This window comes from Lytechinus variegatus, chromosome 15 (genome assembly GCF_018143015.1).
Source record: "Lytechinus variegatus isolate NC3 chromosome 15, Lvar_3.0, whole genome shotgun sequence".
NCBI classification, from domain to species: domain Eukaryota; kingdom Metazoa; phylum Echinodermata; class Echinoidea; order Temnopleuroida; family Toxopneustidae; genus Lytechinus; species Lytechinus variegatus.
In genome coordinates, this window is record NC_054754.1 from 16931936 (window position 1) to 16995085 (window position 63150).

At 36.7% G+C, this 63150-nt stretch overlaps 2 protein-coding genes across 3 annotated transcripts in view; both read right to left on the reverse strand.

Annotated features, from left to right (window-relative positions):
* LOC121429057 (retinoic acid receptor RXR-like) overlaps positions 1 to 3094 on the reverse strand; it is a gene marked incomplete at its 5' end in the record, with an annotated part of 9544 nt that extends 6450 nt beyond the window's left edge. The window contains 2 exons of the mRNA XM_041625962.1: positions 1620 to 1771; positions 2881 to 3094. Coding sequence (XP_041481896.1) covers positions 1620 to 1771; positions 2881 to 3094 — 366 coding nt within the window. The remainder of the gene's footprint in view (positions 1 to 1619; positions 1772 to 2880) is intronic.
* A 36944-nt stretch (positions 3095 to 40038) lies between these two features.
* On the reverse strand, positions 40039 to 44458 carry LOC121429333 (retinoic acid receptor RXR-alpha-A-like). Of its 2 annotated transcripts, none has more exons than XM_041626341.1 (3): positions 44298 to 44458; positions 42835 to 42995; positions 40039 to 40347 (listed from the first exon to the last, which is right to left on the reverse strand). In XM_041626341.1, exons 1-3 carry the CDS (start codon positions 44425 to 44427, stop codon positions 40054 to 40056), a joined length of 585 nt encoding a protein of 194 aa, XP_041482275.1. In that variant the 5' UTR covers positions 44428 to 44458; the 3' UTR covers positions 40039 to 40053. The 2 variants fall into 2 exon arrangements, with proteins under 2 accessions (XP_041482275.1, XP_041482274.1); XM_041626340.1 differs by having other exon boundaries at positions 40039 to 40380; positions 44298 to 44456.
* Between the last annotated feature and the right edge of the window lie 18692 nt (positions 44459 to 63150).

A 63150-nucleotide genomic window follows, 5' to 3' on the forward strand; every position in this document is an offset into this window, starting at 1 on the left:
CTGCATTTTCAAGAGACGAACAGATTCATGGTAAAATAAGAGTATCACTATCACTTTCAGTGTACAGAAGAGAACACTTTCATGACTTAAGAATGAATATTGTTTAAGAAGACCATACAGTCTCCTGAAGGTCTGTCACCTACTGCTCTTTAAAGGACAAGTCCACCCCAACCATTAGTTGATTTGAATAAAAAGAGAAAATCCAAAAAGCATAACACTGAAAATTTCATCAAAATCGGAAGTAAAATAAGAAAGTTATGACATTTCAAGGTTTTGCTTAATTTCACAAACAGTTATATGTACATCCTGGTCGGTATGCAAATGAGGAGACTGATGACGTCACCCACTCACTATTTCTTTTGTATTTCCTTATAAGAAATATGGAATATTCTAATTTTCTCCTCATTGTCAAGTGAAACAAAGATTAATCCCTCCCTGAACATGTGAAATTAGCATTGTTTAATACTATATGGTTCAGTCAAGTTGGTCCTTATCGTCACATCTGTAAAAAATGAAATATTGTATAATTCAAACAATAAAAAACAAAAGAAATTGTGAGTGATGGACATCATCGACTGTCTAATTTGCATGAGATGTGCTTGTAACTGTTTTGTGAAAAATAAGCAAAACTTTAAAATGTCATAACTTTCTCATTTTACATCCGATTTTGATGAAGTTTTTAGCGTTTTGCTCGTTGGATTTTTCTCTATTTATCCAAATCATCATTTTTCTGGACTGGACTTGACCTTTAACGATACTAACCAAAAAACAATGTATACCATACTTATTAAAGGTTCTTTGTCATGATATTTTCTAAATCATAAGCTTTCAAAGTCAAAGTGTTCTTGTAAAATAGAATAAAATTAGTTCAAATAAAGGCTCACTTTGAGACCAAATAAAGTTGGGTTCTGCAATGGTACCTACATATCATCTAGCAGTGACTAATAAAACGGCACATGAAAATCTTTGAGTAAAATTTGTTAATTTTCAGGGACATACACCAATTTATATTCAGGTGAATGGTACACTTTAACTCTTGATGGTAAATTTAATTTCATTTGGTACAATTTAATTCTCTGCTGGTAAACTCCAACTCTCTGTTGGTATATAACTTGCGAATAGGCATGAGTGCGATGGTGCAAGATTTCGCATAAGGTGAAAGAAAGATGCTCTATTCGACGAGGCGTAGTTGAGTTGAATAGAGTGTCTCATTCTTTCACCGAATACGAAATGTTGTACCGTTGCATGAATAAGAATGCCTACGTAGTCAGCAAAATACAAACAATCAATTTTTTCAAGGTTTATTAAGGAAAATGAGAAAGCAATGCCTGTTTCATCGGTAAGCCCTATGTATAGCATTGCACTTGCATTTACTTACCAAGTGCGATGAATCGAATCGTACTGTGACGTCAGACCGTGCAACAGTAAGAATGTTTGATATTCAGCCTCCCATTTACTTGCGTACAACAAGCTAAGAGGCATTGTGCTATACACTATAATTCTCTGCTGGGAATACCTAACTTTCTGTCAGTAAATTGAATGTTATTTATGGTACACATTAACTCTGTACTTATCTCAATGTTGGTACACTGTCTGAAGGATCCTTCGAGAGGACTTACCGGGGTATCTACATAGGGGCCATTGTTGGGTTCCACCGCTAGTTCTGCATCCAAGATCTTTTCAACAGGCATGTCGTTACTAGCCCCACTCGTGCTCTCGACTTGACTGTCACCGGTGGGCTTGTCCTTGCGTTGCCGCTCCTCTTGTACAGCTGTAAGGAGAGTTACACCTAGAGGTATTACATACAGGGCAAACGCCGAGCGTCGTCTCAGCCTGCATCTTGCAATGCAGGATGCGAAGGAGACTGGGGGACCCTGTCTTACAAAGAGTTACGATTGATCAAATCAATCGCAACCATGGAAAGTCAGCAAAGTCAACATATAAAATGCATGTTTGTTCAAATAAAATTATAGATATGAATGTATATCCATAAATTCATTGATTTCTTGATAATTTGGTTTGTTCTCCTTTGTTTACAAAGACATTTTGCAAATTTTCTATGGAAAAATTATATTATGGATTGATTTCCATAGAGTTACGATTAATTGGATAAATTTTAACTCTTTGTAAGACAGGGCCCAGGTCTGGCAGCATAGAAATAATCCATTATCAAAAAGGCAACTGTTATCTTAAGACTTGAACGTAGAGTAATGACATTCAATTATTCCACATCAGTTGTATTTCTGAATTCATAATTGTATGAGTAAAAGGTATACAGTAAAATGTCAGTCACTATAGTTTATGGACTCTTTGATGCTCACATACAGTCAAAGCAGAAGAATAAAATTCTAAAAATTTCATCAAAATCAGACAAACAATCAAAGTTGTGAAATTTGAAGTTTGGCATTATTTCAATGAAACAGTTTCATTTATGTCTTCATGAATATGCAAATGAGCAAGCTGATGATGTCATCTTCCTTCCCTTTGTCCTCCCAGAATGAAAAAAAAAATTGATTTACAACAGAATTAATATGCACTGCAACTGACTTTCTCATAAGGGAGACCAATACACACATATCTGAAGATACAGGTATGAAATAACTAGGATTTTATGTAATAACATGAAACAGGAAAGTAGGGACAATGAGCATATTGGCTGTTTCCAGTTATTATTGCCAAGCATTAAAATTAAAAAATTTTGTTATGAGACTTTGATGAGATTTTTCAGCAGTTTGCTTGGTGGCTTTATACTCTCTTTAATAAGAAAATTATTTTTAGCCCGGAGTTATAGTACTATCTGTAAAGCTCGGTGGAACTTCTCATAACCTTAAAAAGGCCATCCAATAACCAACTTCATTATCTTTCCCCCATTTTTCGTACCTTCTCTGCGCATGCCCATGCCTAGGCACTTCTGATAGCGACAATATTGGCATCGATTTCTCTGTCTCTTGTCGACCATACAGCTACGCTCGTCTCGACAGGTATACGTGAGGTCTTTCCGTACTGTCCTTTTGAAGAAGCCTTTGCAGCCTTCACAACTGTACACTCCATAATGCTTGCCTGTAGAAAGGCGAAAAAAGGATAAAAGACAAAAAAATCTTAATTCATGATACATGTACATAAATACATTTATGATATTATAACAATTCCTTCATGTCCACTCCAGAATAGGCTTGTAGTACTATCATGATTGAGATTTCTGCTGATTTCTGATTCCCAACATCTATAGGTTAGCAGAACCACATTTCATAAAGCTCCTTTTTAGCATTTCATATATTGATTTTTAAAGACTTGTTTTCATGACAAACAAAAAAAACATCACTTGAACATTACGTTTGAACTAAAAACACTTGAGATATGTGTTCCAATTTAAGGTAAGGGAAGTATTGGTTGAATGCAGCCTGGGGGCCGTTTCATAAAGCTGTTTGTAATAAAGTTAAGAGCGACTTTAAGAATAACTGGTGATCCTTTCTTGTGGTAAATGATGTTCACCATTCTTATGTTCATTGGTGATTACCGGTTTTTAGCGTGTAAGAAAGGTTCACTAGTCGTTCTTAACTTACGAACAGCTTTATGAAACACCCACCCGGTGCGACAACAAATGTATCTTCCATATGTACGGCAAAGTGGTGAGGAAAAAAGGCCAGATACAGGTAATTAATGCAAGGTTTAATCATTTTTTTTTTACAAATTTTCCAGCTCCCCGGCTGAGGTTGGGCCATAATGCCGACACATGGCAAACACTTGATATTTTATGAGGGGGCATCTAGAGTTGAAAAGTGGCAAATAAGGAGGCAATTAATAAAAAAACACAAATTATTAGGATTAAAGAAAGAGAAATCTGGAGGAATGTAGGTCAAAAAGGATTCATCACCCCTTCCCTAAAAAAAAAGTTTTAAAATATATGTATTTTATAGTAGAGAGCATGATTTCCAAATTACATTGACATCAAAAAATGAGTCGAAAAATTTCAGGACATTGTAATTATCAAGTGAGATGGGCAAAAGTCCTCATTGAACATTTATGTTGGATTTTTTTATGGGGGAGAATTCTCTATCTGCAGTTTAAGAGAATGCTCCTCTCCTTGTAGAACAGTCTAGAGTAGTTTTCTGATACCAAGGTGGTATAAAGGTCAGCACGGTAAGCAGCTGTTAGAATACCAGCATAGAAAGCAGTAGGTGGTACTACATCAGCCAGTTGGCTCAATCTTGGGAGACGATGAAGTGCAAAGGGGCAAATTCTTCCCGATTGCCATAAGTGCGAAATCCCAATTTCCATCTTCTACAATCCAAATTCTATGTTCCTCTGAGTTTTAAACATCAATTCTGTATTCTTCAGTTTAATACATACAGTACACAACACATATTCAGGCCTGATAAAAAAAAATTATACATGGAAATACTGAACAATCTTTGAACTGTTAGTTTCAATTATGCATGCACTGCAATATGAATTTAAAGCTTGCCAAACACAAGGTACACAACACTGCTATTATAAAAAAAAGATTGGCCAGGAAAATGATGATGATCAACCCTTTTGTACATCAGACCCCCACTTCATAAATTGAATAAGTCCTGGTCCTTTGAGAACATTACAGACTGTCAAAACAACAAGAAATACGAGGCAGAAAATTTAATACGGAGTCATATGTACATATTTTATGGAATTACCCTTCTGTTTGATGTACCTTTTCAGTTCTCTGAAGCTTTTTCATAAGAAAATTCGGTATTCATACACAGATTTGACCTATAGGATTCGCGATAGCTCAGTCGGTAGAGCGGGGGATTTGTATTCCGGTGACCCGACTTCAATTCCCATTTGGTGCGCTAGTGCCCTTTGGTAAGGCATTAATCCTCAGTACCAGGTCCTTCGGAGAGGACCTCAAGCCGTCGGTCATCTGGTTACTTGCTTACAAGCATTCTTGCTTTCTTAGCAATCAGGTAAAAAATCACCACCAACCATATCAGGCTGCAAACAACTTCATTTGTTCCCAAGGTCCTAATTGTATCCCTTTATCTATTTTCCCCCTTTCATTTTCATTTTGCTTTCATTTGCTGATTAAAATGAATCAGAACACTAAAAACTAATAATAGGTTCAAGAATTTATCCCTGTTAAATTTGGTGACATCTCAAAATAAAAGATCATATGATTAGTCTTAAGTATTCCATTAACAACAGGCCTTCATCATAGTGGTGAGTAGCTCCATGCCCACATGGTGTAGGCCTATTGAGCAGAAGCCTAGTCAGTGTGGCAATAAAAATTGCAGACATTCATTCCTTTCAATGTCATTCAGTACAGCAATGGAAGCATTGGGATGATTCAGACGTTGGTATTTCAATTTTTATACAATGAGGTTTTCAAATGCAAGCTGAGGGGAAGTTTCTTTGACAAAATCCATCTGACTTGCAAATCAATTCTTAGACCACAACCCAATGCATAATATGAATGGAAGCGATCAGTGCAACCCAACCAGGCACTCAAATTGGCAGCACTTGGCCTCCATAATGTCAAGGTCATCTGACTGGCTTCCACACAGCCACCGTCTCTGCCTAAACCGAACAATACTGCTTTATTGCCCTCACATACATGCAGGGAGACAGAGGAAACAGATCGGGAGAGCAGGAGAGAGGTGGAATGAGTGAGCACTCCGGTACACCTACAATGTACGAATGCATAATGTAAAAGGGGGAATCCTGGATGCAATGTTACATACATACGCATGCATTCATGTTCCATTTAGTTCATCTCTACACACACACACACACACAACATGAGTTCTTCAGTATTACCCCCCACCTCCCCCTTCTTCTTGTCTCTTTTTCCAATCACGATTTTCGTCTTGATTAAATGTGCACATGCATGCATTTCAAACTGCACAATGAAGTTGGTGGCGCGTGCGTTATATATGCTATAAGGATACGGTAAGTAATGAAGAATGGCAACATCTGTATATTTCCCCCCATTGGCCATTCATCTTAATACATTGTACATACAGGTATGTAGTCTACATCCAATAATTACTGGACTGTAGTGTGAGTTGTTTTTACTTTTTTATTAATGCTCACCTAGCAGGAACCTAAATGCAACATACAAAAACACATTCTCCTTTCTCCATTTCATTCCATTTTTGTTCCATATTTGCTGGATAAAAAGACAATTAGGCCTAATTGAACGAATGAAGTAAAAAAGAAAATGAATTGATTATATTTTAATAAATATTTTTCTTCGTAATTCTTTGATGGAATTTTAATAAACCTTCATTAATTTTCTCTAATTTTGATTAAAACCAACATATCCTCAGGGTGAACTTCCCCTTATCAACATGTTATCCACACCTTAGTTCAACGTCACCTGCGCTGAAAAATATAGGCCTATACTATAGATGTTTACACTTCAACTAAAAATGGATGTCTGGTTACAATGCACAGGACAGCTTTAATAATACAAAGAAGGGACAGAGCATATTAATTTGGTAAACCAACATCAAAACTCATCTTGAATATTAAAAAGGCAATAAAAAAGAAAACTGTGAAGCTGCAAGACAGAACGACTCCAAGTTCCTCGAATAACGACTATTACCTATGAATCACGCAACTGACCCAGGATTAATTCATGCATTTCAGACAGCCTTTAATAATCATCTGCAGAGTTTAGCTACTGAACCGTTACATTTGCACTCTACTGGAATTTCAAATGCTTTCTTCTTCCTCCTTGAAGTTGAACTAATTTCAGACAAAGATATGAAAGTTGGTACTCTCCGATACATCTTCTGTGCACTGACCTCACGCACATTGCCACGCTTGTCATGTGTCAAGGGGTAAAAATCTACATAAAGCTTTTTTTTCTATTTGGATCAGTAATGTGAATTACAGACTCTAATATTAAAGGGATTAAAGGGATGGTACGGCTGAAAGTATTTATAGCTTAATAAATAGAGTAGAATTCACTGAACAAAATGCCGAAAATGTCATCAAAATTGGATACAAAGATATTGAATTTTAAAGTTTAGTAATATTTTGTAAAAACATTCGTCATGAATATTCATTCATTAGGTGGGCTGATGATGTCACATCTCCACTTGTTGTTTTGTATTTTATTATATGAAATTAGGTTTTTTTATTTTTTTTTCCTCCAAGAACAAGAAAAATGGGATTGACAACTGATTTAGTGCATTAGACATTTATTGCTGGAACTTATTTATTATAAGGGAGACATAATTCACACAAGTATGAAATAATGAAAAAAGAAAATTATGTAATAACATAAGAAAACGGAAAGTGGAGATGTGACATCATCAGCCCACCTAATGAATATTCATAACGACTGTTTTCACAAAATATTGCTAAACTTTAAACTTCAATAACTTTATTATTTGTTATAAGATTTTGATGAAATTTTTGGCGTTTTGCTATGTGAATTCTACTCTGTGTATTAAGATATAAACATTTTCAGCCTGGACCATCCCTTTAAGAAAGTGGTCATTTGGACGTTTCTCTTCAGCCATTATGATTTCAATTTGGCATTTTCAGCTGTTAGTAATTGAATTTTGTATCAATCATCCTATCTTTGTAATTTGTTATTAAAAATAGCCCGTTGAGCTTCGCTTGTTTTTTTTTACAGATTAAGTATTATTAGAAGCTAGACACAAATTTTGCATCTATTACCCTCTTTCTGTAATATTTTTCTTTTTCTTTAAAAATAGCCCTTTGAGCACTTACATTTTTTTGCTTTTTTTTTTTTTAAAACATATTTGACACAAATTTTCTTCTTTTCTTCTTCTTCTCTGTACAAGCAAAACCATTTCTCTCTGACGAGCGACAATTAATAGCTAATCCACCTCATCAATTCTAAAAATCCATGAGATCAGAATCCATGCATTTACAGTGGGGGAATGTTACGAACCGAGAAAATAGACTTTTATACACAACTATTACAAATGCGGATTTTCCCTCACAATCTTATAGTTTAGGATACTGTAGGGGAGACCGGGGTTAGTTGGAACATGGAGTAAGTTGAAACATTGTAATTTTCTTTAACGCCTGTAAAATAAATTTATGCAATACTGCCCTCAATTTATTGCAATATTAATTCAACACTGTTGAATTATCAATAGCAATAAATTGAGGGCAGTATTGCATTAATATATTGTACAGGCATTAAAGAAAATTACAATGTTTCAACTAACCCCGGTCTCCCCTACCTTGGAAGCAGGTGTATGAAGGCATTCAAACAGATGGAGAGAAAGTAAGATAGAGATGGAGAAATGACAGAAGAAAACATAATTGATGGAAGAGGGAGAGAGTATATACGGAAAGCTGTATGGGAGTCAAGTGTGGTGGGGGGGGGGGGAGAAAGGAGGAAAGAGGAAGGCAAAGTAATGGTAAAGACAAGATAATAATAATAATCCGCTTTTATGCAGCGCTTAATACATCGAAACGACACGTCTAAGCATTTTACAGATCTTATTTACCCCAGTCATCAGATTCAATCAGTCATTCCCACACACACAATATGTGCACATCCTCCACTCCCTGGGGAGTATTCCAGTCAGTCGCTGGTGAGGTACCCACACGGTACTGGACAAGCAACAATCACTTTAACATCCTACCGGGTGCCCGTTTAGCACCTTGGTCGAGTGTCAAAGTGTGGATTTAACGCTTTGCCAAAGTACACCAGACCGTGATGGGATTCAAACACATGGCCCTCTGTTTACAAGGCGAGAGTCAGAACCACTACACCACGGCTCCTCCACCAGAAATGGTAAAGGAGAGGACCGCGCTGAAGAGTAATACAAAGATGGTCAAAGAAAAAAAGGAAACAGAAAGAGAAGAATAGAGCTGTGAGGAAAGAGAGAAATAATGAAGATATATCAACAGATAACATAAAATATAGTAAGGAAACTTTCTATCGAAGACCTGGATGTTCTGACGTAATCAAACGCGTCAATCACGACACACATCTACGCACATACTTAACGCTACTAGGCGAATTTTCCTGAGTGATCAGAGAGATATTCTTTCAATCTCGTGAATACAGGGGAAGAAAAAGCATCAACTTCATTACCGATTCATAGAAAACAAGAGCGGCTAAACTACAGATATCCATTCTATTAGACAAACTGAGAGGATTCTTGCATTATTCATCACAAATGAAATTCTTCCTGGGTGCATTGTAAAGCCCTGGAGTACGTAAGAAGATTTGGTTCCTGAAGGTATTTTCCCCATTTCAACTTTCATGTTGATATCACAATGACAGTTGTAATCTACCATCAGGAAATATAGATGGAACCTGAAGAAAAAAAAATAAAGTGAGATATGAGCTTTTACAAAATAGGCTTATGCTCGGTATACTAGCTAAATAAACAGGATAATATCACAATTATGTTTTATGAAACATTCCATTTTAAAAATTTAATGTACCGTACTTAATTCTCGGGGGAGGTAAATGAAGGCTCGGGGGGAAAAAGGCCTAGTTTTGCTGACGCACAAAGATTTTTTATCCATCGATGAAATTACAGAGAGTGGCATACTTTAAAAAAAAAATTACATTATCAGTGCAAGTCGTGGAATCACTATCGCAGGGCTGGCATTACGAATTCAAAGAGGCAAGGGCATTTCTTAACCAGTGAAACGCCTCTGGCAGTCTCCTTGCCTGCATTATGCAATCCAGTATAACAGCAACAGGACTGACTTTGAAAACAACCAAGATAAAAAATCACTTGATTACATAATACGTCCACTGACCTCAATTTACCTTTGAACTAAATCGGATGACCTGAGTGCAAAATGTCGCACATATTAACATGTTATCACATATATAAAAAACTTAACCTTGATTAAGATTTCAATGTTGATACCTCATGGTCAAACTTCATTTACCCCAAATGACCTTTGACCTTGATCATGTGCACTGAAACTCATGCCAAATGATCATTTTCATGAAATACATGTAGATCCATATACTTTCAAAGTTATGAGGACATTTCAAAAACTTAACAATGTTAAGACTTCATTGTTGAATGTTGATGCCACAATATGGTCAAAGTTCACTGACCCTTAATGACATTTGATCTTGGTCATGTGACCTGGAACTCTTACAAGATGATCAGAAGAGTGGCACCTATAGGGCACACGAGTGTAATTCATCTGCGCGCAATGCATGCCGGACAGGCGTAAGTAAAGATCACATGACTTTGTTGATTAAAATAATTCATTAAAAATAGATCAAATGTTTGTATATCAAAAGAAAAACGATAGACATAATGCTATGTTCATACTCTTTCATAATCAAGGCGTTTGGGAAGGCTAGACTGCATTTTTGTATTTCATTTTAATCATTATTACCCACAATGCAGTTCTGGTTTTTCTGGCGATGAACTGGCCGAAATTATGGTTAGTCTTATTTCAGGCCATTTAACTTTTGATTGAGCTGGTCAAGTACCTGATTAACATATCAAGTCTTAATGCACTGTTAATTGTGACTAATGTCAGTGAATTAAAGCAAAATCTATCGAGGGATTGATTTTTAATGATTTTTTGATGAGCTATGATATAACACGTGAGTGAATGGGGGTCTGTATTACTCATGTGTGCCCTATATCGCGACTACACTTCTACACTGTCGTTGCTATGGCTGGGCGTCGTCTGCTAGAAATCGGTGGTGAGAATGCTTCAAACAGTTTTATGTAAAGTGATATAGGTTATGTTTAACAACAGATGATAAGTATATTACTCGGCATTTAGTGCATTTATCGCTTACTATGCTGGAATGACGCTTTCAAATGTATATTCAATGCTTATCATTTATCATGCAGAAATGCGAGTTTCTACTGCCAATAGGAGATCTGGTTGGTTTGAGAGTGTGAAATGAAACAAGTACTAGTAGGAACTTCAAAATGATGAATAACTTCTAATTATCATCAGGATTCCTATTTTCAATATTTAGAGCACGCAGAGAAAGAAAGATGAACAAAACACTAAAATACATAAACTTGTCTCAGTCAGATACATCATAGATTGCGCACTTATTCACTTCGTTGAAAGCTACAGGAGGGGGGGGGTGCTGAGTCGGGGTACATACCCCCATCCTCCTGGCTTGTAAGCAGGGCGGGGTTGATGCCTATAACACCCCCCCTTCTTCCTCCAAATTAACGGTTATAATAGGGAAGAGTGGCGAATGAGCAAAAGAAATGCTTACAATCTTTGTTTGTTATCAATTTTCTTTTATTTACTTTGTTTATTCTTATGCGAATACATAGGTAATAAATCACCTCGAACGAAATTAAACATGTAAACAAGAAGTTGTAAATCCACACAATACATATTTAGCCAATTGATGGACATCAAGCTTGTAGAACTTGTAGCTGCAATACCATAGGAAGCGCACACAAAATATATGAATGGAACACTGCATTTTTACATTAAATTGAGGGGTGTCTAATGAGACGTTTTCTTTTCTTTTACGCGTTTAGTCAGATTAGGTATTGAATGCAAGGTATCAATCTCTTCAGGAGAACTCACTCTTTCTTTTGAGACCAAAATGTTCAACTTTTCGTCATTTGACCCACAGTATAGGGCACACGAGTGTAATTCATCTGCGCGCAATGCATGCCGGACAGGCGTAAGTAAAGATCACATGACTTTGTTGATTAAAATAATTCATTAAAAATAGATCAAATGTTTGTATATCAAAAGAAAAACGATAGACATAATGCTATGTTCATACTCTTTCATAATCAAGGCGTTTGGGAAGGCTAGACTGCATTTTTGTATTTCATTTTAATCATTATTACCCACAATGCAGTTCTGGTTTTTCTGGCGATGAACTGGCCGAAATTATGGTTAGTCTTATTTCAGGCCATTTAACTTTTGATTGAGCTGGTCAAGTACCTGATTAACATATCAAGTCTTAATGCACTGTTAATTGTGACTAATGTCAGTGAATTAAAGCAAAATCTATCGAGGGATTGATTTTTAATGATTTTTTGATGAGCTATGATATAACACGTGAGTGAATGGGGGTCTGTATTACTCATGTGTGCCCTATAGTTTCTCTCGGCTAAGCAGGCGAGACAAAAATGCCTGTTAAGTACATGGGATGGAATGCCTGCTCTCAAAGCTGCCATCATACACCAAATAAGAGTTGATTGTCATATTTTATTGTTGCCTTTAGAAGCCCCTCATTAGCTTTTGAAGAGCATATAAATGATTCGTGAAATTAAGCAACTTTTTAATAAAATGTTGCAACTTTGAACTTTTTTTTTTTCATTTTGACAAAATTTTGTGTGTTATGCTTGTTAGAATTTTCTCTTTTTATTCGAACTAACTTTTTGTTGGGCGGACTTGACCTTTAATAAAGTCAAGATTCACTATATTCCAACATTTCTTGGTTTACCATGTAATAATACATCAGTTGACTAGGAAAATACAGATAAAAATGAATAAAATTTCTGATACACAACAACGTGACAGAAAAATACACAAAACCAGTTCTGTGTGAATGGCCTAGTTAAATTCTCCATCTAAACGGGGCTATTCAGTCAGACAGGCATGCATTAATTCATGGTACATACATCAAGCGTATATTCAATCTAACTGAAGCCACTAGAATCGCTCAGCATGATTAAGGATGTGCTTTTGAAATGCCAAAGCTGTTTTCTCTATTCCCATCTGCACGCAAACTATTTAAAAAGGGATCTGCATAAAAAATGCACACACAGATCCTTGTAATCTCAATCATTCACCATTTTAAAATGAATACGCTTTCTGCCATTTAAGTTTATTTTGTGTTTATGTATATTACACAAGCACAATAAGAAAAATAAATAATGTAAAAGAATTAGGATTTATGACTACAACTTGTTAATTTACCTAACTATAAAATATTTGAAACAACATTTTTAGTCCTATTGTCATGGAAGTTGTATACTCATTTTCATGACAAGTACATGAACTGACAATATTTGTACTTGTAAGGAAATTGTGTGCAAGTTGCACCCTTATTCTAACATCACCCCTTTATGTAAAGTTAGGTCGATGACATTGTACTTATTATTAATTTAATCACCATGATTATCTTTCTAAGTGATTAAAATCCTGGGCCTCTGTTGCATAAAAGTTACTATTATGGTAACTTTGTAATGCAACATACTTTCAAGGAATACTTGATTTTAATTGGCTGTTGATCAGCATTGTTAAAGTTACCATAAAGGTCACTTTTTTGTGACGGGGCCCAGATTTAAACACTACAACGCAACTGGGATCTGGTCCTACTAATTCCTCAATGATTGAAATTTAATATGAAAAAATATCTATTTCTTTTACTTTTCATTCTCATTTGCAGTGCTTGCTATCTAGGAAAAGGGTTGTCGACCCACACAGAAAAGTCTCCGGACTGTGAACCACAAGGACCGGGGTTCGAATCCCACCGCAGCACTAGCGTCCTTTGGCAAGGCGTTTATCTACATTTGCCACTCTCGACCCAGGTGTAGCAAATGGGTACCCGGTAGGAAGAAATTCCTTGGAATGCTCGATGCGCCCGATCAGGGTAGCCGTGCTAAAGCCGGGGTAATAGTATGCAGAGCTTAGAAACATTTGTATTAAGCGCTATATAAATGTTGCATATTATTATTATTAAAAGTACAAGCAGGCCTCTACTGAATGTAAACTATCATTCAAACAACCAAATATTCCGCTATAAACACAGCAATTTTCCTCCCGTGTAAATAGGGTTTCAGACACAGACAAGTTGGAGCTGTATCAAGAATAACTATATATTGAATGGAACAAAGGTCACTGGGGCCTACTGTAATTCACACTGACCCATTTACTATCTAAACTGATTTCTACCCTGTCTGGGATATTTGCAAACCTGTTTACTGAAGAGCTTAATATTAGATTACCAGGACTGATCATCTAAATAACTGCCTCACAAAAGAAAAAACTACAATAATATTGTAGAATGGTGAGAATTATGAGCAGTGCAGTTCATAATGCGAAGTGGCTGTGTCAGAAGTATTATTCTGCTTCAAGGTCAAATTATGGTAATTAAGGCTACAGCATTTAAGTGACAGAAAATCAATTGTGATTTCAATGATTCAGATCAATTTGACTTAAATTCATCAGAAATCTGAATCATCTAAATCATATTTTTCTGTCATTTAATTGATGTACCTTGCATTGACATGCCTCATCAGTTTTTTGTTAGTGAATATCAATATCAGGGGACACTTATCATATTTAGAAAAAAAAAGTTCTAATAGAATACGATTTTAAAAAATACAGATAATGAAATAAAATGCATTCCCCATCTTTGTGAATGAATAGTGATATAATACACATGTAACTAGGATGGAGACACACTCAAAGTAAGGAAGAAACAAACGAGGGAGAAAAAGAAAAAAGGAAATTGGAGCCATGTTGTGATATATGAACTATAAATATTGGCCCGTTTTCATAATGCTTGTCATCAAATAACCAGTAACAAGTTAATGTATGCTCCTATAAATACAGTTACTTCAATGGGTGAGAGTTGAGAGTATTTTTGACACTGAGATAAAAGCATCCACTGTCAGTAGATAACAAAGTTTTATGAAACTGGGCCCTGGCTTGTGCTGACAAACACGATGAAGGAGTGGGAGATTGTGTCTGGGCTTCGTTTAATGGACTTGGCTTGACTGTGTATCTCAGGGTGCGTTTATTCGACACTTTTTTACCCTAGAATCATGATTCAAATCACGATTCTGCAGAATCACGATTGCGTTTAGTCGAAAGTGGAAATAAACGTCTTTCAAATCACAAACATGAAACACGGAAAAAGGGGCGTTTGGAAAGACGTTTCTGTAGAATCACGAACGAAAAGGGTCGTATAAACGATATCGTGATTTGAATCATGATTCTATGACGTCATTGTGTCGTGCTTCTTCCGGGTTCGACTCAAAGGCGCGCGCTGTGTTTCGTGCAGGTTAATTTTCGTGAAGCAGATTGCCAGTGTACTAGTACCGGTATATGCCAATTGTCATGTGCATTTAGGAATTATCATTCTGTGTATTGTACCCCGGGGTTGTACTGTAGCGTCATTTGTATATTTCACTCAGGGTGACCAGATTTCACAAAATGAAATACGGGACAATTGACAAACGAAGATCAACAAAGAAGCCCACACAAAGTGTGGGCTTCTGAGAATCCATAGTATAATTATAAGACTTTTGAAAAAAAATATAAAGAATTAGAAGGGAAGGTGAACGAACGAAAGAATGAAGGAGAGAAAGAAAAGAGATGATTGGGAAGGAAAGAAAATAAAGGAAAACAGAAAAAATAACAGAAAGTTAGAATAAAAGGATGAAAGAAATAATAAGAGATAAAAAAAGGTTTCCGTCATTCTTTGAAATGAATATTTATTTATTTATTTTGTTTTATTTATTTTATACTGCAGGGTAGGCCTGAAAGAAAGAAAGGAAGGAAGGGAAGATTAATAAATGTCTCGCAAAATAAAGGAGACAATTAAAGGGGGAAAGGTGAGAAAAAGAAGGAGGAAAGAAAGAATGAAGGAAATAAACATGTTTCCTTCATTCTTTGAAAGTAAGAAACAAAAGAAGGAAAATAAAAATAAGGGAAAAGAATAAGGGAAAAATGAAGAAAGGAATAAAGAATGGAAGGGAAGAATGAAGGGGAAGAGAACGAAAAAATAGAAAATAATGGAAGGAGAGAAAGAACGAAAAGAAACAGGAGACGAAGAGAGAAGGAAGCCAAGGTAATTTTAAGGAAAGAAAGAATGAAGGAAATAAAAAAGTATATTGGATAAAGAAGGAAAGAAAGAAAAATGAACAGAGAGAGAGAGAGAGAAAAGAAAATGTCGAGGAAAGATAGGAAATAAAGATAGATGGAACAAAAAAGGGCAAGCAGAAAGGATAGGGTATATATAAAATAAAGAAAAGGGAAAAGTTCAAACTTCAAGTAAACAAAAAATCCAATCATCTAATAAAAATCATAACTTTATTTGGTGTTTTTTTAAATGTATTTTTAAAATTTCAAACATAAAATGTTTTAGAAATGAATAAAATTTCAAAGTGAAACATATTGTCAAACTTAAAAATTAGATGAAACATCGCGGCATCGTGCACACCAAGACTCAAAACGAAAGCTGAAACAACTAGATCTATGAAAAGTCAATAACATTTTCCTCCGATTACATCTCCAAATCATTAAACTGAGAATCCATAGTATAATTATAAGAATTTCCCGCCGATTTTGTGATTATTTTGGTGGAAAAACTGTTTATCATGTGAGGTGTTTGCACCATTGAGAATTTGCTTCGATCCTCCATGCCTAGCTATAGTAGCCTGCCACACACACGCAGGAGGCCAGTTCGTTTGCAATGTATTAGCAAGAAATCATCGCAGAACTTGCAAAAGTTTACAGTTATCGATTTAATTGTTGTCCCTGCTTCGTCAGCTGTTGGTTATTTAATGAAAATTCGTCACTTTTAAATGTATTAACTACATTTTGTTCAATATTCTGAAATACGGGAAAATCCCGGGAAATACGGGACGTATCTGGTCACCCTGATTTCACTGTTTTCATCAATCATGTCTTCAAGTTCCAAAGGCACAAATTGGACTGACGACGAACTCAGGGCTCTGCTTGTGCTTTGGGCTCAGCCTGAAGCACAAGCATCCCTTACCGGGATTCACAGAAATATAAGACGATCTACGAGTCCCTTTCAGCGGCGCTTGCGAGGGAGGGATTTCAACGGAGATGTGGCACCGCCTGTCGAGACAAAATTAACAGAATTCGTGCCCAGTACTACGGCTACCGAACACCATTTTTGATGAACCGACAAGATTGAATACAAGTAAACAAAAACAATACGAGGTACAATACACGGAATTCTGGAAGTAAAAGATTTATTTTTCGGAAGCCGAGTTGCACTTGCACAAACGATCGCGCGTTAGCTCCGGTGGCAGCAAAAATCTAGCAGCCGACGTGAAGTTAGAAACACGCGCGAAAATGTTGACCTATACTTCCTGGGTCAAACTGCGCACTGGATCGGCCCGAATTCAGGGAGAAACAGCGTTAGAAAGATGGTCGTATAAACGCTGATTCTGTCGGATCGTGATTCATGTTGCTGTTTTGAATCATGATTCAAATCGTGATTCCAATCATGATTCTGGGTTGAGGTCGCATAAACGCAGCCTCAAGTGAAATAAACTTGCATTTGTATCTGTAGGTTTCATTAGCTTTGACATGTCTATCTTCAAGTAGTCTCTAAATTCAGACTCACTTTCAACACGTTATAACAACTCCATGACGTTTTACTGTGGGCTCCACTTAAATCTTGCACATGATTCAAAATAAAGACTAAGGAATTCAATGTGCACTGTGCTATCTACATAAACAGTTATAACTCACATCAACTACACTTCAGACAAACCAAGGGTCTGTGTTGGCAAGACTACATCTGACCTCTTTTCCTATCCCTGACATTACTGTGTTATTTTCTTGGCTGACCTTAGCGAGGTCAACTTTCCTCTCCAGTAAATGAGTATTTAAAGGTGTTAATCACACTGAAGAACACTATGCTACCATCCAGGTGGTCAGATGCACAGGGGGGCGGGGGCAGTAACTTGTAACTTTTGATATATTTTTTTAATCTGGATATTCATAATTACAACTATTAGAAAAATCATTGATTGTGAATGTCTTGTTGTTATACAGGGTCCGGATTCAGGCCATAATATTGTTTCCAAGCTATTGCAGTGTGCTTGTGCAGTTTCTCCCCCGAATTGCTCAGTAAAAAACAGCGCTCTAAAAAAAAAGCATCAGTAAATCCCACTTTACTACAACATTAAAGCCTATCAAATATTGCACATTTAGGCATTACATCGTGAAAAGTAGCGCCGAAAAGAAAATGCCTGACATGTAATTTACAAGACAAAAAATTAAGAGGCTACTTGTATTGTAAAACGTCCCACAAAAAAATTATGATTTTGGGGGCAATTTATTAATACGAAATACCACTGACATTCAAAACCCTCAACTGAAGCAGAGTCCTAATGGTCCTTATAAGCTGCTAATGACCAAGAGATTTACATACCAATAAAATCCATTAATCAAATAAACTAATCATAACAAGGACAAATCTTCACATTTTAAAGATGTTAATTCTTCAGTGGGGGGGGGGAGGGGGTTGCGCATTAATACAGCAAACTACTGACAACAACTTTATACACACTCCTCTCCTGAAGGAGCTATTGTAAATGATATAGACCCAAACTTTACCATTAGGCTTTGACACCGTTCTCATTATACCTTCTAAAACTAGTTTACTGGGCATTGGTTCAAGAAACCAGTTTAAAAGATCGATTTGCTAGGGTTCCCATTTGATCAACTAAAAGTGGTTTTCAAAACCACTTCACATAAAGCGATTTTGTTGCTACGGGAACACTTGGGTACAGTGGGGTAACATGTTGTGCACTAAATTTGAAACTGCACCATAGGCATTCCACATACAGTGTGTGGAGTAGCGCGCTCGAAATGTGTGAAGATCGCTTCCCGAAGAAGGGTTGTGTCCTCACTTACGCTAAAACCAGTTAAACGAGGCAAGCGATCTTCAAAACTACAACGCGAGGTGGTTTTCTGAACCGGTTTGGAAGATCGCTTCCAAGGCCGCTTCGACCGTTCTCATTACACGTTAAACTAGTGAACAGTAAAGTAGTTTTAGGACGGTAGTGAGAACGGTGTCTTATAAAAGACCTATACAATACAGGCAGAATTCACAAACTCAATGAGGGCTCCATGTAGTAGTATAAACAGAGCTGTGTAGTTGACAATGAGTAAGACAAGTCCTTTAACAATGCAAAGGTGTTAATAACTTTGTATAGAGGTGTTAATGACCCTCTTTGGTTGCCTTTTGGGGGTTAACGCCTAGGTCTGCTGTTTACAGCTATAATGCAAAAGCAGGCTTAATCTGTGATGAGATGGGGGTGTAACAGTACAGTTAGCCTAATTGCTTTGTCACTTAAAGGTATTAATCACATTGTGACTTCGGGCTTTCATTTGATATATCATTTTAAAAAAAGGCAAAAAAGGGATTATAGGCAATGGCTTATTAAACACTTCACATCATTTAGGAGCATGAAATTGAATTGCGGAAGAAACCATCTTTAAAATGATTAGGGAAAGGGCAACTATAATGCTATATATTAGTTTATACAAAAATCTAAAATTATAGTGAGTTTTAACGAGACAAATATATATGTATATAACATACTTGTATGCCAAAAAATGAATGTAGTCATTAGCTAGAATTGACACAAAATGTCTGTCCTAGCGAGTGAGCAGATATTAGATAATAAAGTTAGGTTTGTTAATAGATAAGCAATCATTTTCAGAGAACATTTTTATTTTTTAAATAGAAAAAAAAAATCTGAATAAGATGAAAAATCATGTTCACCCTTCCAACAACATGAAGGAATATCCCTTCAAATGGCTCTCATCCCCCCCTCTATAAAGCTGTTGACACAAGGGATTAGGGCTTTAATCCCTTTTTGAGTGACCTATTTAAAGCTTCTATGAAGGATCCTTCATAATGCAGGGAAATAATAGGATCACACACATGTATTGTGGATGGATGGTACATCAAAGTATATCATGTTCTGGTTCACTGACATATACATTTGCATACATTCACTGGCACAATGAGCGAACAATGTTGAGGGGGCGGGTTATGGTGTATCCAGCAAAGTTTATAAGTGAGTGAGCAAAAATTTGTATTTTTTTTAAATCAAATTATGTGATATATTTTGAACTAATATTACAAAAATAATATTCGTCACCCTTCTATCTTTCTTTTCTTACAGTACCTTCCTCATTTTGGGGGGGCTTGGTCATTTTTTATTTTTCATTTTATTTTATTTATTTTTTTTGGGGGGGCTAAGAGTCCTCATCTGTAATGCTACTGCGTACTAGTGTACATTTCACTGTGCTGCGGTTAGTTTTAAAGATTTTTTTCTAAACTAAATCTAATCATGTATACTGTACAATTCAAATGCAAATATATATGAACATGGTCAATGTCAATCTCAACGTATTCTTGTACTGAAGCAAATTATCAAATAAAGAAACTTGAAATATAAAAATGATTTTCAAAGAAATTTACATTAACAAGCACAAATGTGTAAACGGTCCATAGCACCAGTGTGGGTAAAGTGAATCATACAATTTATGATTTGTAAAGTGAATGTCTGAACATTTAAAGCAACAAATTTGAGCACCTAAAATCGTTAATGAAGCATTATTTACATGTGAGAAAGCTCACATGAAAACTTGTTCAGTCCTATGCTTTGAGAGTCTGAGGCTCAAAAGGAAATTGTGGAATCAAGGGTCAAACTGCAATCAAATTGACAATCAAGTGGAATAATTAATCTTCAAATGTTCATGTACGGAATAAAAAAGTGCTTTTTTTCTTCTGATTATAAGATAATAATTATGCATGCAATAAAGACTATCTATAGATATTAAATGAAAGCATCAGTATGTTAATTCCTTTTAGTAGGTGTGCTCAGGAAAAGTTCATTGAGAACTGAATCAGAGGGCGACTTCCGAGGGGCTAGGTTGTAAATCACAACTCTTACACTTATTGACTACCCAATGCCACATTGTAAACATATTTGGGGAAGCACATTATAAATCACTTCTGTCAGTGATCCCCTTTCACACTGACAGAATATACTGTACTAGGAATACGAGTAAGGCAATATTAATGCCATAGGGTGAAAAGTCATTTGGAAATGACTTATTTTAAATGATCAGCACACAAATTACATTTGCACATTGCAGGTTGCAGGGGTGACAATGTCTGACTAAGAGTCTTTTGTTTCAACAAGAATATAAAAATAAATATATTTCCCACAAAAGCTAAATTTAGAAAGAATTTGCTATAATACCATCTAAAGATTAACACTTCTTTGGTATTATAAGGTCACAATAAAGTCACACAACATACCCACTTTTTGAATGATAACAAGGAAACTCGTGAAACACATTATAATTTTCAAGTTATGTCCATGTTATTCAAGACAAATTAGGCATAGCCTGTGGTAAAAGCTCCACTGCAATGCATTATTCTTCAATGTCCCCAACAAATAAATCCACCACCCCCCCCCACAAAAAAACCCTGTAACACAGGTTTATCAAAATTTTTATGTGTAGTCCCATATGTGCATTCCTCTGAGTAGTGCATGTTGCATTCATCTACATGTAATCAGGGTGGCATCTATAGTATTTGATCATTTTAATTTATTTCAAACCATTCTTTATAGGAGCCTTATAATCATGATTTCTCAATCACTTTAAGACAGGGGTTTTGTTTTATAATTCAATCTCACACCTAAACTCAAGTTTTCATTGATACTTAGTCATCGATGTGGTTTACAGTGATGTCAACAAGGACACAAAATAAGAAGGGGGAAAATGCATCACTTTCGTACCCTAGTATTTCCGACACATTCCCACACAACATGCAAAGCTCCTCTTCCGAATGTGCAAGGTCATGACCTGATTTGACATCCTCCTCTGTGATGTCTATTCAATGAGACCGCATCATGATCATGCCCACACGCACACACTCTCGTAGACAGCTTCTGGGTCTGACATGATTAAAGGAAGATATCAAGTTTCATGTTGAAAGTCTTTTTCCATTATTTACGTCACTTTGTAATGTTTTTATATTATTTGAATACCACATTATCTCTTGGATTTTTCGTGTACATGTACTTACATGTACATGGTCGTTTAGTTATTCATTCTTTTTTTTTTGGGGGGGGAGTACACTGGAGAATCAGATCTTTGTCTGTTCATAAGGTTTTTACATTTCAAGTTGAATAAGGTTTAAGCCCTCTATTATATGTAGAGACAGTGATTTTCCGCGATCGCGGAAAACGGAATTCACGGAATCGGCTGTTTGAAACGGAAAGTGGCTTTTCAAACCGAAAATCACGGAAAACACGTTTTTTCTCAAAATGCACAAAAAAGCAACAGAAATTAATCCCAAATCCTCAACAAAATACGAATATCAACTGAAAAACACGATCTCACTTTGCAACAACAATCATGACAATCAACACATCGTAACTACACTCAAGCCTCTCCATCACTCGATCGTATCCAAATTAGTTTACACTCACGTCCGCATAGAAGGCAGAATCCGGCCGTGTGTTGCTGCCCTCTGCGTTCGGTCATAATATAATGATCACGGTGATTCATCAAATCCAAAATGGCGGATATTCGGAAGTCGTCGACTGCTCAAAACGATGTCCAAAAAGTCCCCAAAGTCCCCAAATCAGCGATAAAATCCCATTTAACAATAAAATAATGCTAATAATATGAAAGGTGAGAATATATTTATGTTGATTATGTTCCCCTAAATATTTTTTTAGCTCGAATCTCTTCGATTAAAATGGATTTTAAAGCGATGTTAGTACATTGGTAGATGCAAATTTTGAGCAGCGCTAGCATTTTGACATTGCTACATGTACTCGTTGCGTATTGGTTTTCTATGTAAACGGAATAGTCAATTTTTTTTACACAAAGTCTATGGGGAAACGGAATTTCTGTTTTCAGACATGCTGAAACGGAATTTGAAATTTTCTGAAACGGAAAAGGCAATTTTTAGAAACGGAAAATCACTGTCCCTATATATGCTTTTCACACTGCACTTTTTTTCCTTAACCCCGGGAAATTGGTGGGGCTAAGACCCCCCCCCTTACCCCCACCAATTTCCTGGGGTTAAGCTTAGCCCACTTCGTTTTCACACTACGTTTTAGCAAAGTGGGCTAGCACGGTAAATAGTACGGTACTATCTGGCCCTGCAAAAAAGCGAAACAGGGCTAAGGAAAGTGGGGCTAAGCATTAGCCAATCACAGAAGTCGAATCGTACGTTAATCATGCTCTGTATGGTTGGTAAAATCATCAATATTCATGAGCTGAGGGATAGTCCCGGGTTAAGGCATTAACCACGGTTGAGCAGATAATATGGGGTTAAGACAGCGTGAATCGAAAAAATAGTCCACGGTTAAGGATAGTATGGGGTTAAGGAAATGCAGTATGAAAAGCATATTACAGATTTCAAAAGGTGTCTTGAATAGTTTCTTGGTGGTAATACATGTAATGACATAAACAAGGGCCAACTTCATATAATTTCATTTATAAGGTAATGGGCCATAAGCTTTATGCTCTAATAATCATTAAGGCTTAGTCATCAAAATATGCATTGAATTACGGTGGTTTATCTATAAATTATTTCCTGAAATAAAAAATAAATATTCAACCAGTCTGTAATGAGCTACTCCAAATGTTGTTATTTTTAACTACTGACAGTGTACTCAAACCCAACCACAGTTGGAAATAAACGCCAATGAAAACCATTTTCGAGGGTTAAAGGGGTACTCCAGGGTGAACGAACATAATGTGATTTGAACAGATAAAAACATTTGGCCTGATTTTGAGCATGATCGGTTAAGGGTTCGCATTGAGGTGAAAAATTTTTTTTTAGGTACTTCTATCAAATTTGCTTTTAAAATAATCTTTGATATCTCAGGTTTCAAAAAACTTAGTTTCATGAAGATTGATGATTCCGAAAGTACCGGAATAGTCCATTTTATTCATGGGGGTGCTGCTACCTCTCATCACGGACGGACATTTCTACTCAAATTAAATTCACTCTAGTTTTATTGTTTTTAAAGTTACTCTAATTTGGTTTGGATGTTCTTGCACTCTGAACATTACTCTATTATCAGACATAATATAGTAGAAAAAAATTATTGGGAAGTAATTTTTTTGGTAGGTGTTAACATTTCCATTTTGAAATTTCCGTCCGTGATGGAAAAAAATTGAAAAGTTTTTCTATTCTTTATCAGAATAGAAATAAAAAATAAAAGGTGTAGAGGTATCTCTCTAAACACTGTACATCATTTTATTTGAACATAGCTGAAATCCATACATTTTATCCATATCATAAACTCAATCAAAAATGATCACGGACGGACATTAATTTCATCACGGACGGACAAAGTTAATTCACTCAAATTCAATTCACTCTAGTTTTATTGTTTTCAAAGCTACTCCAATTTTTTTAATGGTCTTGCACTCTGAACATTAATCTATCATCAAACATAAATTAATAGGAAAAAAATATGGGAAGTAAACTTTCCTTGTAGATGTTAACATTTCTGTCCGTCCGTGATGAAATTAATGTCTGTCCGGGATCATTTTTATTAGGATAATGTCTATGGATTCAGCTTTTTATTCTTTATCAGAATAGAAACAGAAATAAAATTGTGTAGAAGTATTTCACTGGACACTATATCATTTTATTTGAACATAGCTAAAATCCATACATTTTATGCATACAATAAATCAAAAAATGATCACGGACGGACATTTCATCACAGACGGACAAGTGAAATACTTGTGGAAAGATTCATATATGCAAATGAGAAACTTTGCTGAGCAGATTATGAATTTAATTTTAGCTTCTAATTGCAGTGAGAAGTGGCTCTGAGAATTATTCAGAACTCAAATGGAGTAACTACCTACAACTCGTCACATTTTTTTGTGATATCTTTGGCCGTTATTGGGGCTATATTTTTGTCAGGAAAAATTGTTAAACATTATTGGAATGCAGATAGGGTTGGAAAGCTGCATGTACATGTATACGCCAAAAACGCAGGAAATAAAATAAGGCAAGAACAAGTACAAAGCTGTAGATTTCATCAATTCAAGCTTGCAGAAAGTGATGGAGAAGAAGTAGAATGCAATGCATAATCTGATATTAGCAGAAAAATCAATTTTTCCATGTACAAACCTATGGATTCACAATGCTTCGAACAGAACATGACATCACAGTCTTGAGGCTTGTGAAAATTACATGAATACCTTTTTTTGAAGTTCATTATGGAGCTAATTTTAAGCAAATCGCTTAATATCTGGTAAACTGTGAAAATGCATAAAGCTTGCACTGCAGTGTTTAAAAGTTTTAATAAGCTTTGGATTGATATATCAATTTCAATTTTGGATTCGGTCAGTTCCTAAATACATGAGGGCTGTTGATATTATGGGGTGTCTCCACTTTGATATGTGCAAAAGATGGATTTAAAGAGAGTCCCCCAAAAGTGTTGATCCCACAAACAAGCATAAGGATCAGCGACCTGTTGATCTTTTCGATTTAGATTTTTGACCTTAAAAAAAACCTCTTTGCTCTTGGAAAATTAATGCCTAACAAGTGGAATGCCTCTGGCCGTCTCACCTGCATCACGCGGTTCAATATAGCAGCAGTGCTGACTTTGAATACTACTCTAACTCGCACAAGATGTTCAGTGATACATGGTTACTCTTATGTCCACTTTTTATGAACTAGACCAATAAACTTACAGAGATATGATGGTTATTCACCAAAAAACCCCAACATGGCCAAAGTTCATTGACCTTACATGACCTTTGACCATGATCATGTGACCTGAAACTCAAACAGGATATTCAGTGATACTTGATTACTCTTATGTACAAGTTTCATGAATCAGATCCATAAACTTTCAAAGTTATGATGGTAATTCAACAGATACACCCAATTCGGCCAAAGTTCATTGACCTTTGACCTTGGTCATGTGACCTGAAACGTGCACAGGATGTTCAGTGATACTTGATTACTCTAATGTCCAAGTTTAATGAACTAGCCCAATAAACTTCCAAAGTTATGATGGTAATTCAACAGATACCCCCGATTCGGCCAAAGTTCATTGACCCTAATGACCTTTGACCTTAATCATGAGACCTGAAACTTGCTCAAAATTTTCAGTGATGCTTGATTACTATTATGTCCAAGTTTCATGAATCAGATCCATAAACTTTCAAAGTTATGATGGGAATTCAACAGATATCCCCAATTCGGCCAAAGTTCATTGACCCTAAATGACCTTTGACCTTGGTCATGTGACGTGAAACTCATGCAGGATGTTCAGTGATACTTGATTAACCTTATGTCCAAGTTTCATGAACTAGGTCCATATATTTTCTAAGTTATCATGACATTTCATAAACTTAACCACAGGTTAAGATTTCGATGTTGATTCCTCCAACATGGTCTAAGTTCATTGACCCTAAATGACCTTTGACCTTGGTCATGTGACATGAAACTCTAATAGGATGTTCAGTAATACTTGATTAACCTTATGGCCAAGTTTCATGAACTAGGTCCATATACTTTCTAAGTTATGATGTCATTTCAAAAACTTAACCTCAGGTTAAGATTTGATGTTGACGCCGTCGCCGCCGCCGTCGGAAAAGCGGCGCCTATAGTCTCACTTTGCTTCGCAGGTGAGACAAAAATCATCATGATCATAAAAATACTTGTATCAATAAGATCATTGATCAACTAGCTGTTGATTTGGAACCTTGTATTCTACAATTTAAAAAGACAATATTCTTTGACAAGAACTGTGTTTAGAGCAATCATATGTCTAGATTATACTGTGCGTCTAGCATAGAAAACAAGTTGCTATACATCTTAAATCAAGTTGCAGCAACTTGATTAAAGTTGTAGCAACTTGATTGTGCAAGTAATAATGTTTAATAATATTAAGATATGTACAAATCATCAATACAATAGCATTTGTTTCCCCAAGAAAGTATTAAGAACTTCTTATAGGGTACTTCCAATGCATTTTGATTGTGTCCGTCCGTGATGTCCGTCTGAGATGTCCGTCTGAGATGTCCGTCCGTGATGGAAAATATTTGCAATTCTCTCAGAAGTTTGATATTGGTTAAGAATTCAATATGCTGAACATAGAAGCTAACATACCCGAGTGTTAGTTGCATTAACAATTATTGGTCCATGTTAAGCTGTTTAGATAGAAACAATAAAAATGTACAAAAATTCTAAAAACCACATTTCTATCATGTCCGTCCGTGATATGGCACATTTAGTGGATACCTATGTTTGTAGGTAACCATGGCAACAAACTTTTTTCATCATTCAGCATACTTTGTCCTACCCTTCACTACAAAACACAAAGGAACCTTGTTCATCTTATTCCTAATTTGTTACAAGCCTTCAAAACTTTCAAAATCTATCAAATGTCCGTCCGTGATGAACCGATCACGCTCTTTTACCCTTTCAGCATAATTGCTCATTGAGTAAAAAAGTACTCTTGAAATGAGAGAAATAGCCCCCAAATTCAGCAATCAACCCCAATATGGCAAAAAAATGGCCCCTAAAAATAAAAATGATTTCTTACCCTGCTATACAGGCAACAACATTGAGACATTCAAACCTATATCCTCTAAGTGACATTTATAATCTACTTATTTATGTTGATGATAAATGACAACTAAGGTATCCTCTGTGCACATAGAGAGGCAATACAATATAGGTATTCCATGGTACAGGCAGTTCAATTAATTTTCATTCCTCTCTCTTCCGTCCGTCCATCCTGTTGCTCTGCACTGGTAATAAACCTGAAGCGATCCAACATGACATTTGGAGCAGTTCATGAATGTTATTCCCAGTTCAGACTATCAATATCTATATCTCTTTAAAATCATAATGAAAAACGCAAACTTCTGTAGAGGCCTATTCAGACATGGCATCAGATTGCTGTGCACATTTTCTATGGCAAAACAGAATTTGAATTTTAGATCAAGTTTGAAACAAGATTACAGATTTTCAGGAAAGACCACTGCTCTAGTCAGAAAATCACTGTTCCAACTCCCAAATTACTGAGAAAGAATGCAAGGGTTTTATTTCATAAATTCTGTTTATGTCTGCATGGACATGCCATCGAAGATAAAATTTATCTACAATTGACCAGCAATGTTCATAAAACCACAGCAACATCCATGGAAACCAATGTTAAAATAACCACTTTTGCAAAATTTCTGAAATACTAGAGGGGATTCTCATGACAACTACATGTATGAACAAAAATACAAAATCCCAAAGATTTTATTGCAGGGACAAAGAAAAACAATGCTGGACTTTCTTCCATTGGAAAAAAAACAAACAAAGAAAAACTGCTATTTTAACAAGGCTTCAACCTTGTTTCCTATTGTCTGAACATGCCACTCGTGTTCTGCTCCTGTACAGTAACTAGAGATAGGACGTTGCGGAGGATTATAGTTATTATCCTGCCTAGCTCCTGACTGTGTGGGTTTGCCCTCATTGGCCTGCAGTTTAATGACACCAAGATTCTGAAGACTGTGTAGGCCTGCATGCATGTCCCATGCACTATTGTACAACGCCTACTTAGCCTGTTGTACGTTAACAAATGGGAGGCTGAATGTACCGTTGCACGCAAGACGTACCATCCAAAATGTACCGTTGCACGGCTTTAGGAGGTGACATCACAATGCAATTTCATTGATTAATTTATAAGGTGACAATGCGCGTATAGCCCGCTGGCTAAATGCACAATGCTGTCCAAGTCAAAGATCATGTGCGCTTGTGGGCCCGGCTTGTGGGATTTGCTTTTCGCATTCAATATTTTCGCTCCCTTTTCATAGATTACTGGAGGGAAAAACTTTTTTCATATTTTTGCTAGACTCCGAGGCATTGTACAACACAAATAGCGAAGATTCTTATTCGTGCAATGGTGCGTGATTTCGCATCCGGTGAAAGAAACGCTCTATTCAACGAGGCGTTAGCTGAGTTGAATAGAGCATCTTTCTTTCACCTCATGCGAAATCTCGCACCATCGCACTTATGCCTATTCGCTATCTGTATATTAACTCGAATGTTGGAGCATTTTCAGTATCTCGATAGTAAATGTACAAAATTCACTGTACTGCCTATGGACCACTCAGACATGAATCTTGACCAATCACAACAAAACAATGTGCCGGGCCCAGTCTTACAAAGAGTTACAATTGATCCAATCAATCGCAACTACGGACGGCCAGCAACCTCAACAATTATGATATGCATGTTTGTTCATTATTCATTATTTTCTTGAAAATTCACTGCGCTTCTCTTTGAATACAAAGGACGTTGTGCAAATTTTTCATAAAAAAATGATGACACTGATGGATTTCCATAGAGTTACGATCGATCGGATCAATCGTAACTCTTTCTAAGACCAGGCAATATGCATGCCGTTATGGTCGCCCCCCCCCCCTGGCTTTTGCTAATAGAGAGCACAAGCTCACATAAAAACCCCTGATTCTATGGTGACCTACATGTACATGTTGGTCTTCTTTCCTTCCTCCCAGTATTAAGCCCCCAGAAAGAAAAGGGATTTTGTTTTGATTGCAATTTTTAATAAAACAGCTCTAAATTAGGGGAAATTCAAGAGCAGCAAGGCAGTTGAGGTGAACACCCAAGGCATTTGCCTTCATTAACTTGGAATAACACGAGCCCTGTGTGCTTCAGACCCAAACACAAGGTAAACCATCAAGTTCAATAACAAAGTGAACATGCTCATCTTAGTGGGTACTCAAGGCTAACAGTCTGACTTGACCAGATTAAAGTAAATAATTCAGACAATCAAAACACTAAAAATTCCATCAAAATCAGACAAGGAATAAAAAAGTAATGACATTTCAAAGTTTTGCATAATTTACATGTACATGTAGGTGAAACAGTTCAATGCATGTCTTCATGAGTAATGAGTAAGCTGATAATGTCATATCCCACTTATTCTTTTGTATGTCATTATATAAATTGTATTTATTCAAATTTTATCCTCCAAGAATAAATAAATTGGATAAACTACTGACTGACTATAGACTAATGTGTATCACTGCTGGAACATAATTTGTTGCATATGAGACATATCATACACACGTATGAAAATATGAATTATGATTTCATATAACATAAGAAAACATGAACAAAAGGGAAAGTGGGACAGGATATCCTAAGCCAAACTATTGAATATTTATGATGGCATACATGGAACTGTTTTCACACAAAAAATACTAAACTTGACTAACATCTTTGTTTATTTGTTATTAGATTTCAATGAAATTTTCTGTGTTTTGCTTGTTGAACTTCATTAAAATATTACTTTCACTATTTCGACCAGCATTCTTGGCATACAGCAAGATTTCTTTGCGATTCCAACCTTCCATTTCTTCTTGCATTTGTGAAGCTCACTTAAACTAGCTCGATAATCCCCTGCTCGAGCCTAGTACTGGGAGGGCTAATGAAAATACTCCCTATAGGGGAAGGGGCGGAAGTGCAGTAAGGAGCTGGATTAATGAGCTGCCTAATAAAAGCCAAATTTCCAAGTACATCTGCATGTCATTTCTGACTAATGAAATCAACTGTCTCTCTCCAGTAATGTTAGAATGTGAAAAATCTCTTCCGGATTCACTTTATCAATTTTTTTTTTATGGAAGAGCAGGATGACTACCCTCTCATAAAAATGTAGCTATTTGTACTCATCATTGTGGAAACAAAATGACAGTGGGTGTCTTCATACCTCCCTAGTCAAGTAAAATATCTTTTTTTTCTGAACAAGTATTGATGGTGTGAAAGCACAATACGCATGGCATCCCTGAAAGAAATACCCGCAAAATATTAGGTGCTTTCAAAAATGAAAACAACTTTCACAAGGAAATCTCAAACGCTTGAAGGACATTTGCAGCGTGAAAGTAAATTCCAAGTACTTTTTTTAGGAAGCATCATAAGAACATGACAATTTTGTTTCGATCTTTGAAGTACAAGAATTTCATAATTCAGACAGCTGTTAAATTATGCCTGAAGTATTTTTAGGAATACAGTCACAAATCTCAAAAATTGTCGAAACAGGTTTTCCTAAAATTTTCCTGATCCGGCGATGCTGCACTGAAGCCACATACCTGGAGCTATTAATACATTTAAAGATGATACATGAAATTATTGAAGCACGAATATGGGCAAAGATTTCCAAATTCCAGTTGGTACTTCGAAGGTTGTATATTTTCTTCCATAGAAGAGCATCATGCAATGTACATGGATAGGCAGTATGAGCTCATGAGATCATAGCAGGCGAATTGAAATGTACTCACATCAGTGTACATGTATGTCATGCATGTAACAAAGGGATCTAAAATGATAACACATGCAGAAGGGTTTAGAAGATAATGAATATGGATTGGACAATGGGGATAGGGAGTATGATATTTGAATGAAGAGAGAGGGGAGAAATAAGGCGGTTTCAAACCGCCTCGATCACAAGAATCCCCGTTAAATTACGAGAACTTTTTAAGGCTAAAAAATACCCGTTAATATTCCTGCATTCACACCGCCCCGAAACACATCCTTCGGGATAAGTTCCCGAAGTTACGAGCATGCGCAGTGTGGTCTGATAAGCAGGCAAGGCGGGAGATTCAAAATCTCTAGCCCAGCAGCCACCCACGCCGCCGCGCCCAACGACACGCTGGGATAAAAGTTCCCGTAATTTGCTTTCACATCGCCAAAATACCTGCGACCTTGGAAAAATCCCCACGAAAGTTCTCGTAATTTCGCCAAGTACCTACTATTTAGCGGGTATTTTCTTTCGGGGAGATTACGCGTAGTTTGCTTTCACATTACCAAAATACCTGGTATTTTCTGATCGGGGTAAATTTCCCGATCAGAGAATACCTGGAACTGGCGAACTTCGAGGCGGTCTGAAACCACCTATAGAGAATGTTCACTTCAGGGGCAGACAAAAGGCTGCGTTCAATCAACAGACTGTTCTCTACAGAGCCAGATAAAATGCTGTGTTCAATCAACAGACTGTTCACTACAGAGGCAGACAAAATGCTATGTTCAATCAACAGCCTGTTCACTAAAGATGCAGAGGAAAAAGGCTGTGTTTAATCAACAGACTTTTCACTACAGAGCCAGATAAAAGGTTGTGTTCAATCAAGACTGTTTACAGCAGAGGCAGAAAAAAAAAGCTGTGTTCAATCAACAGATTTTTTATTACAGAAGCAGAAAAAGGCCATGTTCAATCAACAGACTGTTCAAAACTACAGATGCAGAAAAAAGGCTGTGTTCAATCAACAGACTGTTCACTACAGATGCAGACCAAAGGCTGAGTTCAATCAGCACTCTCTTACCCTTCATTTTACAAAGATGGTTTAAAAAGATAGTTCCAACCAAGGTTCAATGAATTTCAATCAATTATTTTGTTGGTTACAATCAAACATCTTTTAAAATCCGAGTATGAACAATGAAAAGCTATTTTGCACTTGAGATATTGAAATATCGCTCAGACACGAAAGCTGTCTCAGGATTCAACTGTGGGCCTTTTTATTGAGACATGTATTGTTCACATTAACACTGCATGTCACATTACAATTTTTGCTAGACCAATCTTAACTTTGTACAAATAAAGCCTGATTTCGCAGACTATCCTGTCATTTGCATCCGGTACATCTGATGACAAGTTCAATGCCTTTATTGTATACTGTGATTCCACATGAATGCTGACCACACAACAAATTCTGTATTTGCCGAGTTCACGTAGTTTATTTTCTCTATCATGGAAATATGACATTTAATGGGAAAGTTTGATTGAGAAATGTAAGGCCAAGTAAAAAAAGAAAGTAGTTGATCGTCCGGGTTTTTTGAGAGCGGTGATGAGGGAGGTCCTTACTATTTGCTATCTTACTATTTTTTTAAAAACAAGGAGGCATTTTCTCGGCATATTTTTGACATCAATGATGAGGGAGGTCCTTACTATTTACTATTTTTTTTGCTATTTTTTATTCTAATGGTTGTCAGGCCATATCAAGCTCGAAATATGTGATCGATGCATGCTTAATATTAATAATAAATGAGTAGAAATGTATGCATACATACAATTGATTGGAAATCTATGGAAAATGAATTATGTGATAAAAATCTATTGATGTATTTATACTGATGTATACAGGTACCAGGGCGCGACAAACCCGCTTGCCCGATTGCCCGGGGCAAGTGAAAATGACGTGCGGGCAAGCACCTCTCAAAGTCAATTGCCCGATCGGGCAAGTGGTTGCTGCGTCTTTTTTTTCTGTACCGTACCTCGTTTTTCCATAAATCATCTAAAATCCACACTCAAAATCATGAATAAGCCTTAAAAAATAGGAGTAGCGCCGTTTCAAATTCCGAAATTGCGTTATTTTTTCTGTACCACGTATTTCCATACATGGTACGGTGTGGTACCAGTTATGAAAAAAATCAACGCAATGGCCGGGAAACAGTTGAATGTAGTATAGGGGTCCATTATGACTACCACCATGTGCAATTTCTAATGCACATTTTCCACCTTCCGATATCACAATTCTGTGATAAAATAATTAGAACTACACAGGAAATAAATCACAGAGTCTAGTAACTTCGCATTGGTGAGTTGTCATGTCATTCGGCTTTGCTTTTCAAAACGGCCTATTAACATCCAAAATAACTTGCCTTATTTGTTAATTATAACTTAAAATTCATTTGTTTCCCTTTTTGAGGGGATGAGGTAAATATCAGACAATAAATCATCAAACAAAGCTCCATCTATTTTACAAGGCCGGCGGGAGGCTCACACATGTGCGCATACTAGCTAGCCAGTCTGAGCTCTGTCTCTCTGCCAGAGCTCTGGGGGACAATTCGCTCAGTAAAGGCCACAATGATGGTGATTTTCTGTTTCAGACAGAGTTTACATTTCGGGTATATTATTCAAAACTTCCAATAAAGTTTGATGATTTCTTCATTGTCATGTATATTTAAGTTATTAATGAATACATTCTCACCAAATTTAGACTCCCCCATAGAGAAATGCAATTTTCGTGGAAGTCTGCGTTTTCAAAGAACTTCAGGAAAAGTTAGGGTATGTGGGCCTTTATTACACGGCCGAGTACAGGTTATTGTACTGGAATAGGCGACAGGTTATTGTACTGGAATAGGCGAAGTAGAAATTAGATATTGAATTCATTTATATCAAAGTTCAACTCACAGTCACACCCACACAAACACACCCTCGCACACACACACACACACCCAAGATTCTAAGCATAGTGAAAAAAAATACTTAAAAATCATACAATATTAAACAATGTTACTAATAATTCATTAATAAGTGAACAGGTATTATTTAAAAAATTGGGCAAGCAGTTTTTTCTATCGGGCAAGCAAATTTTTTCATCACTTGCCCAACAGGGCAAGTGACAAAAAAATTTTTTGTAGAGGCCTGTAGGTACTGTACTGTAAAACAAAACGTTCAGGTCAAGTGAATGATTTAAACATTATTCTATATTAATATAGGCCTATATATATTGTAAAGGTAAAAAAAGCATGGTGTGGGGTCATTTTCATTACCATGGAGCCATGTTTAGTTTTCCAGAGCCAATCTCTTTTTAGCTCTGGGCATGGTTTCGTTAACATGTTGTTTAATACTGTTCAATTTTTATTTATTTTCTAAATGACATCAAATGTTAAATGATGATTGAATTAATTGTTAATTGTTCACATAATGTTTATTATTTCATGTTTGTAACTCTAAGTGTTAGATATATTTACTAACTAATTTTTAGTTTTACAATTTTCCATCAAATTGAATAGCTCAAGGAAGAATAAAGTTTATCAAATTTGAACAGAATTGGCACTTCTTGGAATGATTTTCAATCTTCATAAAGAATAACCCACTTGAAATTATTTTTTGAATATTCAATGCACTGCCTGCTGACGTTAGAAAACTCAATTGATTTCAAAATTCACATGTTGTGCCAGCACAGTCAATAACATCATCCCAGCACACAAGTCATGCATTACCCAACAGAGTCACAACAAGCACAGTCAATCACCGTAACACACATCGAAGTATAGGTGCTATCACTCACCAAAAAACCCGCCGAAATACAAATTTACGTCACTAAAATTGATTTTTCTGCGCCATATTTCCAAAGCATGCGACGGATTAGTTCAGATTCAAGAAGCGGGGTCCCCGAAAATGCACTAAAAATGAAGAAATCCGTGATCTTCCCCGAGTTTGCAAACTTTATTTTCTTGCTCATTTATGATGGTGCCTTCAAAATTCCAATAGAAAACCAAATCAGAATTTTTTTCTTTCTTTCAGTTACGGCGATATCGGACTTTGCAATTGTTTTTGAAGTTGCGAGAGAGATCCCAAAGCAAATGAGAGCAAATCGCTCGCCAATTTTGTAATTTTTTTCGCTATTCAGCAGCCATAAAAATATTAAATATCAAGAAAATTGATGCTGCAATGAAAAAGGGAACATCAAAAAAGGAACATCACGATTTTTTTTTTTTTTTTAGCCAATTTTTGAAAATAGTAAATATCAAAAATTTCCATGCGGCGGCAAAAATAGATGCGCGCGAGGACGATCAACTACTTTCTTATTTTACTTGGCCTAAGTTTGTTTGTTTCCAAAACAAAAACAGCATATTTTTCTACAGATCTGTATTAGATTACTGTACAGTACATTGTCAGATTTTACTTTAATGCAAAAAGATTTACTGAAAATGCATCTCAGACAAAACTTTAATGTCTGTTTAAAAAAACAGAATAAAAGGAGCTTTAGATGAGCAAATATGCAATAATTGTTTGTAAGTAGATAAAGTTTACCTTAGTCTTTATATCTGTCAAATCAACTCACAGATCATTTTATACTTTACAAAATAGACTCAATGAGTGGAGGGAAGTTTCCATGCGATTGATGAAACTAACTTTAAAATACAAATAAAGAAGGCACTGGAATAGGCCTAAAAATAAACCTTAATTTTCTTGATTCACAAAAACACAAAGTGGGTATACATACTTTGGATAAAAATAGAAATCTACATCTAAAACTACAAATACAAGATTTTTATCCCCACCCTCATATAAATGCCTTAAAATGCAATTACCATGGCAACACAATATCCCACTCATAAAGAAGTGTGTCTTGCACATCTTCACTCCAAGATCAATGCGTGTTGAGTCTACTGAGCACTGGACAGAAAACTGAGAAAGAAGTTTATTTGTCAACAAGATTTGCAATGGACAACATGACTACCCGACCATACATGATTGTTTGCCCCTTTTAACTTTTTTATGGAAATTCTTTCAGGTCAATTTTCGTTATTATGAATGCACATACAGTTTCAATTACTTCTTCAAGATCTATTTATTCTCCTGTATATTTAATCTAATGTACATGTATGAAATTAATATAATTTCATTTGAAAAGAAATAAGGGTCATATACTGCCATATGGTGTAGTGTAACAAACAAACATAAGCTGAGCAAACGTAAACAAGGCATTTCATATGAACTCTGAGCCAGATTCCGGTTTCTCCCCACAACCAGTGAAAAAGGTCCTTGACTTCTGCAGTGTTGATAAACAGTTCCCTGTTGAAACCCCTGTCGCTCTCTATCTATCTCCCTTCCTTTTTTCTCTGTCTCTCTCTCTCTCCTGAAGTCCACTTCATCTCCAGTGAATATCTCGCTATTGGATGACCTCTATTTCCTGTCTTTCTTCTATTCTCTCTGTCTCTCTTACTCTTTCCATCAGTTTGCTCTAAACAGTCTATCTGTTCAATCTTCCCTGTTTTCTTGTTTTACTTCTTGTTTGTATACAAGATTCTCCATTCCTCCCTCTCAATTTCTTCCCCTCTCTCTTGTGATCACTCACTCATATTTTCTCAACACTCTCTCACAATGCGTGTCCCCTCTTCTATCACTCAATCACTCCATATCCTTCCTCATTTCTATCCCTCCATCTCCCTCTCTCTTCTCTGCCCCTTTCTCACTCTCTCTCTCTTTCATGGACCCCTCAATCTATCATTCCATCCGTCCATAAATCCCTCCTTCCTTCCTACAGTCCCTTCCTCCCTCCCTCTATCCACCTACCTATCTATCCCTCTGTCCATCGCTCTCAGCTACCGAACAGTTGTACCAGCAATTCATGGTCTACCTGTCTCCCCGCCCTTGTACATCACTCTCCTCCTCTCTCAGCTAGTCTAGAAGTTCAACGCCAATTCATGCTCCATGGAATACCTCATTGGTAAGATGACACCGCTCACTGCTGTATCCCAGTGGAGTTTCTGAGGGCAATCGCCCTTCAGTAGGCATATTCACACTTGCCTCATCAGGGAAAATATACGTTATTTGCCAGTGTTAACACTCCGGTGACCTTTGCTCAACTATGACAGATCACGAACTTCTGCAATTTACCACTGGGGCATTATTGGGACAAGATAAAGTCCCTCTGAAAACTGGTCATATCTAATGAAACAAACAACCCTATAAAGTATAATTCAAGTTTGCTAATGATAATTTAATAAATAATTTCATAACAAAATCAATAGTTTGTTATTTTTGTTTTTCCCTGATCTTTATTTCAGGAAATGAGATGAATAAACTATGACCAAAATCAAATGCTTTAATTCACTAAGTTTTAATTGGAAGGTATCCCCAATCATTTGATAATAAAAACAACACATTAAGCCAGGGTTCCACTGGTAAAAAGTACACAAAATTGCAAAGTAATATCATGCACTATTGAAATTCATAAAAACTTTTGCAAAGATTTCTCCTAGACAGCCGGGACATTTCCAGTGTGAATAAAAAAATATAAGGCATTTTATCCAACAGGAAGGCAAAAAGATGATGCCAATTCCTTCTACATGTACAGTATATTGGAATGTGAACATCTAATGGCATACCCATAATAAAGTTTGTCTGGTTCAGGCTGGTCTGAACACACAAAATGTATGTTTAGAAGCCTTATAAAATTCTCACAACTAAATGCGATTTTTTTTCCTGAGAGGGCGGGTGTGAATGCATCTGGTACGTGCCACAAGAAAGAATATTCCTTGCACTGAGATAGTGCACCGTGAACCAGAGCATACGCATGCTGTACTAAACACCCATGACGGGAGGTGGACTTGGGCCAGGTTTACGATGATCGCTAAGTTAGTTTATATACAGTACATCCATTATTCTCTACAGCTCCACATACAAAACTTTCTCTCAATGGCCACACAGTTTTTACCCTTCCAAAATTTTGGTTCCTTTTTACAATAAATTTCAGTTCTGATAGAGATTTATAAGAAAAATACTGTCCCAAAGTAAACGATGGGAAAGGTTATTTTCACTACCGACATGTACATGTACAGACATTGAAAGGCTTCACATCATTTTCTTGACAAGAATCTTAAATGGGTACTCCAGGCTGAAAATAGTGATATATAAAAAAGAAAAAAAAATTACAAAAAATTCAACAAATAAAACAATGACAATTTGATATAAATCTAATATCAGTAAATATAGAAATTAAGTTTAGTATTATTTTATAGACTAATTTATATGAAATGCCCCCATAAATATGCAAAAGTTGGGCTGTTGATTTTATTGGTCCCTCATTTATCTTTATTTTCATCAGCTTACTCACTGCGTATTCATGAGGACATTCAAAGAACGTTACACCAAAAACGATGAAAACGTTTCATATGTCATAACTGTTATTTCTCATCTGATTTTTATGAAATTTTAGTGTTCTGTCTGCCTGATTTTTTGTTTTAGTCTATCAGTCCAAATTTCATAATGTTATGTCTGGAGCAACCCATTGAACTTTGGAGGAAGGGGGTAGGAGCAATGAGAATTGTGTGATTCAGTTTTATACATGTATACCACTAACCAATATAAAAACAGGAATTGAAATAAAAACAAGGGTACACTATAGAAGAAGGCTATGAAGATCTAGATTTTAGACTAAAAGAGAAATACCAGTAGTTGCAGTAAACACTGATTTTATGAGAAAGTCTGTAAAACTAGACTTAATAGATTTGTTACAGTTACATAAACTGAACTTTGTAAAATCTTGAAATCTACGCTGAAAAATGTTCACAATGAAGATCACCAACACAGATAAGCGCACGTGGGACAGTGCATTATTATTGCTCTGAATGTCGGCCCGACGCTTGACCCAAATCCTGCGCTTATTTGCTAATTTCTCAGCAATTACACAATTTCTTCCAGAATCCTTTGGCACATATTTTTAATTTATACAAACAGACACTTTGGTGGTCATTTCATTGGATTCTGTACGAACTTATTTTGATATCGTTACCACAACTGGCATTTACCTTTAAGTACATTCTGGATCTGGGTTCCGTTTCATCAAGACTTGTTATAATAACAAATGCTCAATTTCTTTAACAAATTTGCTATCAGCCAATCAGAATGAAGGATTTTAGTAGCTTATTACTGTTATTGTAAATTTATGATAAAAACAAGTTTTATGAAAAGGGCCCCTGAAGTCTGGATGCCACTGATATGGCAGGTCAAGTTCAAGCTCTTGGCATTGCCACTTGAAATACACTGCAGCAATTCTTCATAATTAATATGATGGCTGAAATCTTTCCGTATCAGCATATGGTTAAGTAGATTGCCCTTTCGGATCAACAGACCAAGTAAGTGCATATGGCTTTGATAGCAGTCTGGCTCATGCTCCGAACAGCATCATCCGATCAAATGAAGCTTTAAAGTACCCTTCCTCCCCCACTTCCCTTCCCCTTCATTTCCCTCTATTCCCTTCAAAACTCAATCTGCCCCCCCCCCCCTCCTCCCCCCCATTTCCTCCTATTTTCCACCTTTATCTCCATTCCTTTCCCCCAAAGTGTTCCCTTCCCTTTAAACCTGAATATCCATTCCACCCCTTCCTCTTTTCCCCCTCGATATCTCCTTCCGCCTTCCCCTCCCAAACCCTACCCTCTTTTGCCACCCTTCCATCTATCTCCATCCTTTCCCCTTCCAAACCCCGTTTCCTTACACCTTCCCATTTCCTCTAATATCTCCATCCTTGCCCCCCCCCCCCCTTCCCCTTTGTACTACATGGAGTTGCACTGGAATATAAGTTCTGAATGTCAGTCGACTTTGAAAAATCACCATTTCAAAGACACATGGTTAACTGTCCAGCATCAACTGATGAGAAACTAAAATAGACAGTAATAAAAGGTTTCATAGGGAAAGGGGGCTTATTCTTTTTATTAAAAAAAAGGGAAATACATGTACATGTACATGATTTTTCGTTCTGCCATTATTCTATATTTGTGAATATTCAACAATGAATGAAAGGTACATATCTGGTAGAATACCGATGCATGTGTAAACATACATATAAAAAATAGAACAAATTATTTTTAACATGTATACCGAATTGCACACAAGCAAGCACACAGCAACATTCACATATCAAGACATACAGTGCACATGATTTGGACACAGAGGGCACCTTACCTGACGCTCTATCTCCGCACACAGCACAGATGCTTTTGTTGATGGAAGTGCCGGGCATGGAGCCAGGGCTTATCGACGACTGTGCCGGCTGTGAGAACGGGTTGTGTAGGTGGCCCTGCACGTTGAGATGTAAAATGTCCCGGGGAAACTACGGATTAACAACAAGACGTAGCTACAAGATCTACTCTGACAAGTTCACTACAGATCTACATGTACATCCTTAACAAATTCCAGGGCCTCTTGTAAATTATTTGGAGTGTTTTCTACTATTCCTATTAAAGCAATTCTCTGAGACATGTTGTTGATATTTTAGAATGGTCCCTAGGCAGTAAAAATTGTGCACACTTGTAGAGTACCAGTCCTCACCCCACCTCCCCCCGGATTATTTTTTTGAAATTTTATTCAAATCTTGGAGGAGCATGATGAAAAACATATTCCAAATCTAAAAGATTGTATACAGTAGTTAGACTGGTCCAAAATATGATAACATCTAAAAAAATTAAGTCAAAGTTTTAATCGGACTCGTTGGAACTCGTTCTAAACATTTTTTATTAGAATCAGGCCAATAATACAATCATAGATGAGACAAGTGAGAAGAATCTCTAAAATCCTAAATTACAGATTTTTTTAATATTCTCCATACACGTACCCGAATATCCAAATAGGTAGGAATCCATCCATGGCATTTCTGTCGCCATTTTGTGCCATTTTTAAAATGTCAATTCATCTTTCATTTAAAAGAATAATTTTTCCATTTTTACGAACAAATTAATTGAATTCTTAACACTTTTGTAACAATACAAAAACACCCCCACAACCTGAATCTAAAGAAACACTCTTAAAGCTGCTAGAACATAGATTATTGTGAATAGCCAACCCTTGTTGCCAAGGGGATAGTTTGAGAAACAATATAATGTGTGGGTGAATGGAGAGAGCAAGGTGAATTAAGAATCATCTTCTTGGGGAAATGTTCCCATTAGCTACATGTAGACCTCTTGAGACAAACACACACTGTGTTAATTAAGGACAACACAAGTATCACTTGGCCTAAAGAAATCCGACTTTGATAATTTCTCATGAAATGAGTGAATAATCGGCCCACTTCTACTTATTTTCCTACATGTACTTTATATAATGACTTCTTGGTCTACTACCAGATTGTCTGATCTGATAGAAATGGGTGTGGCATGGCAACATTTTTAATACATAAAGATTGTTAGCTGAAAAGAGAAAATGCAACTCATATTTGTAAATGCAACTCATATTTGTAAACACAATAAATCTTATCACTACAATTTACAAACTAGTTTGATATGACTTTGCTTTATTCTTTTGTGTAATTTGGTAATCTTGAAAAAGCTTTAAACAGTGTATTCTGAAAAATTTGGTGAATCTTGTGGTCTTCTGGAATTCTTTGAAACATTTTTTTTTCATATTGTGGAATATTGACAAAACCAAATCCAAGCCAACCAAGCTTTTTCATTCAAATTTCATCAGTTGCTTTGGGGTTGGGTTTTAATAGAATGACTGTAGAATAATGCATTGTATGGGTATAAGAAAAAGTGGGATACCTGTAATACAAAATGGCAAATGGCAATATAAGAAGTTTGCAATCGAACTGCAATATATTCGTATAAAGAGTAAGGGGAAACCCCGGAGAAGTGGTCCACCTGTAACCCCTAATTAGTTTTATTGGGAGGAGACTCAGGATCAGTGTTAATTTTCAATCACAGCCTCTTAGGCTTAGTATGTTTACTTGTTGTCAGGGTTTATTTCTAATTAACTGTCATTCTTTATTTAAATTTTAATGATCCCCACTACTAATAACTAGATGATATGTATTGGATATTGTATTATTTTAAATGTATTTTTAAGTGGAAATGAATTCAATTGAATATAATTGTTCTTGAACTTAATTCAAATGAATTGAATTAAATTGTTCTTGACTGAAATGAATTTCAATTGAAACAGAATTAATCTTGAATTGAACCGAATTGAATTGTTCTTGAATTAAATTGCATTGAAAATGCATTGAACTGAAACTGCACTGAACTGAATTGCATTGAATTGAAATAAATCGAAATGAATTGATTTTCTTTAAATTGAACTGAACTGACATTGCATTGAACTAAACTGCATTGAATTGAAATAAATCGAAACAAATTGAATTGAATTGTTTTTAATTGAACTGAACTGACATTGCATTGAACTAAATTGCATTGAACTGAATTGCATTGAGCTGGATTGCACTGAATTGAAATAAATTGAAATGAATTGAATTGTTTTTTAATTGAACTGAACTGACATTGCATTTAACTAAATTGCATTGAACTGAATTGCATTGTACTGGATTGCACTGAATTGAAATAAATTGAAACGAATTGAATTGTTTTTTAATTAAACTGAACTGACATTGCATTGAACTGAATTGCACTGAACTAGATTGCACTGAATTGAAATATATTGAAACAAATTGAATTGTTTTTTAATTGAACTGACATTGCATTGAATTGAAATAAATCAAATGGAATTGAATTGTTTTTTTAATTGAACTGAACTGACATTGCATTGAATTGAAATAAATTGAATTGAATGGTCTTACCTGGACGTTGATGTTTAGAGGGGCATGCATGCCCGTCATACTGGATACCTGTGATTGTGAGAGGGGTAAGGAGGATGGTTGAGAGCTGATGATTGGCTTGATATCTTCCATTGAACCCTGACTGGTTAGGGTCGGTGACTGCATGGGCGGCGAGTGTAGACCTAAATCAAACATGGGTTCCAAGGGAAAAACGATTCAATTTCATTGGATTTACGTATTGACAACTGAAGAAAAGTTATGTACAGGCGAGTACAAATAATTGGTCGATAAACATGATTTATTTAAAAGATCGACATTGTCGGCCTAAAGGTCAATATTATTGACCTAATTAAGGTCTACAAAATATCAACTCTTAACCCTCAAATTGGTGACGATCAGGCTTTTTAAAAACATTTTTTTTGGGGGGGTTATGAGCACCAATCTAAAAAGGCAAAGGTAAACTCACAAAATGATGCATTTGAGAATGATCTTTCTAAAATTTCTTCTGAGGAAACATTACATCATTACATCATTTTCGCATCAGCATTGGAAATTTCTTAATGTACGTGGTAAATAAGCAAAATTTATACAGAAAATCTGCATAAACCTTGGGTTCAACCAATGGTTTTGAAAACCACCTTTGTGAATTCAGGCCATTATGTAATATTTCAGATGACTGTACCATCGGTCATTTTGGAGTCAGATTGATTGGTTGGACTGTAGCATGACAGTGGAAGCATCTTGGTATAGGGGCTCAGACACTAGCCTTGTAATCATAGGGATGTGTATTTAAATCCCACCAATGCCTAGTGTCCTTTGACAAGGTATTAACCCACACTTTGCCACTCTCCAACCAGGTGTTAAATGGGTCCCTGGAAGAAGGAAAAAGCCTATGTGATATGCCTAGAAATTGAGTCTTGGAACTCTTGTTGGAATGCTCCCCTGGGAGTGCATACATTGTGTGCCAACATGACAGGATCAGATGGTAAATTGCCAACTCGTCCACTCACCACATGGTCTACTTTCATTTAGTCTGATGCCATTCCGTCCATCAAACATTTCGTCTAACAACCATATGGTCCAATAACCATTAGGTCCAATCACCTCATCTTACCACCTTTTCATCTATGACCATTCCGTCTCATAACCAGTTGGCCTAATATCCATTTCATTTTCATTCATTTTGCACAAATAACACTTAGACCACGTAGACCAAATGGTGTATAGACTAAATAGCATTTGGACCAACTGGTTATTAGACGAAATGGTAGTGAACGAATTGGCAATTAGACCATGTGGTGAGTGGACGAACTGATGTAGACCAAATGATAGCAGACGTGTTGGAAATTGGACGAATTGGCATTTAGATGAACTGGAAATAAACCGATCAGATGACCAGGGTAATTATATCTGTATAAAATCGGGGAATAAGCATTATACAATTTAAGCAGAATATCAACATTATTGTAATTATCATGACTTACGGTAATCTGTGATTCCTGAGTGTAGGCCAGGTGATGAAAGCGTAGGTGAGCTTAGACCCTGGTTTGCCATGGACGGGGACCCCATGGTACTGGTTGGTAACTGCATGCTACCAAGGGGCATGGACTTCATAGCGTCTACAATGACAGAAACAACAACAGAAGATAATGATTACGACAATACAAAATATACACTTTCATGTATAATAGAGGGCGCTCTTTAATCAATAATTTTTTACCTGATTTCTAGGAAAGCATGAATGCTTGTGAGCGAGAAACGAGAGGACAGACGGCTTAAGGTCCTCTCCAAGGGACCTGGTAATGAGGATAAATGCCTGACCAAAGGGCACTAGCGCACCAAGTGGGAATAGAATTCAGGTAACCAGAATCCGAAACCCCCGCTCTACCGACTGAACTATCCTTTAATATTCAATTTGATTTTTTGCTGTTCCAAAATCAAATCGGAGCTCAAATGGTTTTACGATTTTGCTTTTGGTATAAAAACAATAGAAAAAAGAAGTATTTAGCAGTTTGTTTCTATTTTTTATCACCAAAAACAAAATCACAATACACTAAATTCTGTTTTTCCTTCTTCATGACAGAAACACAAAAACAATGTGCTCATACCAACATTTGCCTTCACAGACCAGTCACATGTTTCACATTTATGTTACATACATTAGGTCACCTATCTTCTTTCCATCTATCAATAGGTACTATGCAGACACTTTTTGGAACAAAGATAATCTATTGTCAAAATCCCTTCATGACAAGGCAGTCCTTTGTCATGTAGCAATCAGTGAATCAAAACAGCAGTTTTGTCCACAACTCTGGACGAACATATTTGCAATTTTCTGTCAGCTCCGAGGACCGAATCTTAGGACTATTGATTGTTCCAGTTCACTAACTTTTTTAAAGACCTCTCAGCCGTTCATTGTGATTTTACAGGCATGTTCGATGCATTCACTATGTTCTAGAATCCGTCCATTGCCATTGCGATACTAGCTAATATCACACCTTTGCTCTCTCTCTCTCTCTCTGTCCTCACATTCCTTATATCCCGTTTTATATTCAGAGTCAAAATTATTGTAAATAAGACACCGTCCTCACTACCTTCCTAAAACTAGTTTACTGGAAACTACATGTAGTTTTATAGTTGAAACCAATAACGTGTAATGAGAACGGTTGAAGCGATCATGGAAGCGATCTTCCAAACCGGTTCATAACACCATCTCACAATCTAGTTTTCAAGATCGCTTTGCCTCGTTAAACTGGTTTTAGCATAACTGAGGACACAACCGTTTTCGGGAAGCAATCTACAGATTTTGAGCATGCTACTCTATACAGTGTGTAGAATGCCTACACTGTGTTTTCTAGTTTTGCGCGAAATGTGACATCCCACTGAGAGCGTTCCCTTAGCAACAAGATCACTTTATGTGAAGTGATTTTGAAAACCCCTTTCATGTGCTCAAATGGGAATGTTAGCAAAGTGATCTTCCAAACTGGTTTCCTGAACCGGTTTCCAGTAAACTAGTTTTAGTGTAATGAGAACGGGGTCTATTGCAACTTCCATGGTAACAAGGCTTAGCAGCCAATCACCTTCTAGGTTTCAACGAGACATGGAAGTTACAATTAAATTTGCAATAGTTGTAAATCTCTTAGGAAGCAGACCCAGGTCTCATTGTACTTTAAATGGCTCTGAAATTTAGCACGAGATACCAAAATATACACCCCCCCCCTTCTATAAAGCATTCCTGTTTATACACATGGGCCTTATTCTGCAGTCCGGTTTCACTTTAACTCTGGTCTAAAGTTGTGGTTTAACTATGGATAGCCAATTAACAGTATAGGTTCATAGTATCAGCTCATTTGACTCTCTAATCATTCTTAACTGTCTGGGAAGGCTAAATAAGATAATTGTCTTCACTATTAAAGAATTAGGAAAGAGCACAGTAAACATAAGAAATATACCATGTGAACAAATTTTGACATGCTTGGCTTCCCATAATTTTAGCACAGAGTTAGACCACAGTCTAACTTAACCTGACTTCAGAATATGGGCCTATATGTGTACATGTACATGCAGGAAGACAGCACCAGCACTTCTCACTATACTGAATTGCAAAGTACTGGCCTGTCAAAAAATAATACCAGTATACTTTCATGAATAAATATTCATATCAATAAAATCTTCATGGTTTCAGAGTAAGTCATAAAAGACCCAAAGGCAACTTTTACTTTTCTGTACACAAATCTCATTTTAATAGCAAGGAATTAAAATCATGTGGAATTCAGCCTTCACCCCAAAGTACACTGAATAGATTCATAGAATTTATCTTTTATTACAAAGAAGAAAATGATCCCAAATTCACTTCTGGGCTAGTCACACATTTGTGTGGTTGAGCACCGGTAATACAGTACATGTACATCATTAAAAAAAGAGATAAAATATACTTGTTGTTTAAAATCACTTCTTCCACTGGACGAAAAATGGCGAACAAGACGAAAATCACTTCAATATATGACTGTGGAAACTTTGAATTATAGTGGTTCTGATTCAAGCCTTGTAATCAGGGGGTCGTGTTCTTTAATGCATTTGCTGAACCAAGGGAACCATACCGTATATACAATGTACCACGGTCCTACAAGACTGAAGACCAAAGACTATATCACCCTACATGATGTTCATTATTTAATAGTTTGTTCTATTTGTTCATTTTCTCATCAACATGTACAACATACACGTACATGTATCCATCTGTCATTTTCATGCACTTTTCCATCCATCCATCCATCCATCCATCCATCTACCCATCCATCCATCCATTCATTAATACATTCAACCGATCACATACACACACGCATATTGTACATTGACACAATCAGAAGTCCTTTTCATAAAAAAAGAGTTTAGGACATTTAACAAAAATAAATAGAGGTTCATTCAAGGCATAAAAGACTATCACAATAGCGCTGATGGTGGCCAACATGTTAAAGTCATCTGAAAAAAAATCAGACTACACCGAACTTTGCCACAAAGAGAGATGTTGCGTGTACCTAATGATTCATTCAGGAGTCAAACAGAAATAAGAGCTGAATGTACAATCTACCATTTTCCAGCGCTCTGAAAAAAAATCAATCCCATTGCCTAGCAACAGAGACAAGTTCAAGCAAGTGTATAAAAGAGCCACGATACATGTCATTCTATTCAGGAACAATCAGTTGCTGATCAAGCATTTTCCATGTACAAAAAAAAAACATGAATATTAACAACAAACCCACATTCAAACGTGTATTTTCATCTTGAGCAATGCTACTTTTCGTGTACAGTAATATATTCCGCTATAGTTTGATTGATTTTATTTTATTTCTGCATTCAAGATAAATATGCAACATAACATCTACATGTACAAAGGTGATACATTTAAGTTTTACAAAACAATAAAGCAATAGTCATAACAAAGAAATGAAAAATAAATATCAACAAGAAGCAATATTCAATTACCGGTAAAAGAAAATATCAGTTTAAATGAATGCAGGAGACCGCCATCGTGAGCGATTAACCTTGAAAATGATGGCGGCCTCATAGTCTGTTTAGTCTTGACTGTAATTTCTGCGCTAATTATTCCCTTCAATGAATATTCACAAGTATTCTGAATTAATTATTGGTCACCTGGTACTCATGTGAATAAAGATTTTCACTGTTTTCTTTTCCTGCTAATATTGAGCATGTACATGAATTATATATAGCAAATATTGTCTTTCATCATTGGTGCCAAATCTAATCTTGTAAATTTTGTGCTGATGTTATCTATCCCTACATGTACTTATATTCTGTTATTATAATTATCATGAAAAAAGATTTATATAAAAAGGAATTCCAAGAAAAATTTAAGTCTATTGTTTTCTTTCAATGGAGAACATGATGAATATATAAATAATAGGCCTGCACAGAATCTCCATGCTACAATGTACAAAACTCTTACCCAAAAGGGAGTAGGAAAAATTGTAGATGAAAATAACGAATTCATGTGTAAATTTGTTTACTTTTATTCAGTTTTTAAGAGGCCTTTGGGAACATCCATGAATTTCATCATTGACGAACATGCCAATAGACATGTACAATTTCTATTAAATTCTGCAGGAGTGCGTACATATGTTCTTGAATTTCTTCAGCGTACAATTACATACATGGAAGTGCATCGTGAGCACAAGCATATGACTATCCTAATGTGATATTCCTACATGTGTATTCATACTCATTCAGTATGCTAACCACCATCATGTTATGCCTGCAACTTACATCAACGCATGAGTAAGTCCAACTGCAAAGGCGCAGTAACGAGTGTGCATGCATACGGTCATAAAAAAAAAGTGTACAGCCTCTGCTTGCAAGATGGAGAATATATGCAGAACTGTATGCAGAGATAATTCATGGCTGATATACTCGTACTGACACCTGTACAAATGTATTCTTATTGATTTTTCTACAACTAATGCAGTGTCCAGTATGTTGACTGTTCATTTGCAATCCAAACTAAGCTGTAATACACAGTGAATGTATGTATATTTGTTGTATACTATGACGGATGCATTTCCTACGAAATTGGGAATTAAAAAAATGCACTCTCAAAAACGAAAACAAAAAAATGTTATAAAATAAACTTGTAAATATTCATTAAAGAAGAAAAAAATGATTATTAAACACAAAAGATGTCCTCAAGTGCTGGAATGAATTAAACAGAAACTGATGTTTAATCATCCATATGAATCAATTTTCAATGATACATTTCGATGCAACCTTCAAATGCCGTAATCGATATCTTCCTTCCTCATATCATGGGTGATATACATGTAGGCCTACTTGAAAATTAAGTAACAACAGACGATTTCATACCCTACTTTATCACAAGAACACCAGGAAACTACAAAATCTCAAATTGTTCACACCTTTGTCACCCAGATAAAGTTTCTGAACCAGCAAGAATGTCTCTTGTATTTAAAGGACAAGTCCACCCCAACAAAAAGTTTATTTGAATAAAAAGAAAAAAAAATCCAACAAACATAACACTGAAAATTTCATCAAAATCGGTTGTAAAATATGACATTTTAAAGCTTTTGCTTAATTTCACAAAGCAGTTATATGCACATCCTGGCTGGTATGCAAATGAGGAGACTGATGATGTCATACACTCACTAATTCTTTTGTATTTTATAATATGAAATTGGAAATATTCTAATTTTCTCCTCCTTGTCAAGTTAAAGTACAATCAAATCCTCCCTGAACATGTGGAAATAGCATTGTTTAATACTATATAGTTCAGTCAAGTTGGTCCCTATAGTAAAATCTGTAAAAAATGAAATATTGTATAATTTAAACAATAAAAAACAAAAGAAATAGTGAGTGAAGGACATCGACTGACTCATTTGCATGTCACTTAGTTGAGGAAAATATCACTGTTACGTGAAAAATAAGTGAAAATTACAATGCCATAATTTTCTTATTTCATATCTGATTCTGATGAAATTTTCAGCACTATGCTAGTTTGATTTTTCTTCAATTATTCAAATCAACCTTTTCCTGGGGTGGACGTGACCTTTAATATGTAAAAAGAATCTTTTTGTTGGTCTGAGGAAACTTTAATCTTGCCACACAGTCACATTTGACATTTTCGTTGTGTAGTTCTCTTAATAATATAAGTACATGTAAATTTGATAGAATTCAAACAAGCAAATATCTGGTGCAGTATTTTCTGATATATATGGGTCTACATGCATGTACATGTAGGTCATACTGTTAGAAGATATATCATTTTCTTTACTTTGAATGAAGAGTATGTAATGATTTTATAATCAAAGTGAACTTTCCCAGAATTCCAAGATCCACCTGTACACTCACATATTGTACTTCAAAATTCTGTTTTACTTTCAATCTTATTGTAAATGTCAGAGCATCTGTTTTTATTCAAGACTCATCATGTACTGTAAAAGAGAAAGGGCAAGGGTGTGCAATCAATCCCTTTATGATGCTGGCAATAACCAATCAAGATCATGGTTGCATGTGCAATTTGTTCAAAACATTGACCAGGAACCAATCAGAATAGTTCTTTCGTAAAATCCGTTACAAACCACTGTTACAGGGGGAAGGAAGGTCTTGTGATCATATTGTGTAGAAACTGTCTCAAAGTGCTTGGTAAATGTTGATTATTCTGTCATACATGTATACATGTATTATACTATTCATCCATGCCTGAATGACATTTCCAAACTTTTTAATCAAGTTCAACAGTTTTTTTTCTTTTACAAATACACTATTCCAATCCCAGGCTGGTATTATCACATAAAATCTCACTTACAACTGTATGCATAGGCCTATACGTGTAGATGTCTCAACCACAAATGTATTTTTTCTTTCAAATGAAGATGATTTTAATTGTATATATATGGTACAATCTTCAAAAATGTAAATGACAATTAAATGTAGACATTGCACAATTAGTCGTCAGATGACAGCATTGTATTGTTTGTGTACGTATGATATCTAGTAAACCAAAAATGAATTGAAATTATTAGAATCTGCATCGGGTATCACATGCATTGCATAGTATTGGACTACATGTAGGCCTACAATAAATGTACAGCCTGAAGATTTTAGTAAGATGCTATGGGGGGCATGTCATGTTTTAATGTTTCCTCTTCTTTCTTTTTTTCTGCATCTGAACAAATCTTTGCCATTTACATAATTCAAAGTTCACATTTTCCCCAAAAATTTCCAAAAACTCGAGTTTTCCTTTAAATCAAATGACATTAAGAGGTGATTGTCACATAGCAGGGTTCAAAAAACTGCCTGCCATTGCTAAACTAAAAATAGATGGAAAGAAAAGGTCAGATGTAGAGTATACAGGCCAGGTTCCCAAAACTAGTCGGCCTACATGTACACAAATGCATATAGTGTACCGGTAGGCACTACATGTACATGGAGGTGTATACATGTACATCATGTGCCCTGTTACCAAGGATTTATCAAATGTATCATTGGAAATATGTTGTTTCTATGAAATATCTAATTTGCTTTACTACACTGCATGTGTCTCAACAACATTCTGTAGGCCTACTTGTTTGGTTTGATCTCACAAGCTCTGCCGCCAATAAACTACCCGGTAGTACAAAAGTAAAGCAGCGAAAACAGAATGTGAAATATCAGTTTAATTGTGCGAATTGATGTGTAGTACATATTTATCAAAAGTCACTATTTCACATTTCATTTTAAAGAAAAAAAAGGTTTATTACCAAGTGTGAAAATAACGTGAATATAGCCTACAAAACACTTGTCAAAATGTAGGCCTATGTATTTCGAAAGGTCATAATTTATAATTTCTTCTTAACACATGAAAAGAGTCAGAAAAGGAAGCAGACCAGATAGGAGAAGCAGGGAAAGAAAACCAACACAAGATGAAGAACAAGAGAAAATCTGAACAAAGAAAGTTTCAAGGCAAGTCTGAGAAGCAAAAAGCCAGCAAGAACATACAAAGGCACATGCGAGAGAAAATGCACCGAATGACATTTTCTTCCAACCACATGAGTTAAATGATCTTTCATACAAATGCCAGACAGAATGCCAAGTCTACACTGCACATAATTAATTGCAATGCTCCCTTTTTTTTCGCTTCCGCCCGGCTCAAATTTGTGTCAGACTTTCGATGAAAGCGTGGGATGGGAACGAGATGGGAGATGCTATTTCCGCAGATGCATTTCCCATTTTCTAGATGGAGATCGCATGTCATCATTTTTGCATCTCTCTTTTTTTTCTCTCTAGGATACATTTGGCCATTCTAGTAGGTATGATACAGTCAAGATGTACAGTACATTGCATTCAGTCAAATTCTGCTCTCCATTTCTGATCTTTTCTGCATATCACCAACCTTTGAATTCTCAGTACAGTAGCAGACGGTTTTCTTGTGTATTTCCTCCATTTCCTATCCAGAAGGCAATTTATTGGTCATTATGACAATGATTTAAATGCCATCTTCATTTTTTTTAACGATGTTATTATATGAACGTGCGTATTATCCTATTTAGCATATTCTTTCCTAGAGGGGTGATTCAACTGGAAATCAATGGACTTGAATAAACAATGTGAAACTGCTCAGGTAAAATACTTTTTAAAAATCATCAAATGTGATTGAAAATCATAAAGTTCCATTGGAGTCTCTAGTAAAAAATTATCAAAGAAATAAGGAAAATCAGATAAAAACAAGAGCTCAGATTTGTTTAGATTCAAAGAAGCATGGAAGGTCTGTATCCAGGAATCAAATCACTTGATCATGATCTCTGACAGTTTTTTTTTCAAACATCAAATGGGCTTGTTCACACCCACCTAAATGTAATCATGAAAAATGCCTGTACATTTAAGGACTTGTTTAGGTCTCAACACACATGAAAAATTATTATCTGCATTAATCTTTCACACCATGTACTGTCGCCGTTTGCTATTGCGCTACAAAATATCCATTGCGACTTTGAAAAAATCCCTATAAAATTTCTGTGGGGTACATAAACATGTATTTTTGAAGCCAACTAGTTTTCCACCCTGTCATAAATAATAGCTATTTTTGTGACCAAATTGGTGTAAAAGCACCTTTATAATAAATGCGTGTATGGCAATAAAAGGGGTACCACATGTTTGGGTTGAGATTTGAGAATGAAATGCGATCAATCAAAATATCCTTGAGCTTTCATAGAGTGGGGAATTTCCCCCGAATTTCATTTCTATTAATCCATTTTCATTCAGAAAATATATCATCCATTAGAGCCTGTATCATATCAGTTTTCCATCAACCGGACATTGAAAACAAAATGATGGCCTGGCTTCAGTGCCCTGACAAGACTATTATATTATAATGACCATAGGATGTACGTGTACAAAGGGGAGGGGGGGCATCAGTTACACAGGAAATGGGGAACATTTTTAAAATAGGAATCCATGATAATAAAACCCATGGTATTGATTACTTTATATGTTTTATTGACTTTTGATTGGCCTTAATCCTCCTTTCTTTGTTATCATTTTTTTAGTTTGGTAATAAAGCGTGTTGTAATTAAGGATTGTGCCCAGTTTTGATAAGTGTCAAACATGTATGTGCTTGGTAGCATGTAGCATGCGTTTATAATCCAAGCTACAATGGGGGGGGGGGACAAAAGAAGTTCTAGTTTCAGGCTGTACATCCACAAAGGCCTACATGTACAATAGTCACATCTTGAATTGAGATGGTGACGTTAATAGTCGGTCTCCTACATACATGTACATTAATCGTTTGTAATTGATAATTGTCTGCAAAAACTCAAACAAACACACTCATGCCAAAGGTAAACGGCCTTATTAAAGTAGCAATACATCGTTCTCTCTCCCTTAAGGTGGTTTCAGACCGCCTCCAAGTTCGCCAGTTCCAGGTATTTTGGTAATGTGAAAGCAAACTAGACGTAATTTCCCCGAAAGAAAATACCCGCTAAATAGTAGGTACTTGGCGAAATTACGAGAACTTTCGCGGGGATTTTTCCAAGGTCGCATGTATTTTGGTGATGTGAAAGCAAATTACGGGAACTTTTAGCCCAACGTGTCGTTGGGCGCCGTGGGTGGCTGCTGGGCTAATGATTTTGAATCTCGCGCCTTGCCTGCTTATCAGACCATACTATGCGCATGCTCGTAACTTCAGGAACTTATCCCGAAGGGTATGTTTCGGGGCGGTGTGAATGCAGGAATAATTAATTAATGGCTATTTTTTAGCCGAAAACAGTTCCCGTAATTTAACGGGGATTCTTGTGATCGAGGCGGTTTGAAACCACCTACATGTACTCTAATCTTAACTCTGTTGTCCTCTTTTTTATGGGTTTCCTATGACAGATAACAATAGCTAAACAGGCATGGAAAAGTTATCAGCAGGAGGAAATGAGGAAATTTCTCGGAAGCAGGTGAAGAGAAGTAGAATGCCTGTGGTCATCCTGGGTCCAAGGCCTTCTACTCCAGAATGGGAAGAGGGCGCGGAAACCGAGCCATGAAGACAAACATTCAACCAACCAGGGGCTGACGGTTACAATGCGTAAATTACTTCAATTATTTCACGAAGGGCTGATGGGAGAAGTTTCGGCCTTTTTAGCGTTATTCCAACACAAGACAAGACAAGCACACGCTACAAAATGATTGAGAGAAGTCACAGGACCGTTCTACATGTACATGTAGACATTTTCACACCTGTACGCTCAGGAAAAATACTCATAGTAGAGTACAAGACCATGACTCAAACTACACATACCTGATAACCTCCACACTACCTGAACCAACAAGGTTTGCATTGTGCTGGAGTGGAGCATTCCCAAAATTAAATTTAAAAAAAGAAGAACATTAGTATCCTTCTTGCCTCTCCTCCATGTTGAGGTTAAAATTCTTATAATTTACTTTTAAACTGTAATAAGCCTGCAACCTGGGTAATGTCCCTGCCATAGCATTGGGGACAAACATGGCCTAAATGTATGGTATGCAGCCACTTTCTTTCTGGCTACGTGAACATGTACATGTATATCACTAGGTGGTTTCAGACCACCTCAAAGTTTGTCAGTTCCAGTTATTTTGGAAATGTGAACGCAAATTACGCGTAATTTCCCCGAAAGAAAATACCCGCTAATTAGTAGGTACTTGTCAAAATTATGAGAACTTTCACAGGGGGTTTTTCCAAGTTCGCAGGTATTTGGGCATTGTGAAAGCAAATTATGGGAACTTTGAGCAATGCGTGCAGTATAGGGCGCGGCCGCTGTGGGTGGCTGCTGAGCTAGCGATTTTTAATCTCGTGCCTTGCTTGCTTATCAGGCCCTATACTGCGCATGCTCGTAACTTCAGGAACTTATCCTGAAGGGTATGTTACGGGGTGGTGTGAATGAGGGAATAATTAACGGGTATTTACTTGCCTGAAAAAAGTTATCGTAATTTAACAGGGATTCTTGTGATCGAGGCGGTTTGAACTTTGAAACCACCTACTCGTGGGCTAATCTTTTTCTTTGCCACAATCAAAAATGCTGGCAAATACCACAAAGTTTTTTTCCTGGTTGGGCTGGTGTGAATATGCCTTGTCACAAAGTTTCAATTATGATGGATTTTCTCATACATGTAGGTCAATGCCTTTGCTGCTAATCAGTATGTGCATGCTCAAGTGAAACTAGATGATAAACATGACAATTTATCTGTTCAGATCTGCCTGATAACAAAAGGAACTTCTTCATCCCTATACAACAGGAGACGGAGAGCACAAACAGTCATAACTTGAAAGTTCATACCCTCTAAAGAATTTCTAAATGCTCATTAAAGAATGGATGATCAACTGAAACATTTTCTATCAAAACCCAGGGAGTATCAAAGCAAATTAATCTTGGTCACAATATCTTTATGAGTAAACACAGAGCTGTGTGTGTTAGTCAACTTTCTAACATTGCCTACAATGTAGGCCTACTATGTTGCCATAAATTATTGATCATACGCTCTATTCACAACGATCAACTGTACCTTGTATTTTATACAATATACTTGTAGATGTACATCTGGAGATGTGACACCGCTCATGACACACTATTACGTGTATGCTACTAAGGCCTCTCTCTCTTTTCAATCATTGAAGAAAAACAAGTGGAGCGCCTCTGGCAGTCTCACCTGCATTACACGATTTAATATAGCAGCAGTGCTGACTTTGAAAACTACTATATAAAAATAATTATTCACAAAAAGCAGCATGATACAATACTACCTTCATTGACCCTAAATGACATTTGACCTTGATCATGTGACCTAAGACTTGTCGGTGATACTTGATTACCCCTATATCCAGTTCATAAACCATTACCATTAACTTTGAAAGTTATGACAGCAATTTAATAATTACCTCCAACATGGCCAAAGTTCATTGACCTTAATGACCTTTGACCTTGTTCATGTGACCTGAAACTGGCACAAGATGTTATACTTGATTTCTCTTACATACAAGTTTTATGAATCAGATCCATAAACTTCCAAAGTTATGATGGTAATTCAACAAATACCCCCAACTTGGCCAAAGTTCATTGACCCTAAATGACCTTTGACCTTGGTCATGTGACTTGAAACTCAGGCAAGGTGTTCAGTACAGCGTTCTCGCCAGAAAAAAATTCAACCATGTCGGGGACTTGTGCTGTCACTCCTGGGAGGTGGGTGCGGGAGGGGGGGTTCACCCCTCCCTTTGCGGAGCGCGGAAGCGACGGCCTTTTCATCAAATAGAGACGCTAAGGAAGCCCCATTGTGGCGTATTTTAAGCCCACACAAATGCACATAAATGCACAGATACTTGCCGTTCAGTCCAAAGAAAGAGAAGTGCAGCTTTCCAGCTTATGAATTGTAAATATTTTCGAGAAAAAAAAAGAGTCGGGCCCTGGTCGGACCAGACATGAGAAGTCAAAGGGCTTTGTCGTGTTTCTAGATTTAGGCTGGATCTGCAAAACATGTCCGCCCCCCGTCGATCGTCTATATAGCGCGCGCGTATCGTGCATGCACCTAGTTAGCGATCTGTGCATACATGTACGGTACAGTATACAAAATGCGCATCCAACGAGCGTCGGCGCTAGCTAGGGCCCTGCACTGATTTTCATTTGCAAGTGGTCTTAAAGCCTGTGTATAGCTTTGGTAAAGAGTTAATAATGTGATTGATAATCGAATATCATCTAATATGACAGTCTTACTGAAGCGTAGAGACCGTTAGATATTTTTCCAACTGCACTTCTCTGAGAAAATTTCAAATATTCAAATCTTGGATATATAGCGCCCTCTCTCGGCTAGGCTTGTTTTAAATTTAAATAAATTGGCATTCAAGCACTTATCTTATAAATCTAGTGATTAGATATCCAAAAGTTACAGACAAAGAACATATCTTGAAAGTTTCAGCCCATTCCATGATTTGGAATAGGATTTAATTGAAAGACAAAAACACACAGATATTTTAATTTGATCGGGTGACCCGATCAAGTTAAATTTCCATGTAAAATCGCAAAATTTATCCTGTAAAACACATTTTCATTTCATATCCTCCACATCATAACTGTTATAGGGCATATCCATTCATATTAGCTAGCAATGAATTGGAATAGTGATAGCCTGATAGGTGCATTTTGGTGGATTTACCAAAACTATACACAAGCTTTAAGTTGGTGGGACTTCGGCGCAACCCGATAAATCAAGTTGATATCACTAAGAGGAGTTCATGGAGTGTATTATTTTTTTCTGAATATTTCCATTTAATTTTTCCACGCATGTCGCTGAAATTTTACGCATGGTTCCACTTGGTCTCCATTTCCGCACGCATGGTGTTTGAACCATGCGTATTATACACTGGCGAGAACGCTGGTTCATTAGTATTAACCTTATGTCTGAGTTTCATGAACTAGGTCCATATACTTTCTATGTTATGCTGTCATCTCAAAAACTTAACCTTCGGATAGGTTAAGATTTGATGTTTGACACTGCCGCCATTGCCACCACCGTCAGAAAAGCGATGCCTACATGTATAGTCTCACTCTGTTATGCAGGTGAGACGAAAATTGGCTACAAGTCCAAGACAATGTCTTCCAAATTATTAGTTCACCAAAAACTTTATTCTTGCAATCAGGACAGGAAAATCATAATTCCTTGACTATGATTTCTTAATTTGTTTTTACATTACATGTACATGTATGTATGCAGTCCCAACAAGCTTCCATTCAAACAAGTACATCACTGATGACCACCATGACCTCAGCTACATGTACATGTAAATTCACATTCGAACTTTCCTACGTGCCAAAACCCAATGAGAATCATGAAAGGATCTTGGTCTGGTGATTTTGACTCTTGCATTTTAATCATAAGGCCTAAAATTCAAAACCCAGCAAAACCAATAATTGGACAAATTAACACCGTGGCTTCTGCCAGAATAATAGCAAATAACACAACACAAATTTCTTCCTGAAATGCAACAATCTATAAGTATACAAGTGCTAATTCGCTAAAAATTTCGGAGAACACTTCCCAAAAAGTCCATGTTAATACATTGTGCAATTTCTAGAGGTATATACTCAACTGCGCATTACAATGTTATAACCCAGGACATTCATGTTGCTGTGATGCCTACAGGCGCTCAGGCATTCAAGGAATTTCTTCCTGCCGGGTACCCATTCACCTCACCTGGGTTGAGTGCAGCACAATGTGGGTAAATTTCTTGAAGGAAAACCCGCCATGGCATCATGGCTGGGATCGAACCCATGTCCCTCAGATTGAAAGACGAGAGTCACAACCACTAGACCTGGGGGGCGTTTCATGAAAGGACTTGTCGGACGTTTTATCCGACAAATCCCATTTTATCCGACAGTTACCATAGGAACAGTGCCTCTCAGCCAATCAAAATCATGGAAAGATGTCAGATCTGACAACTTGTCGGATGAAAATATGGATGAAACGCTCCCCAGGACACCCCTATGTTGCTGCAGACCAGTCATTCTAAAAAACACTTTAAAACATAATTATACAAGCCGATATTGCCAAAAACATGTCGGCCTACACTGTACATGCACAAGAAAACGTCATATCTTCACATCGCCATCATTTCGCTTTGAGCAGTAGAACTGGTTCACTCTGCCCTACTTCATCAAATCAACCATGGTACATGTAATCATTAGGTGATTTCAAACCGCCTCGATCACAAGAATCCTCGCTAAATTACGAGAACTTTTTTAGGCTGAAAAATACCCATTAATTATTCCTGCATTCACACCGCCCTGAAACATACCCTTCGGGATAAGTTCCTGAAGTCACGAGCATGCGCAGTATGGTCTGATAAGCAGGCAAGGCGCGAGATTCAAAATCACTAGCCCAGCAGCCACCCATGGCGCCGCACCCAACGACACGCTAGGCTAAAAGTTCCCATAATTTGCTTTCACATCGCCAAAATACATGTACCTGCAACCTTGGAAAAATCCCCATGAAAGTTCTCGTAATTTCGCCAAGTACATGTACCTACTATTTAGCGGGTATTTTCTTTCAGGGAAATTATGCATAGTTTGCTTTCACATTACCAAAATACCTGATATTTTCTGATCGGGGTAAATTTCCCGATCAGAGAATACCTGGAACTGACGAACTTCGAGGCGGTCTGAAACCACCTACTCAGCATACATGTGTGCTGTATGTACAAGTGCATTTCAGAATGAGATCTCATTTATTTCATGAAAGCACACTGCTGGTGTGGACATACATGTAGCCATAAAAGATCCAGGACATTCCCCATCCTCCATGGTTACATATTCACTTGGAATATATTGACTATAATAAAGTCTAAATACAACATGGGCTACCCCCATTTGGTCTAATATCAATTTTGTTGTAATGTTTGGTCTACCCTACGCTTGGTCTAAAACTGCCTCCGTGTATTCTCATAGTGTCATAATTTCAATTTTGTCTATGTACTTGATACTTTTAAATGAAGATTGATTCATGAACAGTTCCTTGTACAAGTTCATTATAAACATGTAGACTGTACCAGTTCACCTAGTGGATATTAGATGAAATGGGTATTAAAGCAGAAAGAGAAATTAGACAAAATAGCTAACATGGCAATAAGGGTGTGTTTATGCTTCCATTGCGAGGACAGAATCAGCGATTTCAAACGTCGATTCAAAACGCCGATCGTAAACGTGGTTCTGGGAGTGCTGTTTATGCTTAACTTTTCAGAGCAAATCATGATCTCCAGCTGGCTTTGCATCGTAAAGCGAGTTCAAATTGGGTGCGCCTTTTTTCGAAAGTTTTTTTTTCCGATTGTTGTTACAACGTGGAGATAACATGGAGCAATGCAACTGTATTTGCCCGCAGATTTTCATCTCACCGGAAGCATGTACCAAACAACGTCATTTAAACACGTTTACGATCGTGTTTCTGTTTATACTTCCCCAGAAAGCCTGATTCTGGTCAAACGACGTTTACAAACGCACCTTTTTGTGAGTTTACGATCGGCGTTTTGAAACAGCGTTTAAATGAAAGTAAGCATGGACGCAACCGTGTTTTGGACTAATCACGTTTGGAAACGCTGATTCTGGCCTGAAAAGTGGAAGCATAAACACGGCCTCAGACTATAGACGAACGAGGATTAGAACATGTGGAATGAAACCAAACAGAATGTAGAATGAGCAGGTGTGGATCAATCAGCTACATGTAGAGGTCGTTCTAATAACGCTTTCTAAAACTAGTTTACTGGAAACTGATTCAGGACCACCAGTTTGGAAAATCGCTTTGCTAGCGTTCTTGAAACCGCAGTGTAGGCATTCTACACCTGCTATGTGGAGTAGCGTGCTCAAAATGTGCGAAGATCGCTTCCCGAACAACGGTTGTATCCTCACTTGAAACCAGTTAACAAGGCAAAGCGACCTTGAAAAATACATCGCGAGGTGGTTTTCTGAAACAGTTTGGAAGATCGCTTCAACCATTCTCACTAACTAGTGTCCACTAAACTAGTTCCAGTTAACTAGTTTTAGGAAGGTAGTGAGAACAGTGTCTTCTTTACCTCCTGCATGCCTCACCCCTACCAGTACCAGACACTCAAATAAATATGTGGATATAGTCATAGAGCATGGCGAACACTGCACAATTCCACATGGAGGAACAAGACGCATGCCACCAGTGAATAAAGGGTACAAATCCTGACCTCTCTTCAAGGGTCAAATTCAAGCCAGGGGCAAAGAGCAAATGAATACTGCTGCGCTTGTCTCTGGGCAGCATTCATACTTGTCTGACTGGGGGGGGGGGCAGAGTGAGAAAACATGCAATTTATCCATACAAGAAAATAAAAAAGAGCAAATACTACTGTACACGAATTGGATATAAACAAATCAATTTAATTCAATTCAGTTTAAGTCACTCATTGCATTGCATGTATGTCATCATTCATTCTAGGTGCAACCCGACCACCAAAGGGTTTCTTTATGCATGCATGCACACAGATATTGTTGTAATGTCAATGGGCTGTTTCCAGAATAAAGTCAGTGTCTGGGAAGTGTTAACTTGCTTTACTGCAGATCAAAATGATTAGGATAGGTGAATTCCTCCAAATCAAAAGCATGAAGTGTGCATCGGAATCATATGTACATGTACAGTACCGTGTCAATGCCACCATGTCAAAAGAACAATGTAGGCTACATTTAGGCCCTACATGTAATTTGATTTACACGTACATGTACAGCGAAGGCCTACACATGCAGTTATACCAATACATACATGTATGTACAGTGTAGGCCTACATATACACGTAAGGAAGGATGGGGTACATAAGGCCCCCTTTTTCATAATACCAATCATTTAAAATATCTTTTAATAACAAATATCTGTTCAAATTTGGCAAAATCAAATTTAGACAAAGCGGTACATACATGTATCTATCATGCAGTAATAATCTGGGGGCCTTTTCACAAAGCTGTTCGTAAATTAAGAGCGACTTTCAGAACGACTGGTGATCCTTTCTTGTGGTAAGTTACGGTTCACCAATATGTTCATTAGTGATTATTCAATGGGCAAGAAAGGTTCACCAGTCGCTCTTAACTTACGAACAGCTTTATGAAACGCCCATCTGGTGTGAAAATCTGCTTTGACTTTAATGAATGTTGACCTACATGTAGATGTACATATAGACAAGTGATGTTACTGTACAATGGTCAATTTTGCCAATTACATGTACACTTACATGTACTAGTGTTTTAATTGCACTTGATGGAGCAAGGTACGGTACGGTAGGCCTACATATTTTAGTGTTGCCAAGATCACACTGATCTACATTTGGGAAGCACTACGTTCAAATGTATGAAGTGGGACCAAACAAAGTGCAATCACCCAATACTAATCATCGTAGAAAGACAATACTGTACTCCAAAATGTACTGCGAGGAATTCCGATATTTGACCTGCATTCTCCAAAGGCAAGGCAGTAATTGCATGGAACTTGTGCAAGGCTAATGCATGTGACCTACAACAAGAGAAACTGTGTATCCATTCATTGATGCTGAGAAGGGAACTGTGGTGTGTGTGTGTGTATGTGTTGGTAGACTGCAGGGTTGACTACGAACCTGACTACATGGTACACTGTGGGTGTAAATATCAAAACTAAAAAATTATTGTTCTTGATTTATAGGTACAGTGATCTGAAGAAAACACGATGAAATTTATAAATCAAACTTTAGGTACAGAATGAAATTTCTTTCTTTTTCTATATCAATGTAGTTTCAAGCCTCCAGGGAGTATTTTAAAGGGGTACCCCAGCAGAGCTACCAAGTCTCACGCATTATGGCATTATGCGTGAGACTCAAGCATTTTTGACTTTGGTTCATCCCCTCAAATCTCTGTCTCACGCAATTATCACAGCCTATCTCCATATACATTGTACACAATGTCTGTGATCTCACTCAGATTCACAGAAAATCTCACGCATAGCTGGGGGCCGTTTCATAAAGCCGTTCGTAAGTTAAGAGCGACTTTAAGAACGACTGGTGATCCTTTCTTGTAGTACACTGTATATTCATTGGTGACGGTTTAGCGCGTAAGAAAGGATCACCAGTCGTTCTTAAAGTCGCTCTTAACTTACGAACAGCTTTATGAAACACCCACCCGGTCTTTGAACTTGGCATCTCTGCCCCAGGCTGAAAAGTATGCGATTTGAACAGATTGATACAATTATTAGAAACAAAACATCTGACTGGAAATTTCATCAGAATAGGACAATAATAACTTCATGACATTAAAGTGTTGGATTACATTGGTGAAACAGTTCTACACA

What these genes read in the sequence shown, in the direction of transcription:
- LOC121429333 (XM_041626340.1), bottom strand. Translation starts at nt 44,427, where the DNA reads ATGAAGTCCATGCCCCTTGGTAGCATGCAGTTACCAACCAGTACCATG. An exon ending in CTCAGGAATCACAGATTACC is followed by an intron (nt 42,996 to 44,297) that starts GTAAGTCATGAT and finishes TGTTTGATTTAG; the next exon opens with GTCTACACTCGCCGCCCATG. An exon ending in CTCTAAACATCAACGTCCAG is followed by an intron (nt 40,381 to 42,834) that starts GTAAGACCATTC and finishes GTTAATCCGTAG; the next exon opens with TTTCCCCGGGACATTTTACA.